A 71,378-nucleotide genomic window follows, 5' to 3' on the forward strand; every position below is an offset into this window, starting at 1 on the left:
CCAGCCAGCCAGCCAGTCAGTCAGCCAATCAGTCAGTTCTTCATTCAGTCAGTCAGTCAATCAGCCAGCCAGCCAGCCAGCCAGTCAGTCAGCCAATCAGTCAGTTCTTCATTCAGTCAGTCAGTCAATCAGACAGCCAGCCAGCCAGTCAGTCAGTCAGTCAGTCAGTCAGTCAGTCAGTCAGTCAGCCAGCAAGTTAATCAGTTAGTCAGTTCGCAATCGAAAATTTATCGTTATTATAGCTCCCTCGCTTTGAAGTTGGGGTCGTCACGCAACGCTTTGGAGAAGCGTTGCGTGACGACCCTTATTAACTGCTGTGCAGGAGACTAGATTCCCTGCGCACCTGGCTTGTTTTTAGGGCTAGAAGAATCGTTTTTCTGATGTTTGTTCTTTTGTTCTATCGACCAATAATGTGAGACATTGCAAACGGTGCAAGTTGCCTCCATACAAAAGCGTCTTGGAGAATTACTTAGTGCCACACCCGACCGCACATCATAGCTCACACATGACATGGCGGTAAACGCATGCATGACGCCTTTAGTTTGCTGTTGTTTATTTGCAAATCCATATAACCTAATAATAAATGCGGTGTATCAAGTAAAACTGTTGGGATACTAAAGATTTCAGATATACCAAGAGAGGATAAGCGATGTTTCACTACATAAGCGAAGTTTCGAATATCAGTTTACACTGAATCGTCTTCTCTCCTAAATACTATACTACTGTCTGTTGTTAATTGGCGAATATTAAAAGACCTATTAACAGGATCCAATCTACTGAATCCAGGCCGTACAAAGCAGTAAGGCTGCTATCGAACTCGCCTGAGTATTTTGGAATAATAGCGACTTTAAAAAAATCATTTTTAATACCGGATGCAGAGGATTGATGAAACTGCAACATCAAAATTTTAATACGGTCAGCGAGAAAGTCAGAAAGTTTTTAAACACTCTGTTAAATAGCACAAGGTACTGAAATCCTTAACTTACCTTAACTTTCATATGCGTTTAACACATGTGTTTGCGAGGGAATCAAGGTACAAACCACCTCAGAAACGAACGCAAACTCAGTTTTGAACCCGCGACCCGACGCGCAACTAAAAATGAACTACAATGACAGGAATGTCGAAAAAGTAAACATGTGTATTGATGGTTTTTAGGGTTTGACAATGTTGATATTTCCGGCATGACAGCTAAAGCTGATTTGCAAGTCTTTCTTTGTTGTGCAGATGTTCGGTTGCTTTGAGGTTAACTTTAACGGCGCCGAAATTTTGAATTACCGAAATTGAGTGGTGTCGTTTGGGAGCACATGAGAAAAGATTGATTCAGATACCATTCACTGTAAAACAAACATCGGGTGCTCGTTGTTTTTGTCTTTGGAAAAAGAAACGTTCGGCATGGACACCTCTGCTGCACGGAGTACGGAGCAAAACTTCAACATGTTTTTGTCTTTTTGAAGTTTTGACTTATGCTTTGTTGTTTACCAATGCATATATAAGTGTTTGTAAAATTGTTCAACATTTCGTGCTATTTGTTGTACTTCGTCCTGCACTGATTTTGATATTGATAAGTTCTAATTGAAATGCTATTTAAAAACCAACGTGCGGTTACCGATTAAATTACCGTCATTAATTCATCTACGCAAAGTGAATCGAATTCATACCAGTTATAGAAAGGGGCATATTTTTAGGGTATAGTAACTGCTTCTTTAATCTTCCGAGCAATGGGAAAAAACAAAACAAAATGTACTCTTTAATTTTACCAAATATTTCTAACATTTAATCTTACTGTTGTAACCTTGCCAATATTAGTTGTTTTTTTTCTTTTGTAATCCCATATATAATGAGATAATGTTGTTGTTGTAATACCCTACTGAATTAGCGTGCCAATTGCTCTCCAACCTCTGGGACCTCGCGGTGAACAACGTGGGATGTGCTATACTTACCTGGGGGTCAAAAAGACACCGTATTCAAGTTAGGCGGACACCTTTAACTATTAAGCAGACAAAAATGTTCATTTTTGTGGTTAAAAAAAATCAAGGGGCAAAATAAAGGGAAAATATTTTTGTGTCCATCGAAACAGTGAGTTTCCGTACTAGTGCACAGAGCCGAGTATGAATTATCTGTGGCTACGGCCGGAAGGAGAGAAGAGCAGAACGTTATGCTTCAAGCCGCTGCTATGACTGCTGGGTTAACGTGAACTTTGATTCGAGTTTAATTACTAGTCAATAAAGATTCTTCTAAAAGATTTTTGTTTCTCAAATTTTGACTTACGTTTTTCTTTACCACAACATTTTACGGAGCGAGATGAAGACGTCGATTAAATTTTAATCAGGGATTAGCGTTAATCGGCTTTCAAACAACCTGGCCCTGAAATCTAAGTTCATACGGCACTTTCCAAAAATGCCTTCATAGGATCGAAATTGAAAATGATTGGCCCATCTCTTAGTTTGAAGCATGCACTCCCATAAACAGGTGATTTAAGAGTGCTTGCAATGCATGTAGATGGAGAGAGAGAAGTCGAAAAAATTTGGAGGTTAATACAAAAACCTGATTTGCCCCCCGCATTGTTTGCGTACTGTCGACTGATGGTACCATCTCTTTCATTAAAATCACTCCTCGCTTTATAAACTTTCATGTATGACGTGCGGAAATTTTCTCTTTTTCCATCAAACATTTCTCCTTCTATGCAGAAGATTTTTACGTGTGGTCAGCAGTCATTACAATAATTTAAGAAATAGTAACATCTACCTACACAAAGATCGATTTTTCCAGTTTATCTTGGAAAGACAAAACAGAATTCGACTCAACTAAAGCCAGTGACAAGGTGTTTCATTCTCTTATTGCCTTGGGGGAAAAGGAAAATTGGTGGTAATTTGTTGACGACTTGTGTAAATGGCGGCTTTGGCGCCCAGCTGGCAGGAGGTAGTTTAAGAGCCAGACCATTATGCATTTTATATAACATTGTAAGCCTAGTCCTGTTCTTTCCTAATTCTTATTTCTAAAGTGGCCCAGTTCAGTTCCTGTAACATTTCTGAATCAGTAATACTGGGTTAACGTGAACTTCGATTAGAGTATATTTACTAATCCGTAAGGATTCGTCCACAAGAGTTTTGTCCTCAGTTCTGCCTTTTCTCTACCATTAGATTAAAATGAGCCTTTAAAGTAATCTTTAATGAGCGAGTTGAAAGCCTCGGTTAACTTTTAATCGTGGATTGGCGTTAAATAATCGGCTTTCGAACAATACCGGGACTCGGTGTGTTGCGGCCCAATACCAAGTATTGTTTCTAATCAACTGCTTATCCCAACAGAAGTTGCCCTCCTAAATTTAAGATATATCTCAGACGATCTTACGTATCGTTTGTAAGTAGTGTCGTAGTGTTGTTGGCCCCAGGTTTCAGGCAGGAAACTGTGGGAATGCAATATTTATAATAGTCATTTGTTGAAATTTACAATATAACCAGCGTTCATAATGTTGCTACAGAATGGCTTTCCACGTCGAATAACACTCATTTATAGGACTGAGACTGTCCGTTGATAAGGCACTCTGCGTTAAGCGGAAACTACGGGATTCCCCGACGCTTGACATCCGCTGAATACAAGTTTGACTGCCAGTATCCGATCATCGTTCTCGTCCTTGTTTAGGACGCTTATACGGAGACCCAGTTGGCCTTAACGAGCTGGGATAAAAGATCTGCTATTCTGTTTAGTTTTGTATTGATATCCGAGCGGACTCTATCTGGGTTCATGCCATGTTGGCTGTTAGAAAGACTGGTGTTACCGATAGCTAAAAAATTTTAAGTTGAGTATCTCGGCCGAGTTTGACTGTCGTTCTCGATTGCAATCGTGTTGAAAAGGTGTGAAGCGTTTTAAGCACAAACCCATATGGATCCGATTAAACCACTAAAATAAATTTAAAATGAAAGAATGGCCACTGTTAAAGTTCGAAATACTTACGAAAGCAAGTTCTTGGAGTGTTTCTCAGTTCGTATGGCCCCGAAGCGTGATGAATGGTCAAGGAAGCGCGTGCTCTTCTCGTGGTATTTCACCGTGACGTACGACTGACAAAAGATAGAATTGCTTTCTGTTGTTGCTCATGAAATAAATAGATTATAAATAAATGAATAATTAAATAAACTCAGAGATCCGCTGGCTGTCGACATACAATTGACCCACCAGGTACTCTCTTATAGGCTACACAGGTAGTTATATGCGGCGTGAAAAGGTATTGGTTTGGAGTCGTTTTGCTCTGAAATAGGGTATAGACTTTAACCACGAGATGCTACACCCCTTTCCTCATTAAAATGGCGGCGCTCAATTCCGAGTTTGGAGAGGAATTTCGTATAGATCGACTGCACTTCGCATGCTCAAAAAACGGCGAGTAACTGAACTCAGTGTTTACTTTTATCGATGGATTAAAAAAGGACATCGTTTCTGGAGTGACCTACTTCTTTAATAACGAATAAATGTCAATAATTTATAAGCGGCGGAAGTTCAACGGAAACAGATCAACAGAGAAGGAAACTGAATTTCATTGTATTCGGACGTAATCGACACTCCACACCTCTTTGACTACTGCCAAAGGATACATTCTAAGGTGACATCTGGAAGTTGAATTTCGTGAAAGCCAGCAGTTCTTCGACTTTATAACTGCAATCGTTGTATAGAACTTTGTTTCGTTTATTAATAAATACGACTAACTCCCCTTAGTTATTCATGGGAGGATTTCAGGAAGAGTGAATTTACTGCATCGGTACGTACACTGTTTATACTGTGGAAAAAATAACAAATATCTAAAACTCTAAATTAAAAAGAAACAAACAAAAGCCAAGTAACGCGCCCATAAGGATCAGTGGTTCTTCCCTTTTAAAGCCGAGGAAATTAAGAAAAATCTGAATTTTGCGAAACTGAAAAAAATCGTACCTGATCCGAGATGGCAATTAGATTAAAACAATTCACCAAACTTAGCTCGTTACATGTCCACGGTAGTGCAGTGAAGTCGTGCGCTAAAAAATCCCATGATGCACTAAGAGCTTCAGTTTGAACCAGATCAGGCCCCAGTTGTTCATAGGGTGGATAATTTTATCCACTGGAAAGCTCGCTATCCGGCAGATAAAATGTGTGCAATATTTTCCCGATAGTCCTATAATTTGTGAATAGAGTAGAAGCATATATCAAATTTAAGAATGAGATTGTGTGGAAAACTTTCCAAAAGCATTGGTTGTAGTACATTTGCTCCGCTGGATAGCGACTTATCCAGTGGATAAAGTTATCCACTCTTTGAACAACTTGGGCCAGGATTATAAGAATTGAGTGAGACCACAAAAATTCAAAGGATCTACTCTGAATCGAATGCGACTGTCAAATGGAATAAGCGACAGAGGTAGATAAACCATAGATTAGAACAAAACAAGTGGCTTTATTGAACACAACAGCCTTAAACGATACAGCGAAATGATTGGCTTCTATTCTGTGTCTTGTTGAAAAGCGAATAAACAAAAACAATTCAGGCTAAATACTTAAGGCCTCCAACGCATTAATTAATTGACATTTCCGTCTTACTTTGCTAAAAGACGGCTTTAACGTAAGCTCTATTTCTGCACACCTAGCCTGTTCCTTGGAAAGCAAGGAATATTCATACTAACTGAATCAGCTAGCCATTTTTTTTACATAGGATCACTGTAAAGTGTATAATCAGTTATATAAAAGAACAAAGTAGGTAAACGTGTAAGACCATAATTCCAGATATCATCACATAGTTCGTTATATGACTTTATATTTGTTGCTTTTACACGTATAATTAAAAAACCTCTTGTAATCGATCGTATCTCGCTAGTGACCTAGATTTCCTTGTTAAGAGGATGCATGGTCATTTGTAAGAGATACAACTACAACAACTGTTTGATAACCTTCAAGATCAATAAACATTTAAGCCCTATTTTATGGGAGGCGTTCTGACTAATACAATTTAAGATACGGTGAAAAATCATATGTCAACTAAATAAAGGTTGATATATCATGTATTTGGTAAGTCTACCTTTCTCAGCTTAAAAAATTGTAGCTTAACTAGACGAATTAACTAAATTAAAACAATGTTTTCTTGTTTTTAACACAACAATAAGCAAACGAGGAAGTTTTTGTCAGTAATATCGAAACAACGTAAACATCTTCATATTTCTTTTCGGAAAAGTAGTGAATGCTAGTAAATGAGGAAAACCTTGCTCCTCTTTAGCGCTTTTGAGCCTGAAAGCAAACAATAAAAATAAAAACTAAGTAAAGAAGAAAGTATAGGCGCCAGTATAGTGGTCAGGGAAGCTTATGTGTACACACAGAGCCTTGTGTCCAGACCAACAGGTTCTGAACGGGTACCACAAGTTTAACACTACATCGACCTGGCTAATTAATTTTGGTTGTCTACGACCGGGACAGGGCGGCTTCTGGTAGCTATAACTCCGAGAACATAAAGCTGTCACAGTGAAACTTAAAACACATACAATATGTTCAAAATTGTTTTCTTTGAGGTTTACGTGATGACCTGATGATGTCACACAAGAAGTTGCCTTTATCGCCAAATTAAGATTTTTAGGCTCAACTGGGCCCAGTTGGCCAACGCTATCGGTGCTGACGTCATGCATTACGAGATTCTCCAACCTCGTTCCGGGAACGAGGTTGGGAATTATTTTGAGAATTTTGAAAGTCTTCAGTTGGATAAGAAGCGAGCTAAAATTAGGGACACTCCTCGTCTTGTTCTTTGAAGGTGCGTCTTGAACAAGCGAGACCTATTTTCTTTTACTGAAACGACATAAATGTCTGCTGGGGGTAGTGGTTATGAAAAATGAATACTTTATTTGTCATCAACTTGAGTCGATTCGCAAATTGGTGGTGGTGAATAGGTTAACCACACCAGAATCAAACAATAATATTTAATTCTACATTGAGCAAATTAGTCAAACGAAAATTGTCAGTGGAAAGACAGAACCATTACGGGAAGTCAGGAACTAGGATTATTTATAATTACCTCTGCTGACTCATCGTAGTTAACTGTGTACTCATATAGCGCCTGCAGAAAAGACGGAAAAAATCGGTTAAGCGCGCTTATATTTATATTGGTATTTCAATCCATTTGTTCAAAATCTTGTTACGAAGGTATTCTTATATGTACACCAAAAATTAAAAAGCAAAGCGGAAAAGATAGCAAGTGCAACTTATAAGACTACCTGTCTGTCTGTCTGCCTGCCTGTCTGTCTTATAGGATTGCAACTTATAAGTCTCTAAGTTGTACGGTTTTGTTATTAAAGGTTGAACCGAGCTTGCGCAATTAACTCCCAGTCAAGGAAAAGTTTACTCGGTAAGAACAGTTCACCCCCTTTCCCTCCCAATCTCTGGGTCTTGAGCACATACGCAGCTTTTGATGGTGAAGCAATGTTTCTGATTTGCGTCCCGGAAACGATAAGTTTCATGAATGTGCCCAGCGCTACGGTTCATTGTTTTCATAGGACTTAAGCTAGTGCAAAAGAGAAAGACAAGGAATTAATTATTTTACACACATAAGTCGAGATGGACAAGCATAGTTTTGTATCAAACGTGGTAAGCGGTAGTCAACAACATGATTTCTTTATGACAAATTTTCATTCAAATTGCCGAAAAAAAAAAAAAAACTTTTCGACTGTGACCAAGACTCAAGTTAATATCTGCGCACAGTTTGTAAGTTAAACATACCTGGTAAATAAAGTGATAATGCTCCAAGGAACAAACGATGCCATGTCGGTCATTTCTGAGATTTTTGGACAACTCAAACACATCAACAACTGATGTCTTACTCTCCTCATGACTCTTGATGCCGATATCCACAGCGATGTACACTCCGGTGAAACCCAGACCATCGCTAAAAGGGAAATAAGCATATGATAGGCGTAAAGAAAAACAAATTTTAGCTATTTCTTCCTAGCCTGCGAGAGCAGACGCCTTTTATTTGATCCGACTGTTAACACACCTGCCGCGAAAAGAACCACTTAACAACAAAACAACAAGTTTGATGTCACAGAAATCGTAAAAAAAAAAAAAAAAAAAAAAAACGGAAAAGGCGTTTGGTGTAGCAGGCGACGGTTTAGGCTCAATAACCAGCCGCTGTCACGGGAAACGAGCCTGCGCTCCTCGGAAGGGAAGTCCCGGACCCAACGGAGCGGCGGAAATCAAGCTTTAAAGCACATCATGTATAAGTGTGTTAAGAAGCATGGAGTTATACGTTAAGAGTTCTCTTTCCTACTTAAGTATTACCTACCTGCAGTGTACAATGGTGGGAGCCTTGGTCTCGCCATATTTTTTCCTCGCTTCCCTCGTGGCCGTCACAAAACCGACAAACAATGCAACGTTTGGCATGGCGCGGCTCTTCCATGAAGTAAATCGAAAATGCGAGATTTCGCGCGAGGACGAGGGCTTCTGTAATGCACAACAGTACACAATGACAACAGCGTATTTAGTCATCGCTAGTTTGTTACAAAGGCCCAATTAAATGGTTTCAACATTTGATCAACATTTATTCAACAAAAGTTGAACGGATGTTGGTCAAATGTTGGATGAACGGAGTGTTCAAATGGCTTCAACGCCAATCAACATTTTTAAGGACAAAGTAAATGTTGAAGCGATGTTGAATGAAAGTTTAAACCAATTTAATTTGATTCAACACACTTTCAACAAGCTTTCAACATTTTTTGCACTTTCAACAATGTTGAACGACCTATTCAAACGTCCCGACATTCGGTTCAACAACTTGAGTGTTGAACGAATGTTGAAGCAAATGTTGAAACCGTTTAAACGGACCATAAGGCCACACCTGTGAAAGGTTAAAAATATCTAGTGGTTAGCCATGGAAAATGTTTATTTTTTAACTGCCAACTATGACTAATGAGACTCCTAGGAGTTATTACCTTGCTATTTTTTTATCTCAAGTAATCCAGTCTTCCGCCTGCCAGTTGAAAAACATTTTGCAAAAAGTCTCTTCTCAATGAAGTTTTTAAATTGTTCAACATTGTTACAATGTACCTTGCTGTCCGCTATGCTCAGAGTGGTCCATACGTAGTCAGCTTTCTTCGAGATTTGTCTGATTGTGACTTCGATGCCTCCAAAGCTCTTTGTGCTTCCTTCTCCTCTCGGCAGATAATCCATAAATTCAGTCTAATAAAATTAAGCAGAACATTTTACATGTATAATAAAAAAAGAAATTCCCTTTGCAAAGAGACAGTAACTAGGAAATGAATTATTGAAATCCCGGCACTCAGTGAATCTTTCTTAACTGGGATGAGTGGGTCCTCTGGTTTCTGAGTAACAATCTCAACTTCGATCAACCCCTAACTATTCAAAACGATATGAATTAATAACTTTCTTCCTACTAGCATTCCGAAGCCACTATTTACAAAATACAAAACAGATAATCTTGTCTGGTGGGGAGCAGAGATGGCGCAGTTGTGAGAACACACGCCTCCCACCAATAATGTGGCCCGGGTGCGATTCCCGGATTCGGCGTCATATGTGGGTCGGAGTTTGTTGTTGGTTCTCGTCCTTGCTCCGAGAGGTTTTTCTCCGGGTACTCCGGTTTTCCCCTCTTCTCAAAAACCAACACTTCTAAATTTCAATTCGATCTGAAAAGTGTCACCAATTAATGCTCTACGCTAAATACATTGACACTGAAAGTGAAAGTGATTTTTATTTATTTATTTATTAATTTATTTTTTTTATTATTATTAAAAATAAAATCTCACCGGTTTCTCTTTTTCTTCCTCGTTCACCATGACAACCAGACGAGACTCTTGTTCCCAGACCATTCGCCACAAATCTTCTGCGGTATCGTGCAATGGATGCTGGGTAGCGATGTAACGCCGCTGACCTTTGTGATCCTATCAAATAAAGGCAACATATGATGAACATATCGATTTGTATTGCATACAGATAGCTACAAACCAACTCAAGTAGTTAAAGAAGAAAGTTAGAATCATTTTACTCTGATCCAGTTGGCGTTGATGTAATCTGGGTTTGACGATAGTTTCACTCGGGTCTTGGGAGCTGAAATCAAACAAATTATTAAAAATTAAGGATGGTGCCTACTATCGTTACTACACATTCGTTCTGCGCATCTCGTGATACTCGGGTTTCCTATGGGTGGTGCCTACTAATAGAAGGATATTTTTGCGCAGTTTAAAACTATGAGGAGAAAGCAGAACTTAGCAAGTGCTCTTAGTACCCGAAAAAAAAAATGGGGGTAACCATGCATTTTTCAGAGATAATAAAGCCTAAACTTGTAAGAAAACGCCATACATTGCTTTGTCTTTTACGCTTTTAGAATAACTGTTGCTTAATTATCTCTAAAATAATGCATGGTTACCTCCAATTTCCTTTCTGGATTTCCATAGCCCTTACTAAGATCTGCTTTTCCCGCATAGTCATTAACCGCGCAAAAATGCTTCGGTATTAGTACGCACCGTAACTGTAGATTTGATCATGAAAAATCCAATGCCTTGCACAGTGAGTTTAATAAACACAATCATGATCGTTACACTAAGTCACTTAAAGACCCAGGGGAGGATTACTCCCCTATATAAACTATATAGGTATGTGCGCCGACAAAGGACTGTGGGTTTTGACTGAAATAACAAGGCTGATACTACTCAACACGACAGCGACATGATAGAAACCAAACCGAGAATCAAAAATGTAACCGTGGACAGCTGTTTCGAGCTGGTTGGATCTTGTCAGCACGGTTTAGCAGCAATAAATAGAAAGTTCAACCAACGCGAGGTCAGTTGTTTACCAAATGCACGTGGTGATGACTCCGGATGGGCCGAAATTCAGATGTTTTCCAACGTCATAGCGCGTGACCACGAAAAATGAAAAAAGAATGTTAGCCGCTTTGGTCTGAAAATGGATCTAGATTTTAAGCACTTTGGTCTGAAAGTCTGAAAAAAGGGTTTGGATGGATTCCAGAAACCAAGTCCGGAAAATGGGTACCGGAAAATGACATTTTTTTTCCCAAAATGGGGTCAGGGTTTGGACAACCGAGCCACACACCCCAACTAAACATTCCGGAGTACCCTCTCCTCCCCACCGATTAAGATGGCACTACAGACGACACGAGACAAGTAGAGAGCGAATATCGAGCCAAACACAAAGACGAGTAAGCCAGGCAGGGATTGATGCTCAGACTCAAATGCAAGCTAGTAACCACGTCACGACAATTATGATTCCCTTAGAAACACCTAGGCCTCGCTTATGCGCGGTGTTTATTTTGACTTACCAACTTAACACCAACTAAACTCTCTACAGCTGTCTATAGATCTTTCATGCGAAGACGCTGCTATTACATTTGTGGCACGACTCCCCTTCAGGAGCGCACGTAGGACACCAAATTCAGAGCCAGTTCCGCACTGTGCCTCCATTTGGTCTTCACCGTGGGACTATATACACAATGATACAATAAAGAAAAATTCACCTGGGAGTACATCCGGTGATCTGTTTTTACTTTGTGTGTTTGTAGGATACTTTACTTCCTCCTCAGGCCCGTCTTTGCTAAGGTTCTAAGGGCGAAAGCAACAAAGGTGTCCACAAGGTGTGCAAAATGAATTCTCACATGCATTAATTTTGGCGAATTAAATAAATAAGTCTTTCTGATGAAGAGTAAAGGGACCATGTCAGCTGGAGCACATGCGCAATAGAGTCCGGTTGAGATTAATTTGTATACGACTATTCGCAGGATTTTTGCTTTTTTGTCATTGAAAAAGCTTTCAAAAACATCGCAACGAACACTTTCTGTAATTACTAAAGAACGTTTTTAAATAAAAAAAAATCAGCTAATTTTCCGAAGATGAACGCAATTCAAAGAGACTCAGTTAGGCCAACGATTTCAAACTGCCTCTCAACAACGCGCTTGTGCCTGGGGAAAAATAGCCCCTTTAAGTCATCAGTAACAAATATAGTTTTGTTAGCGAAACCTTTAATTTACTTTCGTCCGTTCAATAACGATGTAAGCATGAAAGGTATTCAGCCCAATTTTCAAGTTCTTCCGGCCTAAGCCTGTGCGGAGTCGGTACGACAACAAATTAAACGCAGAGAATAAAGAGTTATAACGTTAAGACAAACTGCCCTACTCATAAACATGGACCTTGAAAGTTCTGCTGTTGGACAATTTTCCTCTACCTAAAACATTTTTCAAACCTTAAATTCCGCTTCTTTCTTCTTTTCGTTCCTGTTTCTGAGCGCCAGAGCTACAATGCCCACGGTGCCCGTCTTGTGAGTCAGCGGTACGTCCCCGTCATCAAAGATGGAGGGTGTAGATGAACGTCTTCTGCCACGGTCCTTTAGGTCAGCTTCAATGTGTTTCAAGGCAACGGGACTGGGTGGCTTAGAACTGTTTCTTTGTCCCTGGGTGCAAAATTTAGAATAGGATTCCAATTCGTGCAGACACATGCTGTGAGGTTCCGGGATTGACGAAAAATAAACGTGTGCGACCAAACCAAAAATATAAAAGTACAATTTACGACGACATGACCTGAAAGCAATACCGTGGAGCGGTAAAGACAGGGGTGGGAAGAAAATCATAAGCTCAGGCAAACCTAGAAATTTGCCTTGTTGCGAGATGGATGGAACAGATGCCTTGTAATCCAGGTATATATGGTACAAATCAACTCAAGATCTGACAAACCTAGCCGATGGCGAGTGGTGTATTGTGCATTACAGTCGAACCTCTTTATTACGGACAGGAATAAGTGTCCGTATTATAGAGGTGTCAGTTTTAGAGAGGTAGGCTTTATATGGATTTCGGTCTCTCGAGGACCAAGTGAACTGTCCGTAATAGAGAGGTGTCCGTATTATAGAGGTGTCCGTATTATAGAGGTGTCCGTAAGGAGAGGTTCGACTGTATTAAAATAATCATTGGATAATGCAATTCTAGAGTTTTGATTGTCTTAACGGGCATGTTATATCTGCCATTAATTATACCATGCCCGAGAAATAGCAATCATTAAATTGCATGTTTTGTGATTGTTCTAACAAGGCGAAGTCAGCAGGATCTAGTAATGTTTCGTGATTGCTTTTAATAAAACAATTATTCCACTGGCGCCTTGTTGGCTATCTATCATCTCATATCGAACCCACGCTCTTGGAATAATTGTCAAATAGCCCTAAAAGAATATAAGTTGCATCCGTTAAAAATTTCGAGGTCTTGGAGACTACAAAATACAAAGGCTCAGCTATCCATGAGTCCGATCCACAAACACCTCTAGTTTCCCTAATATGAGCCAGCCAACAGCATTTTACTTTTGTAAGCATATTGCTAAGTGAGACTCCCATCTTGTGGCACATACCTCTCCTCCGATACTTTCCGATCCTCTCCGAGAGCCTCCGGAACCAGACGAAGCAGTGTCGGAGGCTTGTCCGCCCATATTTGTGTTTCTTTGGTCATCTATGTTCTCGATATCTGGGGCGGGACTCGTGACAATGAGAGGAGCTAAACCTCCAGTGGGCTTGTTTGAATTGTGATCTCCGTCATCTTGTACTGGACCTTGCTCATAAGCTCCGTTTTCATACGATACAACTCTTTCCTTTCCATCTTCGTCACTTTGTTTATCCTTTAGTCGCAAAAGTTAACAACATATATTTAGCGCTTTAGAACAACTATAACCAAATGAAGGATTACATCAGTTAACTTTAACAAGAAGAAAACATTAAATTTTTGTATCAACGTAAACCTAGGAAAGATGTTTCGTTTTGACTAAAAACATTTGACTTATCAATAGACCACTGGAGCCACAAATGACGGTAGCTGGCAGATGCCCCTGACATAAAAGGAAAAATGAACCTTACCGTCCTTAAAACCATCAAAATGGTTTTATTCTACCTTGAAAAATTCAGTGTTGTCTGACATCATTCTCTTGAAGTTTCCTTCAATATTATTACCATACGAAAAAATCGGGTAGATCAAAGGGGTCTCTGCTGGAAGGGTAAGGGTGTACTCGTGTAAAGGCGAAATATGTTTAGCCCTAGTTTTTAGTGCGGTTGTGATATCAAGCCGCTTCGAAGCAATTTTCTCGTGACGTTAAGGCCATTAGAATTTTGACTTCAGCTGATAGGGCTATTTTTCAGCGTAATTTCTAAATAATTTGACTTTGATTTTATTTTGTGTCCTTCTTTGTTTATTTGGTTGTCGTGCGTACGGTAAGTAGAAAATCTCATAACTGACAAGAAATCCCTAAATTTTCACCTGTGATAAGTTGCTAAAATAAATGGTTCGTTTCTATTTTTCTCCTATTCTAATTAAAAGAACAAAAAGCGGACAGTTTTATTCCCTCTGTCAGCTAGGCGCAAACCAATTAAAAAGCCGAAACGAAAACGAAATGGAAATATTTAGAATAAAATGTCTTTTTTCTTTAATTTCATTTTAAGGTAAAACAACAACAGTTCGGCACCCTCTTTATTTTACCCAAGGGTTTATGATTTGTTAATAAAACAAAGCTCTACTAATCTTTACCTGATCTCGTTTGTCTTCTTTAACCCCATCATCCCCATCTGTGTCATCTTTCCTCTTCGGCCTTTTTCCTTTCTTCTGTTTTTCCGCCTTTAATCCATCAGTACCATTCACATCCACGTGTACCACGTGCAGTTTCTGGGAATCTTCGCCTTTTCGTCGTCTTCTACGATTTGCCCCGCAACAGAATAGCTGAAAACAGGGTAATAGATTTTATTTGATCATTGAGCCCAGAAACAGCCAACCAGGTAAATACGTCAGTCAGTCAGCCATTCAGCAAGCTGGCCAGTCAGCAAGCAAGCCAGTCAGCCAGCCAGTTATCCAGCTAGCCAGTCATCCAGCCAAAGCGCCATTCAGTCGGTCAGTCAGTCAGCCAGCCAGCATGTCAGTTAGCTAGCCAGCCAACCAGTCAGCCAGTCAGCCAGCCAATTCCACCAATCTGACATGCAGTCATTCGGTCGGTCAGCAAATCAGCGAGACGATCGATCGATCATTCATTCAGTCAGTCAGTCAGTCAGTCAGTCAGTTAGTCACTCACTCACTCAGCCAGCCAGCAAGCCAGCCATCTAAACAAGTGACAGATCTGGCTGCAGGCCAGTCAGTCAGTTAGTCAGTCAGTCAGTCAGTCAGTCAGTCAGTCAGTCAGTCAGTCAGTCAGACAGACAGATAGACAGACAGACAGACAGACAGACAGAAAAACAGATAGACAGTCAGTCAGGCAATCGCCCAGCCGTTGAGTCATTCAAACACTGATTATCGCATTTTTCTTTTAGTGGCTTATCTTGACGCATTTGGAACATTTGTTGCCAACGAGTCACCCTCGCGAGGACGCGAGGGTGACGAGGCGGCAGCATTATAAAGCCGACGCGCGAGTTAGTTTTGGTACAGGCAGAAAAAATCTCGAATGAAAATGTAAGCATAAGGTAAGGATAAGGTAATGTAAGAGTGACATCATCGGTGATTGTTTCCGAGCTAGCCAATGGCATCGCGGTATTTTTTATCTAAACCAATCACATCAGGAGTATCACGATCGGTGATTCTTCTTACACACGCGCGAACTTAAATTTTGTAAACAATATGGCGGCCGAAGTGGCGAATTTAGTTGTCTTCGAGTATAGCAGTGTTTATTCGTCTTATTGTAGAAGGATGGTGTATAAAAATAGCAAAGATCTTTTTAAGCGCTAGGAAACTTTGCAGAAGTTTTCACGTTTAGGAGCAATCGAATTTTCCTTCGCACCATCTTATTTTTCGATCCTGCGCAACAGTGTGGAATAGCAGATTTGCTGCTCCGTTGGTGGACGGCGAAAGTTCCGACGGCTCTGTCAATCGAGGAGGTAAGAGAATTCAAATCTTAACTGTTTGTAGTGTGTTTTGTTTTCTGAAGAGGGAGCAATTTTCTTAAAGTAACCTTTCGGTCTTTAATCATGATAATATTCAAATTGCAAGCTAGAACGGACAATAGTAGGTCAGTGTCGTTATGTGAATTCATGTGGTCGGTAACATAATATGCACAACAAAGATATCATTCCAAACTGATACAGTGCGGACCAAAACTAATCCCTAATTATAGGGATCTACAAAATATTTTAGATTTCATTGTTTTCTGGTCAAATTGAGTGGATTTTTTTGTTGATTTTTAGGTTCCGTTTGAGGGAGATGCACATTGGAGCTGTTTGAATGTAGGAGAAATATTTCAAGTCAATTGCAACTTAGCTTTGTGCCATTCTTCTATTTTCTTTTAAATACCATACTTGCGGCTCATTAATTCAATAAATTGGATTTGAAAAGCTCATATTTATTGTAAAATTCTGTTATTCCCAGGTTGATAGCTAATCGTGTACACATTAAAGTTGTTTATTTTGGTTTTTGTATAAACTCAAACAGGTAATGCAAGGGCCGCAGATGTTTCACCTCTAATCTACCTCGCAAGTTTAGATCTTATAGACATTCTAAACAACAAAGAATAGCATGACAGTTTTGCAATGCTTTATTAAACAATGATTCAGTTTGAAAATGTTTTGTAGTCTGGTTACTTCTTAATTTTCATTCGCAAAGCAACTGTGACAGTTTTTACTCGTTGGCACTCTACCGGCAGGTATTACTAGCAAGGTATTTTTTTAACAATGAATGAAGACATTTACATTTACATTTAGCCAGCTAGTGAGTCAGTCGGTCAGCCATCTTTTCAGCTGACCAGAGAGTCTAACCGACTACGCCTCTGTAAACGACGCAAGTCGATCATTGAAGCATTTATTTGTCCTCTCGTTCTCTCGTTTTTTGGTTAGTTTGCTAAGTTTTTGGTTCGTTTATCTATTTTTACAGTCCGTGAGTCAGTAAAGCTGAAGATAAACCATACAAATTAAATTCTACTCACACAACAACAGGCCAAAGTCATCAAAAGGAGGCCAACAGCGCCTGCAACTGCGATCAGAATAATAGCCATTGTTGACAGCTTGCCAGAGTCGAACAAGGTCTTGTGGTCAGAAGAGTCTTCACCGGACAAATCGACATGGATGACCTGTTAATGTGTGGAGAAGGCACATAACTACAGAATGTTCTTTTAAATTTACAATGGGATACTTTCTTGTCAGTGCAGATTGACCTAGCCAGCAGAGTCACTGATTATTATGCTATTTAACTTGGTCCATTTTATCCTCTGGGTTTTCTGGTAGTGTCATTTCAAAATTTCGTATTAAAAGACAAGCATTTTTTTTTTTTAACTTTGTGGGATGTGATAAATCTGAAGTAAATAAAAGGAACTTGCCGAAGAAGTAGTAAGTAGTGGTAATAGTTTCAATTTTCTCGACAATGTACCGAAAACCAAGCCGTAGAGGTCATGAGTCGAACTACAGCAAGTGAGGATATTTTAACTTTACCATCAACAGTGAATAGTTGACCCGGCTGAATTGACTTAAAACGAAACGCTTTTGTATGATTGGAAATCTGATCATCACTGTTAAAATCCTTTTTACCTTTATCGCCCAACACTAATTTGTAGAAAACAAATACATACCTTTCCCTCGAAATCTGGTCCAAGCTCTTTCGTATTTCCATTTTCCAAGAACATTTTCAGCACATTGTAAGCCTTCAACGTGAGACGCTTGTGTAACTCGTTGGAGCTTGACTTGGACACGTAAAACCATACGTCTGCCTTCTCATCCTTTTGACTTGGGTCGGCACAGTTCTTCTTCACGTTGATAAAAATTATCCTGTCAGGGGAAACCTTGGATTCATCTTTGTCGTACAGATTCCATGCTACTTTTTGCTTCAGGCTGTGCTCCAATTTCGAACAAAACTCTCCCCATGTGATGCCCAACTTTACTTTTACGTAAAGGCTGGGATTTGGTTCTATGGGAGGGGTCCCAGAGGATGTGGGTTCCTTCGTTGGCTTGGTGCTGGTAACACTAGTTGTCGGTTTTGGCTTCGTACCACAAATTAAATGAGAATAATGTTTAGCTGAGGGTGAAGTTGGTGTAAGACCAACGATTTTCACGCCCCAATCCCAAATGCCTTTATTTAGCTTACACTTGTTTATGTACAAGCGATTAAAAAATTGACTGAAAGTGTCGGGTGCATCTGGTGTGAGGAACACCAAAATCATTGCTTGCACAAAACGCTCCTCTGGGTATATATGGCCCTTAACACATTTCAAGCTTTGTAATTTGGCTTCAATAAACGTTTTGAAGCTTCTTATCGGATCGATATAAGTTAAGACAGCCTTCCTCGGGTCTTGATTTTGTCCAATATTGCTCTCGTTATTGCAGGACACATTAAGACGGAAATGAACCTCGAACACTTTTTGAGTAACTGTGTTAGGGTTGATGTAAGCTTTGAACGATTTCTTTACAGCTGTGGTATTGCCAACTTTTCCAGCCTTGTTTATTCTTTCTTTAAGTGGTTTCAGTGCTTCATTCGGCTGCTCTGGGGCGGCGGTTTTCATCCCAACTTTGACGATGACTGTGGTTTTATCATCCTTCAGCAGTACCTCAACATACCTTAAGTAGTTCGTTCTTCCAAGCAGCAGTTTGATAGCTTCGTTTAGATCCTCGATGGTTTTGCTTTTGTCTTGAGAAGGCGATGTAAGATTAAAAGAAACAGAAAACAGCTTCTCGCCAGGAGTGTAGGCCTGCCACTCTGGAATTAAAGAAAAGTTTCCCAGTCGACCAGTTTCAACGTCCTCTTTCAGATTTTTGAGCTCCTTACCGGGATTTTCTGAGGTGGGATTCTTGGTCTGCACTCGAATTGTTACTATGGTAACATTTTGCGTATCCGAGCAAGAAACCTTTTCCATTGTTGCCTTTCCGTTGTTTGGTAACACATCTTGGATTGCACTTGTCAAGTTCTGGCTTTGTGTGAAGCCTTTTAGCGGTTGTGAATCGTTGCATTTGGCTTTTACCTTCAGCACAACGTCAAACAAAGTTCCAGAAAACAGTGTTTTTGAAACAGGAAGACTGCCGATCGTTCCATTTGTCATTTGCTCCTGAAGTATTTCTCTTACTTGCAATTCAGGTCTGTTCGTTTTGATATTTAAGAAAGCGAGCACACTACCGGGTCTGAACTCTATAACTTGAACACTGGTGTTTAAATTATTTGCTCGTAGGACATTCTCAACGGCTCGTGTTATCGTATTCTTCAAGTCTATGTAGCCAGGAGTCGTTTTGTTTAGTAATTCCATTTTCCATGATATGTTTCTGAATTCAATAATTACTTGGAAAGAGGTGTTATTAGTTGGTGGCTCAGTAGGAATCACAGTTGTAGGTATAGCAACAGACGTGGTGGGAGTTGGTGCTATTGTTGTCATGGAAATCGATGAAGGAGTTGAAGTTGAGGTGAGGTCTGCAAGAATGGACATTTCTAGCTTAATATTTGGTCAAAACAACTAGGAGAATGGAATAATCAGACACCTATAATCTGAAGGAGGTTATAATTTCGCCATCACGAGAGAGAGAGAGAGAATCGTGAACAGTCGTACATGCAAATGAGCAGCGAATGAAAAAATGTTTCAGTTTCAAAATTTGACGCCCTAATAAATGTTGATAGACATAAGCTGCCAAAAATAACGTGGACCAAAACCTTTTCAACAACGTCGAACGGTTTCAAAGACGCAATACCATTAATGTGTGACGTCATTGGTAACAAATAATAGGATTGCGCAGGAGGATTGCGTCAAGAAACAAGCCTTGGCAAGTTGGAAATTTAAAGGCAGTTTTACCTTACACCATTAATATCGAAATTGTAACATACATCTAATATCTAATATTTTCGTCATGATTACCACTATATGACTAGTTTTTTAATTTGGTGCCAAACAGACTCAATGTATTGAAACATGCAGTCAGAGCAAAATGTTTCATTACAAACAACTAAAGTAAGGCAAAAGAATTCTCGGTTTTAACAACACTCGAAAACTTTGCAATTTCAGTGGAAGAGAGACTGCGGTCTTCTAATCCTAACCTCGATCATATCGTGCGGCAGTTTCCATAAAAAATTGCTCGTAATTATGTCAGTTTAAACTTAAGTTCTGTGCTACCGAAGAGTTGAAGTGCAATTTTCTTGTGACAAAAACTCGATTTATCATGGTTACTGAACTTATGTAACAATGCATGTAGCCCCTTTCATAACGAAATACTGAAAATATTTCTGCAGCTATTAAACGTGTTACTACCTCTGCTCACCTAAAAACGTGCAACCTGTTATTTGTTTTGTTTTTATTTTCAATCAGGCAGTTTTTGTTTACAATGTTAATGGGAAACTTTATTGTTAAGAAACTTATCTTTACTCAAAGGAGCACGGAAAGATGAAACATGAAAGCAAAAGAAAATTGTAGGTTGGATAAGGAAGGCAGAACATGGTGCAACGAGATGTGTTAGTCGTTTCACTTACCTTGGGCGTTAACCAAAAAGACCAATACTGCGACTACTACCATCTCCAAAATAGGGGCTGCATAACTCCGTCGTCTTGTACCCCGAGACATTGTTTTATGGGAAAAACGAAGAGAACCTGCAGTAAAAAATAAGAAATCTAAAGAAAAAGAGAGCGACATGCTGAAGTTAAGAAGCTTGACATTGGAACGAAACACCTATTTTAGCGTTTTTGAATTCCAGAATCTCTTTCAAAATTAAAGGCTTCCATCTGATTTAATTTGACTTCGCATAGATTACCGAAACACGATTTTAATTACCGAAAGACTCAAGTTTACTTTGAGAAAACATTTACGGCCAGCAAAAACTAGCCATAGCTCCAACAAAAACATTTTAATCACTTACCTCGCGATGCCTCTTCAAAAGTGCCTCGTTCAACTTTTCGAAGGTTACTCTTTCCTCACAGAAGTTAACACCAACGAAGCTGAAGTACCTACGTTTTTTTAACATCTAGCTTTAGTTTACTTTGCTTTAATAAAGACAATTGACTGCATAATTAATGAACATTGCTTTGATTACACAAGACAGCAAAGGTATTGTGCTGAGATAGTTAATCAGCGTGAAAGTATTTACAAACCAGAACCTTCCTATCTCTAAATTTGTCAAACTTAAACTTCGGAGAGGTAGTGTCATGGGCAAGATTCCTGCGTTCTTATTGGACAAAAATCTATTGAACTGACATTAAAATACCTTGTTGCTGTCGATGAAATCAAGTGAATTTTTAACAAAACGTTTAAAAAGAAGATATACGACAAGTTGTTACCAATTTTATCAACAGTTTGATCTAACACACAAGGAAAGACTGGTTGTAACTAAAAACGTCGGTCCACGTTTTTCAAGCTGGTGTTCCATCTTGGTCATCCGTAGCCAAAAACGTAATGAATAATTTCCGTGCACTGCTACAGTCATTCCAAGAAAATCTGGTTATTATTTTTCGGCTACCATTGACGAAAGAGTCCAATTGTTACTAAAAATAAACAACACTGTCCATTTGCCAGCGCAGACAATGGAAACAATTTTCCTCGAACGCAAGGCAATGCAAACCCGACCTGACCTTTGTATGCTATAAATGCGTCATTATATAACACAATGTTGTAAAAAAAACAAGAGGTTAATAGATTTTCAAGTGGGACATTTCCTTAGCAACCAAGCACATTTTCGAGCTGTTTTGATAGGGTTTGATAGGGTCCTTCTGTTATGAGCTGGCAGCGTGGTTACGGTCTATCATTGCTAACTGACGGAAGTCAGAGCCCGGCTTTGCAGAACCAAATTTCCCTAAATTTTACACTTTTCACCGTACAAATAAGTTAAATTGAGATGTAGAATATGCAAGTACGTAGCCCTTTCCATTATTGCAACTTTTTGCAAAACGTTTTCCTTTTTTGTAAATCAGGAAAGAGCTAAAACAGAAAGCAGAAAGAATGAGCCCGTAGCGGGCAACCACTCCAGAAAAATTTGTGCTGGTTTGTAAGGGCGCACAGTTCTGAAATCCTTTGTCAAATGTTACACCAAATGAATTGCTATTTCTTCAAGGAAAAATGGTGCCAGCGTGAATGTTTAAAATGGAATTTAAGTACTCGTACGTTCTCAAGTAACCCATCAATGCAACAAAGAAATGTTTATTTAAAGTCATATCCGGCACTTATTTTTACAAATATGTCCTTGATAAATGGACTACCAACTAAATTACGTTATCATGCAAAAAAGAGACAATCAACTGAACAAAAAGAAAGGGAGCCTTCAGTGAAACAAAATTTTTAACATACTGTAAGGTTGATAGCTTTCCCTTTTCAAGTCTGCCTTGCTTATTCCCTCTCCACCTCATTTTACATAAAGTGAGAACAATGAAACACCGTATGATTCGAGGTTTGCTGTTTTCACTCATTACTCGGGCCTTGAGGCCACGAGTTCAGTTCTCGGTCGCGTTTTTTTCAAGTATTATTGTTAATTTTTCTTGCGTCGCGATTGTCCAAGAGATAACACACAAGAGCTTGTATATGACCAAATGACGTGTCACATACAAGACTGCTGATGCAAGACAAATTAAACGACTAAAGATAAGACTTAGGCATTCATGAAAAGAAGTATCTCGGAAATTCTTAATGATTACTTTAAATCATTTCTGTCCAAACCTGTCATTTCTGTCCAGCCCTGTAAATATCCGGACTTGGACACTGATGACGGAATACGCTTGCAAAAGTTTGCGTTTTAATACAATGCAAGTGATCACCACAAGATTTGGTAGAAAGCGTGGATCACGTTGCACTTGAATGTGGCCTTCACGACGTAGCCTGTGGAGGGCCCCGAACTCCCTAATTTTTTCTTGCTTCCCTCGCTCCCCCTCCCTTTCCCAGATGTCACTGAATCAAAATGGCGTCGGCTGTGAAGCGCTCGCGAACGGTTGCCCTTAGCGTAGAGAGGGTTCTGGAGTCGTTAGAACAAAAAGGTGATGGCAATGATGGCATGTCGAGTAGCGAAGAAAGCGATCTATATCGTCAGCTGCAAGATACAGACGACATATACCGATCAAGGTATAAACTGTCCTGCGTGACTCTGTTATTACGTAAGCACACAATGCGTTTCACCTTCAGACCATTTTACTCTCTAGTTCTGGCCATTCAATCTACAACAGTTAGAGAACTTATTCCCCTAGAATTTATCAACTTTAACAGAAACGGCATTTGCTTACCTAGAGAGGCATTTTCGATTTCCCAGGCGAAGACTCTTAAACTTTATGCGATGAACACGAACAGACGCGAAGAAACTTAATCTGTTTATATGTCTATTTTTATAGTGTCTTTTGTACATCTTTCAACTTTCGAAGTTTTTCAACCATTCATATTTCATCTTTTCATTACTAGCACTTTAAAAATTCGAAAGGTTTGTATCGTTTTCTTATTTACTTAGCTTTTTTTAGTTCCTCCAGGTTAGTTTTGTTTAACCGAAAATTTGGCAACTAAATCACTCTATGACCCCGCGGGCCAAGACAGATACAGATCTCTCTCACGTTTACTATTGAAAAACAATCAATGTAGAAACGGTTTCTGACTCCAAATGAAAGGTGAATAACAAATGCTTTCCCCTGTATTTCACTTATAAATATAAACAGCGGAACATTGAAAAACGTACAAGGATAACGTACGCGTGATGCGTATAACGTTACTCTAGATCATACCGGAAATTACGATCCGTCAGTGACCCGGCGTCACACAGATATATATCCGGACTGTACAAATGGTTTCTGTCTCCAAATGAAAGGTGAAAACGTAGGGATTAAAGCCCGGAGATTTTGAAAAGCATCCGTATTACAAATGTCGTTTTCCCCTGTATTTCATTCTGACTGCAAGTAATGCAATCTGTAGCTATCAATTTTCAAACTCATATGACGCCCATGGATGGAACTTAAGTCTTTGCATGTAAAACATTTTTTAGATAAAAGGTTGTTCCTCTTAGAACTAACTTGGATTTTACCCACACTATGTTTTAAACTCCTATGACTGGAGTATTATGGTTGACTACCGCCGCAATTTTCAACGTTTTTCCATCATGTCCCCAAAACGTTCCAAGTGAAAAATTTTCCAAGTGATCACTGACTTGTAGTATGCATTTTTCACATTAATCTGTACGTTAATAGCTACATAATAATCCTATATATGTGTGAAGTTAGCCAATTCAAAAAGCAAAACTTTACTGATTTTTGTTGATGTCATATATCCAACAAAGGTACTCTTAGTAACAGAGAATATGTCTATTCTCGGACGGAGAAAATGCTAAGATATGATGTACACACAATTTTACATGTAAACATTATTAGTAGTAGTACAAAATGACTCATATGACAATTTGGCGAAACAGATAGAATGAAATGTTGTTAAAACCGCGACCAAGAGGAGATAGTTAAACTGGGTTTGGCCAACCCGTATTCTAAACGTCCTGTAATAAAACTGGTTAATCTGAACGTTTTAATACCCTTTACGACAACCTCTGTTTAGGAGGCGTTTATTATTAACTCAAAAACAGTATTAGCTACCTGACTGAACTACTTGAAAACTTGAATCCCATTGGAACAATTCCGTACAGCACTGCATGAAGCCGATTACAGTCAACTCTCGGCTTGCGGATACCTTGCTATTACGGACACCCCGATAATACGGACAGCAACTAGACCCCCGAGAAAAATAAATTACAGACGTTTGACTGAAATAAATTCCCGCTATTACGGACTCTCGATATTAAGAACACTAACTCGCGGTCCCGAGTGTCCGCAATAAAGGGAGTTGACTGTACTTGGTAACACCGTTGATTAAATTGTTCGGCTCGCTTGCTAAAATATACATTATATATCTAAAACTACTTAGCGAAGTTTCGTAATAAATTTTAATCACTGAATTATAAAAATAAGAAAACTGTTTAAAAGAAGCTGTTAATCAAACTACCGTTTTTTAATAATTTTGTCTTAATGAAATAGTATCAGGAGTGTTTAGGGCCACGCACAGAATCTGATTTGCATCAATAGGATCGTAGTAGTCTGACTAGCAACCTTTTCCCCAGGGTCTCAGCTCTTCCCGCCCAAGGAAAGACGGGAAGAGGAGAGATCCTGGTAACAAAGTTGCTACGACCGACCAGGCTGAGAATATCGTAGTTTGGAACACGCTGAAAACCTTGTCGAGTCTTAAGAAGAAAATCGCTAAAACCTTGATTGCGATTTGAGTTTGATTTACTTCAGCCTAGATCTAACTGGTCGTGTTCTCGGAGAATTTCGTGTGTGATGAAAGGTATGTTGTCATACTTTTACTAAAGTTTTGATAAACACCAGAAAACGTGTTGTGGCACAGTCCCTTTAACATTCACTGACAAGTTCATTGAAGGAAGTTCAGGCAACCTGATTATCTAACAGATAATTGACAGCTGTGTTCTGGTCCGCCAAAGGCCTGGTTTGTTTCACTGAAACAAAACAACAACAAAATGACGAGCGAGAAAACAGCATGCTTGGACAGCTGGGGCGTTGAAAATGCGATATGGTAAGCATAATATCCTATATTTGGCTTGATATGATATGATATGATATGATATGATATGATATGATATGATATGATATGATATGATATGATATGATATGGTATGGTATGGTGTGGTGTGATGTGATGTGATGTGATGTGATGTGATGTGATGTGATGTGATGTGATGTGATGTGATGTGATGTGATGTGATGTGATGTGATGTGATATGATATGATATGATATGATGGGATGGGATAGGATAGAACTAGGATATTTGTGATTGTTTATGTACTAATTTAACATCTTTTATAGATTCAGCACCAGAACAAACAGGTGATGAGACGAATTCAGTTGAACCAAGATTTTAGTAACAGAGGAATTAAACACTCACCTTATCCGACTTGTCGTAGTTCACAGTATATTCATAAAGGGCCTGCAAATAATAACAGGACAATGCGAAACATGAGGATGTAAATGGAGGGTAAGGCTCTAATAGTTTATGGCCAAGAAGCACAAAACTAAACCATAGAAACAAAGGAAAATGCAAATGCTCTTTGAACAACTGGGGGCTGAAGTATATTTAGATCTACTATACAAAGAATCGAAGCAGATACAAACATTTGATATTTCAGGGACAGTCTTCTTTTCGCTATAGCTAATTGCTAGGAAACACATTGAGGCTTGCTCACCTGGTAAATAAAGTTATAATGCTCCAAAGAACAAACGATGCCATGCCGGTCATTTCTGAGATTTTTGGACAACTCAAACACATCAACAACTGATGTCTTACTCTCCTCATGACTCTTGATGCCGATATCCACAGCGATGTACACTCCGGTGAAACCCAAACCATCGCTAAATGGGAAATGAATAAAATGTTGAGCTTTTCAGTATCAAGTCAACATGTGGCAAGTATATTTCACCGACAGCTCACAGGCTACCTGCCTGCAACATGGCTACTAAGTATGGCCAGTTTTATGACCCACTAACACAAATGGGTTGTTTAAATGCGGTCTGCATTACCTACCTGCAGTGTACAACAGTGGGAGCCTTGGTCTCGCCATACTTTTTCCTCGCTTCCCTTGTGGCCGTCACAAAACCCACAAACAATGCCACGTTTGGCACTGCGCGGTCCTTCCACGAGGTGAATCGAAAGTGCGAGACCTCGCGCGGGGATGCTGGATTCTATAATGAAAATGAAGCAAACAATAATTTTAGCTAGTTTAGTTTTGACTGGCCTAGTCTAGTCTGGTCTAGTTTAGTGTAGTTTAGTCTAGTTTTACTTTTAGTCTAGTCTAGTTTACTCTAGTCTAGTTTAGTCTAGTCTACTCTAGCTTAGTGTAGTTTAGTCTAGTTTAGTTTAGTTTTACTTTAGTCTAGTCTAGTCTAGTTTAGTCTGGTTTAGTTTAATCTAGCTTAGTCTAGTCTAGTTTAGTTTTACTTTAGTCTAGTCTAGTTTAGCCAAGTCTAGTTTATTCTAGTCTAGTTTCGTTTAGTTTTACTTTAGTCTAGTGACGGTAGTCTAGTCTTGTTTTAGTTTCCGTTTAGTTTGGGAAACAACAACAAATTAACGCGTACCCTGATAACGCCTAATTTCCCTCACACTTAGGTGGCGTCAAATAAGATTCAAGCTAGATATAATCGGATCAATTCGACTTTTAGGGCATTAAACTCTCAAGGTACATTGTATGATGGGGTTAAGGAGTTAATCCTGTTACTGTAATTTATCCCTCGGCGCTGTTGACCGAAATCCGTTAATGCTGATCCGCGATTAAAAGTGCACAGAGGCTTTCATTTCGCTTGTTGAAAATGTATTTAAAAGCTACTTTTAAGCTTAAGGTAAAGAAACGCAAAAGTTAAAACTGAGGAGCAATAATCCTTTGGAAAATTGTAACCGATTTGTAATCAAACTAGATTCAAAGTTCACGCTAACCCTGGTTACCTTAATCGTGCTTTGAGTAACTAGGCCCTGATCAGAAGTAGAAACTTGCAAAACAAAAACTTACCTTGCTTTCTGTGATGCTCAAGACCGTCAAGATATAGTCCGCCTTTTCGGTTACTTGTTTAATACTAATGTCAAAGGCGCCAAATCGTCTGGAATTCCCCTCTCCTTTCGGCAAATAGTCCGTAAAATCAGCCTTAATAAGAAAAATAAATAGAGGAAAAACGTCAGGCTTATCCGATCGTTCATAGGGTAAATATGAAGTTTTCAATTGAGTGTCGAAAGAAATTCGCGTTGACTTTTGTTTTTTCTTAATACTACCCTCTATGATTGGTTGGCAAAACTCGCGCCAATTTCTCAACCAATGAGAAGCAAAACCAAAGCCAATCGTGACCCGCTCGTACGCGTTTTCCCGCGCTTGGCGCCGGTTCCATGAATTTGCTTCGAATTCTGATTGGTTCATTGCGCTGTCTTTTTCTTCCTTGATTAATGGGGTTAGTTTCTTAAGAAACTGTGGTGCTGCCTGTGATTAGCCAGGATGATTACTTTGGTTCAGATTTTATGACGCTCAATTGAAAACAAGTCAATCGATGTAAATAAGCACGTCTAGTTGACGAATCTTAATGAACAGTGTATCCTACCCACTCTTACCGGTTTTTCTTTTTCCTTATCGTTCACCATGACAACAGCGTTCGCTTGTTGGTCCCAGACCATTCGCCAGAAATCCTCCACGGTTCCCTGCAAGGGATGCTGTGTAGCAATATAGCATCTTTGCCCTTTGTGGTCCTTGAAAATAACATGTGGTGGAAAAGGTTATAATATCGCGTTATTGCACTATTGTAGTCATCGAAACTGACTGTAATAACGGTGAATGTCATTTCTGAGGATTTTATTATTTTTTTTTTTATGACTTTGGGCCTTGGACGGCCGGACAGTTTGATTAAGTAGGCGTCAAAGGGTTTTCCTACTTCGTGCGCGCGCGTAACGCACCCACACTACAACTAAGGTGTATGCGTCAGCTGAATGAATCAAAATTTATAATGGTAATTGAACTGAGTGGAGTGCAATTTGGTCTGAAATCATACGCGTGATTTCAAAATCAAACGAGCGCGCAGCGCGAGTTTGATTTGAAATCATAAGTATGATTTCAGACCAAAATTGCACGAAACGAAGTTCAATTACCACTTAATTACATCCATTTTGAAATCACAGAGGATCATCGTCAATATTAATATTCTATTTGTGTTACTTCATTTCCATTTTGATGGGTTAAAGAAAGGATGCAATTTAGAGCAAAAAATGGTGCAGTTTGGGAATAAATTGCACCATTTTGGACCAATCAGATTCCAAGGATCACCAGTGATTTCAAAATGGATGTAATTAATATCAAAAGACGCGCGCGCAGAACACCGGAAGTGGAAATGGAGCGTAAAATCGCGTGAAACCGAAATAAAAGCTGCAAGTAGCATTTGTTTTTATCTCGAAATTTTGCGCGAAATTTTGCCACATTCAGTATGCCACTTCATAGAAATCTTTGGGAGAAATTTAACTTGTATAAATTTTTTTAGGTGAAAAAATGTCTTTTCCTTTTGGAAAGCTGACCTGTTGCCATGGTAACCGCAATGACGTCAGAACTTGCCCAACAACTGAGTTGCAAAGCTGTTTATAGTTTGGCCACATGATCAGACACAATTTTTTGTAATCTTCCATCATTTCACAAACACTGCAACAATGAAAAATCCTTACGAGCCTCCTTAAGACCACGATCAGTCCTTTATTTTCCTCAGGGATCGTAAACCGAGTAAACCACGCGAGCGAGGGCGTGAAAATTGTTTACCGCGAGGAGATGAGATGCGTGGCTCCACGCGTTTCATCTCCTCACTGGAGGCAATTCCGCGCGCGGCCGCGTGGTTCCCTCGCTTTACTCTCCCTGAGGAAAATAAGGGTGCCCTCGAAGTCTACAAAAATTGAAATCTTGACAGAGCTTGGAAAAGATAAATTTTGGAATTAAACATAACAAATGCATGACTTAAATCAAGAAGCACATTTTTCAATATTTTGAAGAAAGATTGATTATTTGTTACCCTGATCCAGTTAGCGTTGATGTAATCAGGCTGAGTGGATAACTTGACGCGTGTTCTGGTAGCTGTATGATAGAAACATGCAGAGTGTTAGCCAGAATAAAGTATACGAACACGGTAATAATAAAAACAAGTATAATCCAGTGTAATGCAAGATAGAACGAATCTTTTTTTTTTGTAGAAAGAACGAATTACACTTCAAACTAACTATTAATCATAACTACATAACTATAACAAAATTCTCGAAATCTGATTGGTTATCAGCAGGTCCTATTTGAGGATTTATTGGACAGTTTACGCATCATGCCTGGTGTAATTGCACAGTACGCGCCATTTGCGCGCGCGCTGTAATTAAATCGATCTCGAAACTTAACTCAGCTGTTGTCCTCTATTTATTCAGCAAAAAGTTAAACTGCTGGATTTTTTTTCTTCTCAAATTTTGTTAGGGTTATGATTAATTGGTAACAGGACTTTGTGCCGTCCAATTTTGTCTGTAATCATACTCGTGATTAAGCAAATCGGACTCCCGCTGCGCAGTCGCCCGATTTTGTTTATCACTCGTATGATTACAGCCCGAATAGGACTCCACTCAGTCCTATTACCATTATTAATAAAACTACTGTTAAACTGCTCAGTATTAATAATTGGTCCAACACAGCTTAATTCTCGGTATTATTCCCATAGAGCTCACCTTCTCTTTATACAGTGGCTGACAAGCATTATTTTTGAACTTATAGAATAGCTTCCTGTCCTGCCTTTCTAGTATATCCTGGATACACAGCAGTTCAGAGGTATAACTTCTCTTATGACATCTTCTAAGGAAACGCTGTGCAATGTTGAAATCCGCCTCACTTGCTCTGCACACAGGCAGAGCGTAAGTTAACATAAAATAATGGTAAATTTGGAGCTCATGTGTCCTCATCTATCGAGTTCTGCGTTTCAAGGTCTGGCAAACTGGTCATTGGAATTCTTAACTTCACTAAAACAATCACTCGGAAAATTTCCTTGTAGCTTTTGCCGAGGAAAGCTTTTATTTTTTTGTAGTTAGTTAAGCTAGAACAAAAAAAGTCTGCACCAAACCGCGCGGATGTTAAGCAATCGGTACGATTGCAACACCGAATTAAATCTTCGATAATCAGTAAGGGAGCTAAGTCCTAATCTTACCAGTGGTCCCACACTCGGCGACTACACCGCAGGATCGATATTCAAGAAGGGGTCGTTTGGGGCTGCGCAAGAGTTTAAGTTGAAAATCGTGTCTTAAATTACCTGGAAGAACATCTGGGAATCTGTTCTTGCTGGTGGTGTCCGGAGGGTAATTCACCCCATCACTGGGCACATCTTTGTTCAAGTTCTACATCACAAGAAAACAAGCAATGTTAATCATTTTAACCAGGGGAACAACCAGGTCTCTCCGTAAATAGTGTGGTTTTCATTCTTTGAGACCAGACAATGAGGAGCATGTTTTGAAGGTACAGTAGCTATGAATAAAAAAGGATATAGAAACCATTAATTTGCTATGAATTAAGCGAGGTGTTTCACCTTAAATTCTCTCTCCTTTTTCATTTCATTTTTGTTCCGTATCGCCAACGCAACAATGCCCACAGTTCCCGTCTTGTGAGTCAGCGGTATGTCTTCATCAGTAAGCGAATGAATACGTGAGCCCCTCCTGTCTTGGTCTTTTGGGTCAGCGTCTGCTTTCGTGAGAGAGGCCGGGATAGGCTGGGACCCACTTGTTTGGCTCTGCAGGAAAATTCCAGAAAGAAGAATAATCGCTTTTGGTATTGTTTGGATATTTAACTCTGGCAGATATCGGAAACTGAAGACGGGTATTGATAACTTGAAGAGAATGATTTTTTTTGGTGGGGGAGGGGGGGGGGGGGGGGCACAGTTAAGGTCGTAAACACTAAAACCAAAACTGAAGATACCCATTGCCAACGAGATCCCCGATTTTTTTAGTTTCACGTTGGATTAACCATTCGGCGATGTCCTGGGTAAACATGTGTGGACACCACGACATGGAACAAATTAGTAAGACAAAAACTTAACACCACTTACATTTTCATTTACATAGGTTATCGGGAGAGAACATTCCAATACAGAAGGCAATGAAGTAGCTTTGGTGCAGAGAAACTGGTCTTATAAAAAGCGGGAAGTGGGGTTGAATAGTTGGATAGAAAAAGTACAGCGGATGAGATTTCCTCATGAAAAGAATCGTCCATTTCAAACTTCAAGGTTAGACCCCATTAGAAAAGAAGACACTACGCAACAATAAAGAGCATAAACAAACCAGCCAAGTCTCTGGGGGTTCCTAGCTTGTTTAAGCATTGATTTTACTTTCCCGTGGTGATAGGGGAAGACACCGAGTTAAAGAAACTGGCCCGCTTCAGGCTTCGCGCACACGAAAGAAGAAAAAATGCCTGGAGCGCATAGATGCTAGACAGTGAATTAACCACTCAGTATTTGCTCACCTCTCCTCCATTACCAGTCTCAGATGAGTTACCGCCAGGAGAACCGCTTCCTTTGTTCTTCCCATCAGTACCCGCACCCTTTCCATTTCCCACAGGAGGGACGGGAGGGACGGGAGGGACGGGAGGGACTGGAGGAAAGACCACTGGAACATTTGACACACTAGTGCTGTTGTTACCGCTGCCCTCCCTACCACTATCTGGCTTGTTAATAGACGCATAAGTGTGATCTCCAACGCCACCAGTCTTCAGATCTCCGTAAGCATTGCTTTTATCATCGATGACTGGTTTGGATTTTCCCGCCGCAGATTGGTCTCCTTTGTCTTTTCCGTCTGCATTCTATATCGTTAACGTAAAGGAATTAGTTTCAAAATGCGTAAGTCGGAGAGAAAGTTACATTAGCGCGTTACTTTAATTAACAGAGAGCTTCAAAGTCCCTGGAAAGGTAACGAACGTTAGAAGCATAGTTTCAAGTTACAGTTCTTAAAGCATAAAGGTTGTAATAAAGAATCATGGATGTGTAATGTGAAAGGCAAAGCAGGACTGCTCATTGCTTGCACATTGGTTCCATAACTGACTGAGACTTATAACAGGCTTAAACGTAACTGATGAATTCAACTTGGAACACTCAGCGTATGTGTGGTTCAATGTAATTCAGAAGGAAAACGCTAGCCCTAACATAACAAATGTCAAACAAAACCGTACAAACCTGAAGGACATCACAATCAATACTTGCAGTGGTGACATTGCATTTTATCGGGGTCGTAAATTTTACATGTTCTCGTATTCTTCTGTATACATTTATTTATCGTGATGTTGTTTAAAATAGGCCATTTCCGAGTTGCTGTTAACCTCAAAATGAAAGCGAGCCTAAGTGTATAGCTTTTCATATGAAAATTAATTTTGTTTGCGTATGAATAAAAACTAATTTTCATAATAGACTTTACACTTAGCCTCACTATCATAATGAGGTTAAAGCAACTCGGAAATGGCCAAATAGGAAAATGCTCTGGAAGAAATTGACACATCATGCACTTTTTCATCTATCCATTTGTCCGTCCGTTCGTTCCTTCCTTTATTCATTCACTTTTTAAAACTAATAACAGGACTAGGCCGGTAACGTTTCTTCATCAAACCCTGCTTAGTACCTTGTTGCTGTTGTTGTTGTCGTTGTTGTTGCAGTTGTCATCGGCGTCTTCGTATCCATCATTGTTTTGACCGCCTTTGCCTTTATCTGCATCTCCCTTCTTCTTTTCTCCAGCGCTGTCTTTCTCCAAATTCTCTTTGTCCTTCTTTGCGTTCTTGTCCTTGTTCTTTTCGTCTTTGTCTCCTGCTAAGGCCGCGTCACCGCTATCAACATGAAAAACGTGCAGTGCTTGAGGACGCTCGGAATCGTACTTACGACTTTGTCTTCTTCGTCTTCTCCCGCAGCAAAACAACTACAAAGAAGACCAATTGGTAGCCTGTTGTTAGTCATTTAAGTTCATTCGCTGCAAAAGCGCCCGGTGAACGGCATGCACCTTATAGGGAACACCTTTTGCGCGTTTTAGTTTATTGAGCTCAGTTCCCGGTTGTTCACAGAGCAGATGACTTTATCCAGTGGATAATTCGTTGTCTAGCAGATAAAATGTACTCCAAGTAATACCTTTTATCAACTGAATAGCGGCTTATCCATTGTATGAAGTTAAATCCACCCTTTGAACAACTGGGCCTGCCATTTAATTTTGCATTCCAAACAATCGCACTTTTTTCTTGTTTTCAGATTTTAACGGATTTTGGCCAAAAAGTTAAGTCGAAGACCAACAATAAAGTGTAAAAATATAGAAATAACTCAGCTGTATTAACTTATGATATCAAGAGAAAATTCTGAATTCCCTGCTATTTCGTTACCACTTTTGGAACATTGATAAATTTAAAATGTATCATCAGGGCAACTCTCCAACCGAAACTTGTTTCCCTTGGAAACCATTGTACAATCATGATTTAGTTCATGCTCTGTTGAACTCAAGACGTTCGATGTTCTACTACATGTTTCGGAATTCTACTGTAAAACGAGAAAGTGTATGACTTACACAGCAACAAGCCAACAGCATAAAAAATAACCCCACAGCTCCAGCAACCGCGATGAGTATGATGGTCAGCAAAGGCATTTTACTCTCTTTCTTCTTTTCGTACTTGGAAGCATCAGTGCCGGCTAACTCCACATGAACAACCTGGTGAGAAAATGAACATGGAACAAAAAAGAAAAAGATTTTGAAATCTATTTAATAATGCTGTCAAAGACGATTAGTTTTTATTCTCCCAACTGAATGCATTCTTTCTTTGCACCATCTCTCATTGCAGTCGTCAATATACACCTCTTCAATGAAACATCATAGGTGATAATACGCTTAAAATGATTAGCCCTTTAGATTGGTCTTAATCTTTCTGTAAAACTGTAAATTGAAGACTAACGTAGAGGTAGTAAGCTACATATTGTAAACATTGTGTGATTTGCTTCATCGTAGCTCTGTTTTATCGATATTCCTTTCGAACGGAAGATCATTACCTCTGAGTGGGAGGAAGAACGTTGGATCGAAAAAAAAAATGGCCTCAGTGAAAATAACATCTAACCTGTGCAATTACAGTGTAATCACTATCAAAAAGACATGAAAAAATATAGAAACCTTTTTGGTAAAAGGATCGATATTTTTTGAAGCATTTACCGGCCAACGCTTGATGACAACCATTACATGTACATTATCGGAAACAAAATTCTATGTTATTGTTGAATTGATAGCGTATTCAGACATGAATGAATAGTGACCCCATGCATGAGTCTATCAGGTGAACGATAATTCAAAACAACGAAGTAAAAAAAGAAAACGGGCGGGGCAGTCAAAAATTGCTTCCAGGGGTTTGATAATTTCACAGAAAAAGGCGTTTAGCTAAGGGGGCTTTTCTCCAAGTATAAATGTGGTTATCATAGAAATCACTCAAAATTGATTCAAAATATTCCAGACGTTCTGTCCTCAAGAGAAATCAATTGATGAAAATTTAATTAATTTAATTTCTTAAGGTATATATATCCCACTCACCTTTTCTTCAAAATCTGGACCCAGCTGTTTCGTGTTCCCGTTCTCAAAAAACATCATGAACATTTCGTATGTTTTCAAAGTAAGACACTTGTGCACCTCTTTGGAACCAGGTTGAGAAACATAAAACCAGACTTCTGCCAGTTCATCTCGTTTACTTGGATCAGCGCAGTTTTTCTCCACGTTGACGTAAATGATCCTGTCCTGGGATACCTTATTGTCGTTTTTGTCACGCACATTCTGCGCAATCCTCTCTTTTAAGGTTTCTTGCTTGGAGCAAAATTCGCCCCATGTCATTCCAAGCTTTAATTTGATGTACAACTCTGGTTTGATGTCAGGGGTGGGGACAGTAGCTTTTGAACTCGGCGGCTTCGTAATCTCTGACGTCGCAGTTGGTTCAGTTCCATTCTGAGGACCCTCAGTAGAGGTAATTGTTAGATTCCCTGTGGTTGCTGGTTTTCCCGTGGTCATGGACAAACTTGTCGGGCGTCGGGTGGTGGGCTTAGGCCTGGGAGGACAAACCCAATGTATCCAGACTCCTTGAAGTAAATTCCACGATCCTTTGGTATCGGATAATGTTGGCGTCTTGAGCGTTGCTTTTAGGCCCCAGTCATAAATACCAGGTTCAATTTTACATTTCAGGAGGAATTGGAGCTGCCCAACCTTATCTTCTGTGTTTGCCTCCATGTACACATTGCTAAAGCCTCGAACGGTAGTAGCGTTGTAGCACAACAACTTTTGCACTTTAGTTTCCAAGTATTTCGGACTGACCCTTCCGTTGGCTCTCATACTCTTATCTATGAACTCCCAGATACCCTGGCTGAGGTTTTGGTAGAGCACACTGCTGTTGTTAGAAATATCCCCTGATTTGCAGATTGGGACATTCCGAGCGAAGTTGACCTCGAAAATCTTCTTTGTTACAGATTTAGGATCAATAGTGACTCGGATCCATTTTCTAATAAGCTTTACGTTCCCTAATTTTACTTTGCTCAGATCGCTGGTGAGCGGATTAAGTGCGACTGATGGTAATTCTGACGTCGATGAACTCATTCCTATGTCAACGAGCACAGTTTTGTTATCTAGCATGTCAACGTTTCCATATATGAAGTTGCTTTCACTCTTAAACTTGTCCGCTATCAAAGCGTTCAGATAATTCTTGGTCTTCAAACTGTCGTTGGTTTCGGATTCCAAAGTAGCCAACAAATGAAACAATTTATCTCCAGGGACAAACGGCTTCCATTCTGGGACCAGCGAGAAGTTTCCAACCTTACCAGCATCCACTGCGCTCTTCAAACTGCTTAGCTCCTCATTTGGGTTTACCGCTGACGGGTCGTTTATTTGTACACGGATGGTTGTCATGGTGATATTATCAGCTTCCAAACACTCAATGAATCGAATGTTTGCAGCAGTAAATTTCTGGTTACTGGTCATGAGGGTACTAATGGTTTTCTTCAAACTTCCTTTTTGATGAAAACCCTTGTCAGCCGCAGAATTGTTGCATGGAAATTTTATTTTAAGAATAACGTCGAATAAAGTTCCTGAATAGAGTACTGGATCAACTGCAAGGCCTCCTATCTTTCCATCCTTCATTTCTGCTGCGAGTTTGCTTCTCATTTCGTTTTCCTTTGACCTTAAAGCTGTAATTTTCAGAACAGCGATGACGCTTACCGGTTTGAATTCCACAACCTCGACGCTTGCGTTTCCTACGCTCTTCAGAACACTTGAAACCGCTGTGGTAAGGTTTGTCGCCAAGGAAGCAAACAGTGCACTCTCCTTTTTAGAGAGATCTTCAGACCAGACTGTCTGGGATAGCTGAATGGTGATCTGAAAAGAAGCATTCTGTGGGAGACTGGGACTGGAGATCGACGAGGGAAACGAAGTTGTCTGGGAAGGCGAGACGGCAATGGGAGAAACCGCTAAGGACGTTTGCATGGTTACAGAAGACGCAAGACTCGGTGTCGAGACTGATGATCCTGTTGAGGAACGTGTTAGTTCAGTCAAGGAAGCAAATGACAACTACTTATGAACAAAACCTAGAAATTGAGCCAAATTGAGGAACCCAAGCCCAGGCGATGTTCACTTGTAACGCAAATGCAAACGCAAGGACAAGGAGCACTATTGTGAGTGGTCTTCCAATATGTGGGATTGGTCACGGTCTATTTGTAGTTGCATTTGCGCTAACATAACCGCAAATGCCATCAATGAAGACTTTTATTTGTCCTCCGACACTAGCGGATGGATAACCCAGGTGTCGAAAATTGACTACCTTTGTATAAATGACGTCATAGCTGTGTTGTAATGGTAACGCCGACGTCAATCAAACTTCTTTTTCTCGAACGTTCAAATGGGCAAAATATCTTGGTCTACTTAGCCGTCCAAATTTAGGATGCTGTGCCCTTTTTACTCAAGGATAGCTGCCTTAACAAATAGATGCACTATCATCAGTGTATAATAGAATTCAGTTATACACTCCAGAATGCTCAGAACCTGAGTGATTTCGAGTGAGACATCTTGTTGCGGTTAAGAAATTAAATGCAGTCCAACTCTCAACAACGACCATACGCAAGAAATTTGCTGACAGCTTAAGCACGAAAGAGTTTGAGCTCAGTCCCTCCAACGAGGGACGGTGGTTTGAGTGATGAAGCCCAGTGGATTTAATTGGACAGGAGAAATTTGAACTGGCTCAAGAAGTAATTAAAGACAATTTAATGCAAAATAAACACATTAAATACCTCAGGAAGCAATGGAAATCTCGTAGGAGATAAACAAAGAAAAACATTGAAACGAGAGTTTTCTTTAGTTTATATTATACATTGAAAACTGAAAGCATTTGAACCAATGGTGCGAAAGTTTTGTTAAAAATTGAATTGTATAATTTGTTTACACTGTGAATTTAGAATGTCTTCTGAAAGCATATGTTTTCTTCCTCCTGAGATATGTTCTTGCCGGTTTCTTGGCGACAAACAAAGCCTAAATAATCAACAAACTTTTAATTTACCCAAAACAAAGTCTTCGGGGCTTTTGAACTCCAGAAACAGACATAAAAACACCACTTTTTTGCGAAGGAATATGACACTTTTGCACTTTTTACTTAAATCTCAGATAAACAATACCATCTTTCTCAATGAAAAAATGAAAAAGGATCGGACTATTTCTATGCTGAAGGTATGTAAAAGGAAAAGTTGTTTCTACGAGCATATTTCACGGGGTTCTTTGATTATCTGTGCCAGACATTGTTAGAAGTGCTCCTCATTGCATGAGAAAGAACTAGATCTTTAGGCCAAAATAAAGTTTTGAACCAATTTCCCTTTAAGCGGTTAGATCAGAAGAAATAACTGCAGGTAACCCGTTCTATTTTTAATACACTTCTTCCGAAAACACATTAGTGCAGGAATTGTTCTCTCTTTTGTTTCTTTAAAATTTGAAGACAACTTTTGTTTGCATAAGAATACGGTGGGCGTGATTCTTACGAACCGAGCGGCTTGTTTCACACCCATACGAAATGAAAGGCAAAACATGTAAGAAGCATCATCGAATTCTGTGTAAAACCTTGCGGGAAAAAAAAAAGGAAAAAAGAGTTCTTACCTTCAGCTGTAGACGCAAGGAAGCCCAAAAACATACAAAGTGATATTTTTGGTATCACCTGAAGAACTGCATAACTCCGTAGTCTAGAAGAAAAAGGCATCTTTTCCGCTGAAAAACTGAAAAAGAAAAAACTCGTTTCATGAGACTTTTGCAACAGTTCCTCATCTTAATCTTCGCAAAGCGCACTTAAAATTAATATATCGTTGAGTTTGACCGCGTAGATGTTTCATAAATCCCAAAAGTGCCATGCAAATGAAAAGAAAGCAATAAATTGAAAGGAAAACAAGACTTTCAGTAATGTTATTACTGATAAGTTTTTCTAAGGATGTGAACAGCAACTTACCGAGCGCCCACTTACCCAAACTCTTAAGTTGTCAGCCTTGTCTGCTGAAAAAGGATCGCTCCTTCTGCAGAAGAGTTTTGACCCACAGTGCACTCAATGTCCGAAACCTGTTCTAGTTAAGTTAAACTGTTTGCGTTTGTCTATTGTATGTTGACCTACTTACTAATTTTTTTGATGACCGGCGAAAGCTTTCGCTACTGTTAATGGACAGTACGACTAAGGACCGTGCTGCCAAGAGACTGGAAGCGAACGCTGGAATTTCGGAGCAAATTCTGGCGTGTCATGGCAAACTCTCGAAAACATCGGAGGTAAAAACTTCGAAAACTGTTCAGTACTTGCACAATGTTCATGACCACAACTTCGACTTCTAAAATGATTTTCAAACCAAAACGTTTCGAATTGTACAGTAAAGAAACCGGAACCGACATCGGAAGTTTGCATAAAAACTTCCGCCGGCTTAAAAGTCGCTCGAAACAAACTAGATTGTCTGTTCGTCTTTCTAGGGGTCCCGGGTCGTCCTCGACCAAACCCCGAACCTGGAGGGCCCTGGCGTTGTTTTGTCAGGCCCCTCTACGCCCGAACCAATCGGGCTAGATTGAATTTGCCAAAACTTCAAGGGCACCAAAGCTTCTCCACCACATTAAGGCACAGCACCAGGATAGAGATTAACTGGCGATTAATTTTAATTCTCCTTTTTCGTCAGTGACAACAGTTACACCAACATCAGGAGCTGCACTCTTCAAAAGCGCTATTTTCACTTGACATTTATAACCTGCAGCTGCATTGTTTTTTAGGGTTGGGAGCATTGTTCTGTTGTTCGTTCTTATGTCCTCTAGACCAACCATGTAAGACGTTGCAAATGGTCAGCAGAGCGCCCCGAAGAGCTACTAATTTTACCCTTAGCCGTTCTGGAAGTATTTTGGTTTGGTTGGTGAATTTATACACACTAACGGATTTTATTGCAGTTGCAAGGAAGTGAAACATCTCGCTTCGTTCGTCAAGGCACTCCTATTTGCAAGTTCTTGAACACGAATGACAAAACACAACAAAATATTACGAAAGCAAAACTATACCTCGTCAAAAATGCCTGCGGCCCGTTTCTCGAAAGTCCCGGTAACTTACCGGGCCCGATAAGTATATTTTTAAATGTCTTTCCGTCCATTACATAGCGATTACAGATATGGTACTTGGCCAATGTTTTCATAGAATTATAAGATTTTAAAATTTAGTATTTAAAGCGAACAAAAATGAACTTCTGTTACGTAACATTTATCGCGAAAGACACTTATCGGGCCCGGTGGTTTCTTCCGCTTCAGAGTGAGACCTACAGCTGAATTGCGATACAAATATTTCGATTCTCGATCTGTTTCCGCCATTTTCGATTCGACACGGCCTAATTATAGTAAAACTTACCCGATTGGCCAAAAGAGTTGTCCAGCATCAATCAACGTTCTTGTTTTACTGAAGGGAGCCTGAAGCACCGTTGCTTTACAAAAACGGTCGACTAAGTGGAACTCAAGTACACACCGTCAAGTTCTCGGTCGTGTTTGGAGGCATTTTGGTTTCAGACTAGTCAGAAATGTGAGCCGTCTTCTCCCCTAACCCATGGGGGAGGGGGAGGGGGTTAATCCTGCGGGTTTGGGGGAGGAGACGGCTCACATTTTAGACTAGTTTCAGAGATGCCAACAGAAATATTGCTACTTGCAAAAGTAATTTATTTGCCTGCAATTCAACATGTTTAACTTCTACCCACTAACTCTACTTAATTCTCAACACATTAAAATTAAAATAGGATTGTAAATTAGCGAGGAAAGACAGCGAGTAGAGTCCAAACCATCTACAAAAAAGATTGAGCAATACAAAAATCACAAGACTATCTGGTGACATTAAATAAATAAATAGAAAGTTCATTGGGCATTATTCAGTATTCAACACATCGTAACACTGTCTAAATATGGCAAGCATGGTGCACGCGATATTCGTCATCCGTACACAACAGATATCCTGCGATATACGTAATTTTGTGTGTCGGGGAGAAAAATAGCAAAGTAAAGATCGTTTCCAGCTTTACTGCAGCAATAAAACTGTACTTTGTTATTAGAATAATAATTACTGAAGAACAACATGGATACGAATAAATGAAATTAAAATGAAAGTGATAGATTGACATAATTGACTTGTTTAACATGTTTCGGATGACCTACTGTAAAAACAGTTATACCGCTCAATCTTGCGGAATATCCCCTGATTTTAGCCAACTCGGCCTATGGCCTCGTCGCCTAAGTATCAGGCGATGTTCCGCGGCGCGATTTCGCAGGATAACTGTTAAATATAGTCACGAGTTTGATCGGAAAAGTTATTAACCTCGACTTCATTTAGGGGTATAAGAAGTGGACATCCTCGTGCTCGTCCTATTTGTCTTTGTTAGTGAATTTTCGTAGCAACAGAAAAGATACTGGACGTTTAAAAAAAGTACGACAAATTCAAGTTTGGAAGAAATGTTTCGGAAAAAACTATGAAATTATTGTATAATACGAAGGTGATTTGAAAGTACGAGCACGATTAGCCCTGAATTGCACGACACGAAGTCCTATTACCAATTATAATGTTGTCAACAACAAAATGCGAGAAACTCAGTAATAGAATATTTAATGCAGGTACAAACTTGGTATAATTATGCATCAGCTTACAGCTCAACATTCCAAAGCAAAAACATAGCTTACATGAGTTCAGTGAGTGCAGCTCGCTCACGTTACAGTGACAACTCTATTCTTTAGATAGGATTTGAACAGTAAACAAAGCTAAAGACATCTTTTGCTGTTAAATATGAGCACGACTCGGTACATGTAGCTGCTTGAACAGTCTGAGTCCATCAAGTGATGCTCAAACAGTAGCTATAAGGCAAGCTGTTCTGGTTTGTGCCACCGACAACAATTGAAGAGCTCGGTGCATTACCGACTTATGGTGTATTTCAGATCACTTTGTTGTTTTAGCTCAGTCAGATTCACCGGAGTTTTTGCATGTGGCCTTGAATTCCTTCAGGAAACGTTGCTCCAATGCTTTATCCGCTGCCTTGCGCCTTATTTGCAGTAAGAAGCTATGGTTATGGACAAAAAGTTCGTTTTCATCACAAAACGAAGTGCGAAGCAGCGGATAAAATACTGGAGCAACGTTTCCTGGAGGAATTCAAGTCCACATGTAAGAACTCTGGCAAATCTAAGCTAAAACAACAAAAAGCGATTCGAATGAATGTAAATATATGAAAAATATATTTTGAACTGCGGATGAACGATCAAATGGAAGAAAGATCCTTTCTTTTCGCAACTGCTTATAAATAAGTTGCGTACTAACTGCGAGGATCTTTGTTCCATTTTATCTTTCCTCCGCAGTTCAAAATGTATGATTCATATATTAGCATTCATTTATTCATCCTTTACAGGTATATTACGGACTCCGATTTGACCAGCTCCCAGTTGGCTTGATAGCTCTGTTGGTAGAGCACTGCACCGGCATCGCAGAGCACCCAGTCTAGTACTCAAAATATTAAAATCTGATTCCAAGACGTTCCTCATTTTGTGGAGCCACTCCAAGAATATGAAAAGATTTCTCAAAAATGCTTAAATTGATCAAAAAGCTTTAAATTACTAGCCATTTCTGATAGGCTGTCCCATACCCCTGTTAAATGTTTGCTAATGTACAGGGCAGCTACAAGTGCTTGCTACTGAGTGTTGCTAATAAATGACTCCGAGTTGCCATTTACTTGGTAAGTTACATTTACATATTTTTAACCAAACTATTCAGATTTACACTTCGTTAGTTATTTGTTTGTTTGTTTGTAGCTGTGATAACTTTTTCCCAACCTCTGTTGAGTCCATGATGATAACTTTCAAGCTGAAAGAAAAGTTTATGAATTCTTTCAGTTTTAGGCAGTGTTTGGTACAGTCGCACTCTAATAGCTCACGTTGGAGTGACATTTTGGGGTGCAATAAAATTATTTGAAGGGGTGGGGGGGGGGTTGTTTCTTTCCAAAATTGGGCTATTTCTCTTGCAACTGGCTCGCAATAGCTCAGTTTGCTTCTAGCACTGCTGTAGTTGCAATCTTTATGTTGCAATAACATAGTGCTGGGCATTTTTTTGTGCATAAGGACACAAGTGATGCATGTGTGTGAATGAAGTATAAACCAATCAGTTTCGGAGAAAAAAAGGTACAAAATGTAGTCTGGATCAGACGGTCATCAAAGTGCACGCTAGCCACGGGTTAGCTCACTGCGCCTTTCAATAGCTTGCGGACTCTGTAGTTCAAGATTAAACCAACCGTTGTGTTTTCCACTGCCGCCAAACAGCTCAGCGGACCTCTTAGAAAACTAAGATTTTGACTTAGTGGGTTTGAAAAGCTCACATTCAAACGCTGCGATTGGCGGATTTCGATCCACTTCTTTGTTTTCTGTATTTTTGCGGTCAGTCAGTTGTCGCCATGATTGATGGCAGTAAAACACGCAAATCGTTGGTTTGGTTTTGAAGTTCAGAGTTCGCCGCATGATAATGAAAGATGCAATAATCGTGCTTTGAATGCTGGGCCCAGTCTACTGCACTTATTCTTTCTCACCTGCCCCAGCAGCTGTTGATACACAGTGTGTAGTTTGTCCATGTCTTCTTCGTGGTGCTCCATCTCTTCTTTCACCTGAGTATCATAAAAATAATTACAACAAGAAGTTGTAAATTGATCAGCTTATCATGTTAAACAGTGTTACAATGTACACTGACTTTATATATCATTACGTCTGCTTTCGTTTGTAAGAAATACTAATCGCCTTTTGGAATCAGGACTGTTCATATTGTAATTGAAGGGCTTCCCGCAAAGGGGGCGTATATCACTTTTTGATGAATTTTTCTCGCTATAAATTCTTTACATACGAACTTTTTCTGACATGAAGAATGTCGTTCTGTGATGTTTACTTTTTATTTTTTTTTTTCTCCCGCTGTTTTTTACTTCGTTTTCGAGAAAAACGGGGCCATAAAATCGAGTCGGCGCAAATAAAAAAAGCGAAAAAAAAAAAAAAGAAAGAAAAATCACAGAAGGACATTCTTCATGTCAGATCAAGTCCGTATGTAAAGATTGAGCTAGATCCTGCGAAAAAATTCCAAATTTTACCCTAAAAAGCGATAAAGGCCCCTTTCGCGGGAAGCCCTTTGATTATTAATAATTTAGCTGAAGGGCACGATATTAGTCGCACTAGATGGGCCCCTCCCTTTTCCGTAATACTTTTTATCAATGTTAAATCTATAATGTATAAAATTAAATGATGTATTAAAATAAAATGAAAGGGGAATTTGGAGAATCCTTGTCCGTCTTTTACATGTAATTTCACACACCTGTAATCCTTTAAACTATTTCTAACTCTACCATGTTTGTATCAGGTAATTGCTTTAGGTAGCATAAAAAACTTGGAGTTCTGGACGTCGTGTGGTGATTGTCAGATCTGAAGGCCGGTAGTTTGAGCCTCTTGTGTCATTAAAAACAACTTTAAAATAATTTAAGAAAAATACAATTATGTGAATTAAAAATAATGATCTAGCAAGGTATACCATCATTGACAGGCTGTTCAGCTGGTTGTTACATTGTTCCAGGTAACTTTCCTTCTCTGCTATCTTTTTTTCAAGAAGTACTTGTTCCCTTAACGAAAGAAAAATTATTTTGAAATAAGACCGACATAAATCCAGTTGACTTCTTATTTATTAATGGCCGTTTTAACACTAGAGGACGCGACAAACTATCTTCCGTTGTGCGTCGTCCAAGACGTACAAAAATGAAGATAGTTCGTCAGACGCATAATACGTCTTGTGACCGCCTTAAGACTAGAGACTCAGGCGCATTACCAGACCAACAACGAATGTTTGCCCAAGTTCGTCCAGACGGATTATGCGTCCTCTGGTGTAAAAACGGCCAATGTATAAACTACATGTATCATACCAAAATGTGACATCACAAAAATTTGAATTTTTGAAAAAATGAGAATGATGTATTATTCTAGAAAGTGACACAGGCATACTCGGAAAAAAATCCGAGTGCTCCTATCAGGAGTCGAACCCAAGACCTTCCGATTACTAGTTCGATGCTCTACTGCTGAGCTACAGGAGACTCGTGGGGGCTAAGGCCATTAAACAAGGTTTATGGGACAAACATCCTGCATACTGCCAGGATTGGAATGTCAATGTGTGGCATATGCGCAATGGAAATGTTTGAAAATTTTTTGAATAATGTTTGAGCAGAGCATGATGAAAAAGGCCAACTTACCAAAAATCACCTTCTAGTACATTTTTTTTTGGGGGGGGGGGGGGGGGGAGGGGAGATATTGGCACTGCCATGCCCCCGAGGACTCCATACTTAGCCTCAGAACCAGTTCTAAACATTCCTCAGTTTTGACTTAAATTTTTTCTTTATCACTGGCTTAAAATCAACTTTTGAGCGAGATGAAAAAATTCAGTTAATTTTTAATCGGGGATTAGCATTAATTGGGTTTTGAACAACCAGGACCTGAACTCTAATTTGGTGAACGCAGCACATACAATAATATTATAGCATTGCTGGGAGATCAAGGAAGAAGTAGAAAGACAAACCTTTGTAACTGGCCGCTGGCATCATGTGTGGCAGCAACCTTTTTATCGTGTTGTCGCATTAGTCGTGAAAGTTTCTCCTGCTTTGATGCTTGCTGTCGGCGTAGTTGCTAAAAATGCCCCAATTTTAACAAGCTCAGTTTTCAATTCTTGATGAGTATTAAGACTGCAGTTACACTGGAGGTTGTATTTTGATAAACATACGCATACATATACATACAGTTAAGCTCTGTTACCAAATTGGAACATACTAAAATTGGAACACACTTCAGCATCGAAGAGAATACCTATGGCTATCTGTGGTGGAATGTTACAAGACAGTGTTTGGTCTAAATGGCCTTGACTTTGACGACTATTTCGGGTTTTGTAGAAGTAAAAATACTAGAGCCAACCATCCATACAAAATACAAACTAAATTAGCCAAAGTTAACTCCTTTAAGTACTCCTTCGTCGTGAGAATCGTCAAGGACTGGAACAGTTTGCCAAACCATCTTTTTACGGACGAAATTAACGTTAACAAATTTAAAAAAGGCGGATGAAGATTTATTGACAAAGAAGCTCATATTGAATTGTATATATTTTCTTTTTAAATATGATTCTTACTAACCATTTTGTACTTGCACCAGTGATTTTTATCCGCGTTTTTTGTAATTTTTAAATATTTTTAAAAAGTTCAGTTAGGGGACCTTTTATAGGGATAACCTCGCGGTCCTCCTTTTCAAATACTGTATGTATCGTGTATCATGTTTGAATAAAGTATTATATTTATTATATTATTATGATAAATAATTATTAATGCACCACCAGTACTTTTATCTGGGGCCCTGGCTACTCTTAAATGTATTTGTTTTAAGGTGGCTGGCATTGGTTTCCAACATTACCCAGCACTTAAACTTTGACGGATCAATACTACACATACCATTCTTAATCAGTTGATACAATTCAATAGACCCTTATCACTTGGCGGCCATGTTGAGTCTCGGGGGAATAAAAAGCTTTGTTTTCGCATGGCAAACCCCGGCCAGATGGAATTCACTGCAAGACTTGCCGTGCAAAAACAAAGCTTTTTATTCCCCCCCCTCCCCCGAGACTCAACATGACCGCCGTGTGATAATGGTCTATGGTATCTGAAAACAAATGCCTAATTATCAGTGAACAAGTTTTCTCAACTTTATAGGTAACCATAGCAACAATATACATGTAACCTGTTAAAGAGCCCTGAATTTAGCTTTAGGTGATTATAACTCAAGAACGAGCATGGTGACAGCTATTTTTTTACTGTCTACTTAATTGTTATTACATGTATATTGTACTGTACTCAGTACAATGAAATTAAGTCGCATGTACCTCTATCTTGGCAGTCAGGTCTCTAAGCACCTCTTTTTGGGTGACAATTTTGTCTTGAAAGTCTTCAAGCTTAGCAGTCTCCTCTCTGCAGAACAAAAGTTAGACAAGCATAAACATTTACGGTCGAATTAAAATGGAGTCATTCTAATTCAATACACACAAAGTCTTGACTTACTAGCCATACTGCTGTTCACATATGTGTGCAGCATGTATTGCTTGGTATAACCAGTTCAATAGCATTGTTATTATTAATATTACACGCATTATTATTGTTTTGACTACAATCATATTATGTATGTTACCGCAATTTATCCATGTCAAGACCTATTCCTGTGATCATTTTCAATGCTGTCTGGGCATCCTATCAAACCAAAGGATTATATTCAGAAAATGCATGTGCAATATTAAGTAATAAACATATTATAATTGCATGTTGTCCTTAAGTAGATGTAGTAACTCTAAGGTAAACTTGTACAATGATAATTTTTATTGTAATATAATTTATTGTAGTTTGCATGATACTGTACAATAAGTTATTAAAATGACCCAGAATTAGACAAAAAAATTAATTATGCTTCAGATCCCTCTCCAATTTGGGTAATTTTTTCTCTTTCAAGGTTGCTGCCTAACAAGAGCCTGGTAACCTGGATGCCCAAGAATGTCATGTGTAGGGCTCCTAATGTCTTGGCTTTTGGCCTTGTGGGCCTCTTGAAATTCTTCTCAGGCAATAGCCTTGTCTTTTACATTACAGGGGTGTATTGTGTTGTGTATGCATGGGAAATAAAATACATGTAATATGTGTAGCAAATGCCCCACATGTATGTTAACATTGACAAGTGCATTAGTTTACTGAGGACTACAGGCTGCAAGTAAACACTGAAAAAAGGATGGGGTAGAAGAGGCCGGTACACTGTTCAACACACCTCAGTAAACTGTAAACTGCTCTCCTGTTGAGTGCAAATCTCCTGTAGCCTTGCACTTCTCTCATCTCTGGCCTCCCTTACAGACTGCACAGCACTAGTTAGGCGAGCCAGTTCCTAACATAACAAAAGCATGAAAAAAGTAAAACAGTTATATAAATTACATTGAATTGTATGTGTAGTACCTGCAGCTGTAACAATCAGTCTGTACAATAGGAAAATATTGTAATAATCATTTTTAATCTTTGCATGTACATAGAATTGTAATAACAGACAATTTACATGTACAGTCAAACCTGTATATAACGGCCCTGTATTAAGCGGCCACCCTCTATTAAGCGGCCAGTTTTTAAAGTCCTTATTGTTTGCTCATACAAACGCTGTATTTGTTACCTGTATTAGGTGGCCACCTCAATTAAGCGGCCGCGGCCACACTGTAGCAGTCCTATGTTTGTCTTTCTTTGTTACTTTTACCTGTATTAAGCGGCCACCCTTGAATGGAAACTAAGCCATATGTTATTTTATGCGGTATTTTATTGTGTTTAAAATGCGATCCAGCTAGCATCGCTATAAAGAAATAACATATTGTACAAAGCTACAGTAAACTGATACTCGGCCGTTTAATATAGTTAACACTTTTCAGATGTCCGCAATGTGCTGAAGTACAGTACCATATCACGAACGCTAAAAAAAAGTTTGTGTTGAATAGGCTTCACTCTTTAGCAAGAAATTCCTCTTTAATTAACCTGTTCTTCAGCCATGTGACATTGAACATTGGGCGTAACAACTATGAAATGATGAAATGAGATATTTTGTTGTGAAATGTAAGTCATAGAAATAGAGCACTGTATACCGTAGGAAAGTATTTAATAAGAAGATATCCAGCGCTAAAAGAAAATTTACAGGGAGCATCGCTCTATTCATAGAGAAAAGGGTGTTCTCTGAAAGACGTACATGTACCTGTGAGGGCAAAACTTTCATTTAGGCTAAACACGTACATGCGAGTTGCGCAGGCCTGTCAACCCTGTTATTGCCGTGACAATTTATTGTATAGTACTTTTACACAATGTTACATTTATTATACCGTTAAGTTACAAGTTGGCACTGAACTTTGTTTAAAGTATTGATCACTTGAAAGAGTGTTGATTGTCCTATTGTTTCCTTGCATGAAGTGTTTTTGTGTGATACGCCATTAAAATTGACATTAGACCACGCCCAGTGAGTATTTTTAGTGATCCTGTATTAAGCGGCCACCTGTATTAAGCGGCCAGTTACTCAAGTCCCGAGGGTGGCCGTTATATACAGGTTCGACTGTACTATAATTTTTGTTGTTGAACCTTTTAAATTCTACTGTCAACATGTAAAAATCCTCCTAAAATCCTTATACCCACCCAATACTTCCTATGGTACAACTGTTCTTACTGAGTGAAATTAAGCCCTATTATTTTAAACTCTTCATGTCATGTTGGTTTTGGTTCCCTCGCGTCTCCTCGCGGTGTTCATTGCTCAGTCATGTCGCTCAAAAAAGTCAACTTGCTGCAAGTCTTGAAGTACTGGTGAACTCCAAAAAAAAAAAAAAAGAAATTAAATATTTACATTGCCTCATTGCTTACCCCTTTGAATCTGTCAGGTGATTGCACAATCTTGGACTTTAGACTATCACAGTCTTGCTTGAGCCCAGCTAAATTGGCTTTTGTCTCTGCCTGAAAACAACGGGTTCAAAATCAACAGAGTAATTTGGCCATGGTAAAGAGATTTGTTGTGCTGACATTTAGAGCATTATCCATATGTCAGAACGAATCTGGCACACAAAGAGACTATTGGGAAAAGAGGCAGATTGAAGATCAAAGCCATCAGGAAATTGAAAAAAAATTAATCACCTTTTTGGAACTGAGTTCTGCATTAGAGGTTTTCAGTTGTTGGATGTGTTTCATTTCTGCAGCCTAAAATAGATAGACAAAGAAAAAAAGTACAAGCAACATTTGAAAAAGTCCATTACATGTACAATTATACACGTGTATAAAACAAATCACTTCAATCAAACTACATGACTGACTATACATGCGACGCTTACATATGCCATGATTGTTACCTGTTGTTTGTTAAGCTCGCTCACACTATTCTGAAGTTCCTGCACTTCATCTTCAAGCTGGAAAATAATATAATTGTATGAAAAAAAATGACAACCAGAATAATAATTTACTGACCATGATGTACAGTAAAATTTATTTAAATCTGTCAGACAGGTACTATTTAAATCATACTCACTGTAGTCAAGTGGTTTGCAAATTGTACACAATTAAGTAAAAAACAAAACAAAACAAAACACACACACAGGGCTGTCATATTGATTTGGAGAAGCTCAAACTCCACATGACAAGGAAACTACTTTAAGCCAGTCATACAGAGTACACGAACGAAAAAACTTCTACCATTAAAATTGCTGTCTTTTAATCTTTTTTTTTTCCGAACTCTAAGAAGCCAAGTGGAGGATGGGTGGAGCCTCCAGGGGGCCTACACTGTAACCAGCCAACCCCTAGAAAGTAACATGCTCCCATGGCTGGCAATCCCTGCAGCCCAACCCAGTGTTTAACTGTATTTTAATAAAGAGTTAACACTAAGTCAAGTGTAATGAAGAATCTGACCAAGTCCAAGAAACATTTGTTAGAAGTCTTAAACAATGATTGTTGCACTCATTTGCATGTGCAATTGTCAAACCAATGGCCCAGTTAGCTTGTAAACTACAGGTGTAAAAGTTTTATTAAATTGACCCCTAATCTGTCGACTACTACATGTAAATAAATAATAATGCTGCACACCTCAAGATGCCTCCTGTTTGTGACAAGAACTTGGCTGATTAATTTGTTTCAGGAATCAACTACATGTTCGCATCATGATTATATTCCTTTAACAACTACAATTTATTGCTACAGGAATCCATCTCTTACATGTACATATTTACCTGTACATTGACAGTACATAAAAATATTGCTGAAAATACACAATTTATATGTAGCAATGTCATTACTAATACCTTCTGAACTTGCTGATCCTCCTCGGCTCTTTTTGCTCTAATAATAAAAGAAACACAATGATCATGGCTATTATACTTGTAATTTTGTCTAACACAGTTATTGTCAGTAGTAGTCCAGTCCTGGCCCTTCTAATCTTTGTCAGGCAACTGAACACTTTTCAAATGGAAGTTAGACAGTAGGAGTGCAGAATACAAATTGTACTGGTAGTTAAACATGAAAATTAATGTTTCATAATGATAAGCCTGAAATCCTTGAATGATGAGCAAGTTTATGTCTCAATGGCCTGCAGGCATTTAATAAACAATGCTCATGGTGAGATTCTGTCACAAAAACATGTCACATTTCAAACTTTCGTGTTACATCAACAAAAAAATATCACTCGTGCTAAGCTGTCTTACATGTAAGTTCCTTAACACTATGTTTTATATACATGTACATTATTTTGTACATGTGTATAACCCAACGTTTTAACAATGCATTCTCTCAAGAGAATAATGAAGATCTGCGGAGCATCAACAAAACCAAAATGAAAGCTCACAGAAAGAACCACAGGAATGTGCTGACGTCACATCAATCACAAAATCAACAACATACATGTACAATCATGTAGACTTTTTTTAATAATAGACATCTTACTTAAGTTCCAGTATTTTTTTGCTAAGTTCTTTATTTCTGGCCATTAACATTTCCCTTTGTTGAACAGCTTTATCCTAAAAAATGCAAAAAAAAAAAAAAAAAATACAGTTGTTAAAAGAAATTAAAGTTTCCAACAAATGAGAGACAAACCAGATAAGAGTTGGACTGGGATAGTCACCGAGGTTCTGGAAAAAGTGAGCCTGAGGTAGGGTAGGGACTTTTGGTCAATGCAGCTGAACTTAGTCTTGTTTAGGATAAGGGTTTCAGAGTCCTAGTGGCACACCTCCATCCAAACTTTTTTAGAGTACCCCCCAGGCATTCCTACAGTACATGGTTACATTAGTACATGTATTGATTGTTTATAGGTTCTAGGTAAGAAAAAGAACCGCAAATGGGTGCTTACCACTTCAGAAATTGCATTGTCATAAACATGTTCTCTGGAACCTTTAAATTTGGTGAAGTTGACAATAGCACTATAAAACAAAACATAATAAAATACACAAGTCACGTACATCTACATACATCTACATGTATACTGAATGCAGAAATAATTTAAGTTTTGATTGTGAATTATTATACATAAAATTAATACTAACCCTTTAACCCCTAACAGAGATCAGTATCAAATTTCTCCTTGTAATATCAATGCCTATTCAACCCTGATCATTATCACATGCAGTCACTCTGATAATGATACACACTGAATAGGACTCCAATAATTGGTGGCTTAAGTCATACAATCAGTACACTGTATAATACATACAGTAATTTGTGCAAAACTACATGTATTAATCATGGTACATGTAGGGACAGTGCACACAAGAGCAAAACTGTGGGAGTGGGGTGGTGGATACTCTGCACTCCTGGCTGTACATGCCCTACGGGATGCTTTCACAGTCCACAATCTCACAAACCTAATGGATACTATAGAGATGGTTTCATGTGAGAATAAAACTGTACCTGAGGCAATGGAGAGTTCTCTTCGGTTCTGAAAGTAAAGGATTAGACATCAAAATTTAAATACATGTACATGTACCAGCATTAGTTTATACTCTACACTGTACACTGTCTAATACAGTAACTTTAACTGATTATGCTCTGAGCAAAACAGACAAAGGGAAACTTGTACCATAAGTAAAGAATACATTTGTACCATACTACTAAAAGTCATACAGTGTACATGTGGGTTCAACTCCTTCTGTGAGAAATCGGTTTTTCTTTTTCCAGGTACAGTATGCCTATGGCACTAACTGAAAAAAATACCTCTACCACTGTATCATTCATTCACAGAAAACACAAGAACACCTTTCATCCACACATAATTTTATGTGAATATTAAAAATTATTGATCTTGGTTTAACTTACTTGGTGTAACAAGGTCAAAGATGCTAAAATTTTCCACTCCACAAGCAAACATAACTCTTTGCCTAAAAATGTTCAAGGTAAAGAGGTCAGAACAAAATAGCTTTACAAACAAAATGGCTTTACAGATTGTCATGTACATGTATATGTATTGACTGAGACTCCCAAAGGTATCAGTGTAGTCCAGATCCATCAGCCATTATATTTTTATACTGTGTACAGTGTCATTCCACAAGACATGTTACATACAGGTACTCTATGCTGTTCTAGCCTGGAAATGTGCAGTTATTATGTATCTATTATGAAAGGCGTTTGTAGAATGTACATTCACTGTACATCCCTTGCAGCCAGAGGTAAGACAGAATGCAGACTTTATAAATAATTATTATTTATAAAGTTATTGAGGGTTGCCATTGGACAACATCACAAAAAACTAAAACTGGAGACAGATTCACCATGGCCAAGTACATTAATTTGTGCAAGCACGCTGAATGATTAATTTAGGCAGTTGGATAATGTATGAGCTGTAACACTTGAACACTACCTTAACATTTAAATGTGCCATAATCTACAAAATTAATAAAAGGATAACCATCACTCACAAAGCTAGAGCCAGAATAACTAGTGGAGCACTCTCTTCATGAAGCTCTGGGTGTTCAAAGCTGTCCATGAACTTGAATTGTGGCTGTGTGGTGAAGAATAGTACTGAACGTAAGGTGTGCCAATGGCAGATTTTGTTTTTAATATATTATACATGATTTTCAGAACCAGGTGGCTACCTAACTGGGCTATTATTTTCAGTTAAAACAAGTCATTGTGAGAAACGTCTACCCAGTTTCCACCTTCAATAGGATACATGTAGCTAAAACCCTGAAAATAATAATTCCAAGTAAAAGGCATCATCATTCACCTATCCAACATTACACACAATCACTGTACAATTTACATGTAACGCCCAAATCAACTGAATGTTCATGTATCTACAGGCGTACGTGTAAACACATGTACATTATGCATAATTATGCATTTACAGCATATTAATAGAGTGGGATGAACATTAAGAAAACATCATTTGTGACCTCACGAGAAATGTAAACTAACGGCTATCTGTTCGAACGGCTGTTTGACGTTCGCTTGCCATTCATCAGCCATTCATGAACAGTAAGAAGCCGTTTGAATGGCTGATGCTACCCGTTCCCAAACACTTTTCAACCATTCAAACAGCTCAGGTTATCCATTCGCACGGCTATGCTTACCCGTTCCGAAATAATAATTATTATGCAGCCACTTGAATGGTTTCACTCATCCATTCAGAAAAATTATTCAGTCATTCGAATGGCTAAACTCATTCGTTCAGAAAAGTTATTCAGCTGTTCAAACAGTTAATCAAGGCTAAAATATAAGTTATCATACAAATTCATTGTATGATTCATGAAAGATCAACATTTGTTCCACAGTTGATCTCCACACGCTTTATCTGTCTGAAACAGACGGATAGAATGTGTTTCAGGGCCTTATTAGTCATGAAAAATCCAGTGTTATCCTGATACGCAGCAATCAAATACTTACATGCATTCTACATCAATGACATCTACACGTACCTGTGTAAATTGCTCAGTAGGAACCCCAAAGCTTGACAGAACCGCAACATAAAGACGTTTCATCTGCTGAAACTAAAATCACAGAAAATCCAAGTGATGTTTTCAAGCTTCAATCATATTCTCCTAAAACAGTTTACACTATAGTAGGGATCCTTAAAATCATCACTAAATGAGTATTTAGAAAAACAAAAAAATTCTTTCTGCAGGTTGTTAAAGCTTACAATGTATTTACATGGCTAAATACCGGTACATGTTTAAATGAGCTCCATCTGTATGGCGTGTCTACACTCGAATAGTTTAAAACTGTTGCACGTCTTGGGTAAACTGCTAAATCTTACAAGAACGTTCTTCATGAGCAACAGAATTTAAAAAATCTCTCGGTTCCAGATGAACTTTATACCAAGAAATGATCTGACTTGAATTGGATAGTGGCCGATCTAGTGGCGAAGTGATCGTAAAGCATCGAAGTGAAGAAAATAATCCAGAATAAGAGATTGCCTTCATCGTATTTTAATTTGTTCTCCGTATTAAAATCGTGCAGAATTGAAGCTCAGCCTTTGTAACGTAAACATATTAGAATTCAAACTGGATCGGAGTTAGAGGCACTTTACCTGAGGTCTCAGAAGATCTTCCACGCTTAATGCAACTCCAAACATTGATTTACAATTTGCCACAGCTTCCTCGCTAGTTAAGATTGGAAATCCCGCTTTATCCAAAGCGCTAGCCATAATTATTCCCTGTGTAAAAACGATGAACAAAGCCGAACACAAAATGGCGGACTACTTCGGTTCAAATTGGTCCGCTCTTACTAAAAACGATTCTGATTGGTTGTTGGGTTCTTACGTCACCACCTGTCCCTACCCCACTGAGGTTAGTACTTGGCAACAAAAAGACGAGGTTTGGTGAAGGTGTGTATGGCGCGTTTTCAGGGTCAAAATTTAATCAAAGTGTATAGTTACCACACAAATTGAATTTTCAAATAAATTACATGATCATTTTCAGTTAATGACCTGTCTTGGCGTGCTGTCTTGCAATGGAATCGTTTCGTTGCCTCATGACTTTCAAATGTGCACTTCTTTCGGACTTCTTACTGGAGTTAAATTGAGCCATGGGTTAATTAAACGCATGCATTTACTTTTGAAATCTCTTTGCGTTCCTACCTGCGAAAGATGGATACCTGGGATACACGTACTATACAAAGGTAATCGATTAGTTGAAATGAACCAATAAGTGAAGAGGGCTTTGATCACATGGACACGTTCGCGCCATGTTTAAAATTCATTTAGTCAGTTGACGAAGTAACACGAAGTAGCGACATGTTGGAACTTTTCTGTGCAAACAAGACCACAGTGAAATGGCGAGTGGAATAAGCCTTCTTTATTAGCTTATCTGCAGGAAACAAACATATTGTTAGGAGCAGCTCAAGAAGACATTCAAACACAGGCAAAGTATCGGTAAGCCGGTTTCACAGCTCAATTTTACCTTTGCCGTATGAAGTTATGGAAGTCGGTTCAGAAAATTCGCCTTTTCCTCGCTAAACGCCTTTAGCTTTGCAAATTATCAAGCAGATACTAACGTGTAGTTTCTGTTTAAAACAGAATAGACGGCCGTGGAAGCCAGTGAAGTCAAGTCGAACCGCAGTTCACTGAAACATGCATGTCCGGACGAATTCGCGTGGTATTGAAACATCGAAACAGCCAACTGCGTTTATTCAAGCCAAGGAATTAAATCAAGGTAAATCTTTTCGTTTCTTTTTTTTCCCGAAATCAATTCAGCTTTATTATATTTACAGTCCTGTGGCCTTGAAACAGCGCTGTGTAATCTTTTGTCGTCGAAATAAAACCGGCAATATAGGTTGAACGAGCCGCGTGGGTTTAATCAGTCACCAGCATTGAAACGCTCTTCAGATAAAATTTGCAGGCGTGTATGCAATGAACCAAAGAATATCATAGAGTAAGGAAAAAAATGTATAATTGTACAAAGAACTTCTTTTTAAAGACAAAATGGCTTACCTTGCTTCATGTTCAACTAAAGTTTATTCCTTACTATTTTGTTGCGAGCCTCTATGTATTATACTTTTCATTATATACGTTTACGCTCGATTGAAAAAAAAAACTTTTCTGTACAAACTGTGAACAATGTAACCTGACGGAAAAATAGGATAATCTAACTAGCATGGGCATATTTCGTACTTCGCTCTTGTCCTAGAGAAATATGCCAATTTTAGGCCTTAAAATTCACACGTGCTTTTATTTTCTGGCAAGAATGCAAATAAGCTTACTGGTCAAACGTTTCCCAGAAAGCTGTTGGGTCATTGTTATCGTCCATGGTTCTGACTTTTTTTTAATCTAGTGTGTATCTTTACAACTTTCATGATTTTGGGAGGCCTAGAAAATTTCAATAGCTGTCCATTTCTCCTTGGCAGCACGTTTTGACAAGAAAACCTTTTTCCGTATGGCACGTGACGTCGCCGTGGCAACAAAGTTTTAAAACCCAGTTTTCCGTGGTATTTTTACTTTTCTAGTATATTTAAGCAAAACCTTATTGAGTTTAATTATTTTGTGCAAGATTTTTGCTCAGCCCCGTTCATTATATACAGTTAACGCTCGCCCGTTTTGTTAAAGGGATAGTATGAAAATGGTACGTAGTGTAGAATACATTTACAGGGCTGTTTGGAAATCCTTTCTTAATTTTGGTTCAATCAAGGTAATTTCCTTATATCGAAAAATCCAGTTAACAGGGCGAATACAATATGGTGATAACGACACTTGACCACCGTATCTAATAGAGGACACAATGAGCTATCAGTTTTCAGTAATTAAACGAGGTTTAATCATTGTAAAAGACCAAAAAACGAGCCGGAAGGGGGCGTCTAACCACCACGGTGGGGGAGTGAGTTTTGACTGTGCGACCCAGGGTTTATTACGACTGGATTAGATCGAGCTCTTATCCAAGTGGAGCAATACTTATGAAAGCCGTATTTTTCTCAATTCTCAGGTCCTTCTGTTTAGCGTCAGCTATCAGGATAGGGTGTCTTTCCTGATGACTATTTTTCTTATATTTGCAGTTTTCCTTGCATTCCTGAGTTCTCTGACGCGACTGTAAAGCTCAATTGTTCAACGCCTCAGCCATAGGTCACCCATGGTCCAGCCACTCGAGCCACGGAACATCTAATTTGTGTCCATATCAGACCACCGTCCTCAACCATGTAACGTATCAGCTCCGCCTTGCCCATCTTCGCGTCTTTCTAAAGATCAACTCAACGTTCCGGTCAGTAATTACTTGTGGGCTGGGAATGGGGGGTATATAGAGCTCTGGATGAACCTTGCAAAGCATACGTACCATCCACACACCTTCGGCTTGAAGTCCAATGACCTCTTGTTCGGCTTGAAGTCGACAGACTTCTCGTTCGGCTTAACATAATTGTAATTAGCTTACTAATGGGTCCCTGGCTTGGTCGGCGTAACTAGGCCAAATTTTGGGCGGGTATGGGTTTCTTTGCAGGTTTAATTCGGCTTTTTCTCGATTTTTGTGCGGCTTCACTTCGGCTTTTTCTAATTTTCTTTGGATTCGCTTCGTCGTCTTGTTATCTTCGCTGTCATCGCCATCGTCGTCTCACCGGATTCTCCCGCTTAGTTGCGCGAAATTCAAAAACTCTCTTACGTTTCACTTGACAGTTGAAACAGCGCTGTGCAAGTGAAGCTTCATTCCGTAAGGTTCATCCAGATATTTAACTGATACTTTTAATTTAGAAAACTAGAGATTACAGGCCATTCAACTGTTGTGGGGGTGCCTGATTTGGCCATTCGCTACGAGTTTAATGGCTTCTCTAGTTACAGGTAGATAGTTAGTTTAGTCTCGCAAATTTGGGTCAGCTTTAACCCTTGCACAAGGAACAGAATTGGCTTAAAACGGAGAAAAATCGAAGGTTCGTCTAATCTCCTACGTAGACACTTTTTGGGCTCGTCACATATTTATCCCGTTTTTTTTTTTACATAGCTGCCAAATTTGCGAGGTAGATTAGCTCATAGAACTTTTAGTACCTCGCATACAGAGTAAATCTGTGATCAGACGTTTCCCTCTCGTAAATAGAGAACTGACGCCTTATCAAAGGTTACTTTATAAAGGGTTTCAAGGGACAATACACACACCCTAAGTTAGATCGTTTACAAATGGTAAGCGTACGCAGCCTTCGAGACCACTCTACGACGCAGAATCATCGCCAGGATCGACATCAATGTTAGATAGCTCGTCAAGTTAGGTCCATCAGAGAGTGACAGAGAAATGGGGAGAATTTTCTCGCTATGGCAGAGTTGGCATTTAAACGGACGGAAACGTCTTCTTGTTAATCTTGCCTTGCGGGAGGAATCTCTTTATAGGAAGCCCTGTATTGCACCACGCAGGCGCAGATCGTCTACAAATGGTAGGCGTAAGTAGTCTTCACGACGATGAGAGCTTCTGGAGAACGGTTGCTGCGTGCTATAGGAGTCGTCAGCAGTTTTATACTGTTGAAAGCTCTTGTGGCACGTCAAGCGGCCTGTGGATGATCCGGACCAACAGAGAGCGCGGTTCCGTACGTGGTACTGCAGAGGAAGAGGCCGGCCGAAGAAAGAAGAACAAAGATCGTCGATCATCATAGAAAGCTAATTTAGTTAGCGTAAGTAGACGAGGAGCTGCCGATGCGGCGATGAAAGAAGACGACGAACCAGAACCAGGTCAGCAGCAGCAGCAGAAGAAGAAGAAGAAGAAGATGATGACGATGATGGCCGCCGAATTAATGGGTCATTTGCATTGAGAAGTCATTTGGCTCCCTTTCAATAAACGAAATATATTTCAGGTATAAATTCCTTTGAGGTTGCCTAAAGATAAAAAATATATATGAGAATTCATTAACAGATATTGGAAACGAATTCAGAGGCAAATCACTTCTCCATGCAAGTGATCTGTTTACTCGGATTAGGCAGAAGAGAAGACAGAGCAGACGGTAGGAAGCTTAAAGCTGTTTTAACTAACGCTGGCTTTCAAGCTTCATGAAAAGCAACATGCATTAAGTGTGACATGTAGCTTGACATTAGAGTAGACAATCTAGAATCGCAGAAAAAATGCCCCCAAATGAAAATGTAGTTTACTACTGAGGAAGAGCAGTTTAGCTTTCGTTTCTTTTCGCTCTATATTTCACCTTTCTATGCTTGTTGCTCAATGAAGCTTGCATTTGTCAATGTTAGTTAAAACAGTCAGTATAAATTATTTAATTGGCCGGCCGGACTCCAACTTCGGGATCGCCTCCAATTCACTGCCTGCTCAACAAAGCCAACCACAACCCGTTCAGCCACGTCTGGGATACGTGACCTTTGGAAGTACCACTTCCCCTGAGCCCGCGAGGGACATGACGAAAGAGGACAGCAACACAGCAACCCATGTAAGGTGGGGTGGATTCACATAGTGCAGCCTTTGCTTTTCTTTCGACCCTAGACCAATGAAGCTCCGCCTCGTAAAAATCGTCCGCAGTCGTAAGAAAAGTGTTAGAAAGTTTGAAGTTTAATTTACATAGGACAACGCATGATAGTTGTCTTCGACAATTGTAGGCAAAAGTTGCACTATGCCAATCAGCCCGAAGCTAAAGTCAGTGGCCGCCAGGTATGTGGAGTACGCGATAGAATGCACGTTGCCGCTTCGGTTTTCGATTCCGGTTTAAATTCGATTCTTTGTTCGGCTTTCGATTCGACATTCGACTCGAAATCGGTTTTCGTGGAGGCGCTTGGTATCGACAAAGCCTCGATATCAAGCAGTTAACATCGATATCGCGGCGTCTTCTTCTGGAGTACCCTGGGGTGTCCCATTCCAGGCGTCAAGTTTTATGGACGTATGGACACCCCTTGGTTTCTCTGGAAGCAAAATTATAAGGAGCGCGTCCCACCCCCATACAATTAAGTAAATTGTGTAACTGGCAAATGAAATAAATAAATTTAAAAACTGTTGTCAGCGTCTTTATTCTAAGACATAAACTAAACACAACTATACTAACTGCTGGTGATTTCTATTTCAGGGACAATAAACTTGTAACAAAGCTCTCAGGTGTATAATAAAACGGGACTGAAAAATAAAGTTGTTTCCGTGTTTTTTTGGGGCTAACAAGGTACTTTTAAAGGTATCAAATAAACCGTACTAACTTGGATTTTTTGCAGGAAGATATTCTTTTCAAAGATCTTTAATTTCTTTAAAGTATGCTTTGTCTTTTGGGCGTCTCGTTGGAAGATATGTACACTTGCTTCACAGAATTTTTTGGGCGTTTCGTCTTAAGAAACGTGCTCGTCTTTCGCGGATTTTTCAGCTTGTCCTCTCAAGAAATGCGCGAGTGCTTTGTTTAATTTTTGGGCTTTCCTGAAGAAACGCGCGAGTGTCTCACTGTGCGCGCGTTCCTGAAGAAACGCGTGAGTCTCTCGTGGACTTTTTTGGCGCGTTCCTGAAGAAACGCGTGAGTGTCTCGTGGATATTTTGGGCGCGTTCCTGAAGAAATGCGCGAGTGTCTCGAGGACATTTTCGGCGCGTTCCTGAAGAAACGCGCGAGTATCTAGATGATTTTTTGGGGCGCGTTCCTGAAGAAACGCGCGAGTGTCTAGATGAAATTTGAGTCGCGTTCCTGAAGAAACGCGCGAGTGTCTCCCGCTTTTTTTTGGGCGCGTTCCTGAAGAAACGTGCGAGTGGGTGGTTCGTGGAATTATTGGGCGCGTTCCTGAAGAAACGCGCATGAGTAAGTTCCAGTTGATTCAGTTGGGCAGAAGAGTACAAGCAGAAGGTAAGCCATATGAGTTTTATTGTGAGTTATTTTGGTCAACCGGTGTGTTTCGTTCCCAGATCAAGGAGAGGCCGCCAATTCATCACCGGCAGACACGCCGTGTCCAGTAAAGACATGACGAAAGAGACCTTGAGTGTAAGTACAAAGATCAGTTGATTATCTATTTAACAAATCAACGGCAGCTTTCTATATTTTATAGTCTTATAGACCATAAAATGACGTCATAAAATGTTCAAAACTCAGTAGAACCACAAGCCGCAGGGGGGTGGTTTCAGTTGCATGTTTTGAACATTTTTTGGTCTCATTCTATGATCTATAAGAGTATATACCATAGAAAACTGTCGACGATTTGTTTTTTACAATAACATGGAAAAGGTACGAGCCGAATTAGCTTTTTTATTTTCCGTTGAGAAAGCGCGCACGTCACATTTGACGTCACTTTTGTTGTCTGTACTCTTATAGAAAGCAGCTACGAGTCAAGCAGCACGCGGAAATTTTGACAGTTACTGTAAAACAAAATTGGAACTACTTGACGTATTTGTGTTGCCTCCGTTATGGTCCCACCTAATTCTTTAGCCGGAGAGAAAAAAGTTACTCACACATACGAAGCTGATAAAAATGTTTCTAAAATTTGTCCTTTCTACGGATTCAAACTTATGATCTTTGCTACAACGATGAATAATTGCAAAGAAATAAAGGCCGGTTTTACCATCTACCTCTCTCTGGTGAACAAACTAGGCAAAGGTACATGCCGGGATATTCGAATACGACTTTTACAAGGGTTCAAACTCGTTTTTCTGATAGACAATCGCAGAAAAAAGTTCTCCGTATATACATGATTCTCTGACGCCGTTGGTATAACTCCAGCCGATTTGCATCTTTGATTAATTAAACTGGCATTCGTCTTGCATTGTATTTAGGTAATAAGAAGCCAACTCCACAAGATATCATTGCAGAAATATTGCGGAACCATGCACTTCTGCGGCATCTCCGATGGAAGCTGTAGCTTGCGATCGAGCTAGGTTAGTATCTGAAGAAACAAAATTGGGCACTAAATGGGAGTCTAACCCATGAAACTTTGCTATGAATGGTGAATGAACATTCTACCAAAAATTGCAAAGGCAGAGCTGATATACCTGAAAGCAATATATGAGATCCCAACCGCTGAACTTTAGTTCAATGTTGGAAGTACTCTTTTCAATAGTTGCAAAGACAGGACTGAGAGAAAGTTTGATTCGAGGATTCAAGTTCATGGCCAATAAATTAAAGTGCTATAATCACCAAAATACTCTAACGGTTGCAAACAAAGGAATGAAGCTGACGAATTGCGGCGAAAAGTTAACGAGTTTCAAGCTCGTGTTGTATGCTACAACAACAAAAAGTATTCTTTCTGAAAACCTAGAGCTTCAATGAGCAAATGAGTATACTTTACCAACAGCTGAAAATAAAGCAAACACGTTACTATATTAGATTAAATTAATGGGCTTTGATGGGATTCAAACCCATTTGCCTGAGCAAATCAGTCGCGGCTTTAGTACAACCCTAGCTGGCTAGCTTTTTAGTTTGTACTGACATACGTCTTGAGAAGTATTCTTTTAGATATGCAGAGAGTTCCGTCAAAAGATCATTGCAACCATATATGTTAGCCCTTCATGCAGCAGCATCTTGGACAGAATTGCTTCAACGTAAAGCTTGCAAGGTCAGTATATGAAGCACCAAAGTATGTTTTATGGGATTCAAACCCATGAACATTCTCTATCAACAGTTTTAAAGGAAGGATTGTAGAAATGTCTGAGACCTAAATGGGATTCCAACCAATGAACTTTTCTACTCTGTCGAAAAGACTGTATCGATAGTTGCAAAGAATGCAATGAATAACGTTAATAGAGTTAAATGGGATTCAAGCCTATTATCCTTTGCTATAATGTGGAAATTTGTCATCGATAGTTTCAGAGAAAGGATTGAAGAAAAATGTGACACTTTAAATTGGATACAAACCCATAACATTTCCTTTATTGGTAAAAGTACTTTATTAGAGTTGAGCTGGAATGAAGAGGGCGTGAGACTTGTATGGGATTCAAACTCGTGTTCTGTGGATAAAAGCCTAATCAAAAGTGACAAAGAAATACCGAGAAAAATTAGGATTCAAACCCAAGATGTCGACTCACACGGGGGTTGGAAAGAACGGACTACAAGTAAAAAAAATACCAGCTACAAATATTGTTAAAGAAATACGAGAGTACTGTTAAATTCCTTAGAAGTTGAATTGCTTTGTGTCTAGGTTACCAGAACCGTTCCAGAAGACATAGCAGACAGGTTTGAGATCCTGTCCGGCTTCTTTGAGAGACTTCAAGCGCAAGAGGGTTGCTTTCGAGGTCAGTGTTTGTAGAAACAAAATGGAAGTGTTGAATGGAAATCCAGCCCATCACCTTAGCTACAGTGGTGAAATACTGTACTGACAAATTGCAAAGAAAGCATTGAATTGACGGCGAAACTCAATGAGATTCAAACCTATGCTTTTTCTTAGAGTAAGATAGTGTTTTTAAAAATTTGCAGGGAAGGAATGAAAGAAAAATGAGACTCGAATGGGATTCAAAGCCATGAATTGTATCTAAGATTTCAGAACGAGCAATAAGCAAAAACTTATCGAGACTTATGGTATTCAAATCCATGATCTCTGCTGCAATATTGAAAAACGTTTATCAACAATTGCAAAGAAAGGATTGAAGGACAATTGTGACATGAATGGGATTCAAGCCCCCGGCTTCTGCCACAAAGGCGCAGTGGTAAACCCACTTTATCAAACGTTCTAAAGAAAAACGTAGACTACTGAAAAGGAAAAGAAATCATTTAGACCAATTTTCTCATCAGGAAAAATTTACGAACTTCTTATGCTCTTACTAATTCTTGTGAGAAACTTTGAGTGTAGTTAAAAAGATGTTCCAGATGTCGTTGCAGCAATCTATAAGTTCTTCTCCAGCATACCAGAGACTTCCCAGAGGCACCCTTGCCAGGTTAGTGTGTGTATTGAGAAAAAAATAAATTTTGTATGGGATTTAAGCGTATGACCTTTGCTATAATGATGAAAATACTCGATCAAAAGGTGAAAATTGGAATTGAAAATTGGGATTCAAACCCATCACGATAAAATGTTTTTAAGACGTTCCGAATGGGATCAATCCCATGATCTTTCAGTAATGTCAAAATTAGTTTATCTTGAATAGCAAGAAAAGAAGGGAGGGCAATTTGAGATTCAATGGTCTTTGTTGCAATGTTGAAATAGTTTAACAAAACTTAGAGAAACCTTCGAAGAAAATATAAAACAAAGATAAAATGTCATTAAAACCCAGAACCTTTTTTGTAATAGCAAAATAATATTTCAACATTTTCAACAAATGGAATGATGAAACTTTTCAGAATCAAATGGAGTGGAATCCATGATCTTTACCAAAATGGCGAAAATACGTTAACTGTTACACTGTAATTAAGACAAAGTTATGATATGCCTGGATAATACGGATTTTCAGCCACGTATCTTTCTTGCAAGTATCTTTGTGCTGAGTTTAGGTACGCAGAACGTTGAAGGTTTCATTGCAGCCACACCTGAACTCTTGTGAAAGGCATCTCAGAGAGATTACAAGAGATTATAGCTTCCCTGGTGAGTACCTTTAGGAAAGAATTAAGCTTTTTAAAATGGGATTCAGACTCGTGGTGTTGGATTAATTAATCAAATTTAATGGGATTCGACCCCAGATCTATGCTGCGATGTCAAAGATTGTTTTTTAATAGTTACAAGGAAATTAAGGACAGACCCTGAATTGATTTGAGATTTATGGAGTTTAGAAAGATACATGACATTTGCGTCATCGGCGAAAGTAATTATTTTAAGAAGTTGCGAACGAAAGAATGGAGAAGAATTTGGGCTTCAATAGAATTTACACCCACGATATTCGTTATAATGTTTAGCGGGTTTAGAAAAATTCGCAAATGAAGAAAAAATAAATAAAAACTTCAATGGGATCATTTATGATCTTTGCTACAACGGTGAAGGTACTCTCGATCTATCACCAGTAGCAAAGAAACGACTGAAGATCAATTTGCGAACAAAATGGGATTCGAACCCATGATTTGTGAAACAATAGCAAAACCTGTTCGGACAACAGTTTGGAATAATGGAAATTATTTTATCCCTTGACTAGGATTAATATTCAAACCCATCATCTTTGCCGGCTACAATGCTAAAAGTGTTGAACTTACAGTTTTAAGAAGAGGATAGAAAGAAAACGTGAAGGTCTTAGTGACAATTATACATGCTTTCTAAACGACAATTACAACTTGAGCAACTCTGTTTCAGGAGAGAGTGACGTACCAGACGCCCACCAGCCAGCCGAGGTGTAGATGAGGAGAACAGAAATCGCAATAAAATAACAGTCTCGAAGCAACACCAAACATAAAAAATAAATACTAAAGATGAAATAACAAGAGAAACATAAATAGAAAATAAATGCTTGACAAAACAGAACAAAATAAAATCATAAGAGTTCATTCAAAACTAACTCTATAAACATTAATAACCAACAAAAATAAAAATAAAGAATTAAATTTAAACCATATAAAATGCTAATAGTCTTAATAAAAAGAATATAAACTATTCTTTATCTACATAGAATGTTTATCTGTGCTTCTTTGTTTTGATTTTTCTAAACGTTTTGTTAAGAATCTTTTACTTTTAAAGTATCCAGGTAGTTCTGACTTTTAGATGGGCGTAGCTGTGGCGATCATAGATTAAGATGAGACTGATGATGACGATGAAGATGATGATGGTGATGATGATACAGGAAGTTCCATTTGTCACCCAGAGGTCTTCGTTCCAAGGTTAGTTTGTGAAACATGCAAACGATAGGGGATTTTCTGCACAGTGACTGAAACCTATAACCTTTCAGCTATGATGATTAATTTATACAGAACGGATAAAAATATCAGTCGAGGCTTCATTGAGATTCCAACTCCTAATTTATCGTGAGGTAACAAATCCCCATTATCTTTATCATTGTCAATTCCCATAAGGTAAAATATTGACTAAATTAATCCTTGAGGTCACGGAAAAAGCCACAATCGATGCGTTTAAGACTCGTAAATCTAAAGGCGTTCTGGACAAACCGATGTTTTTGGTCTCGACTTCTTATAAATTTCATATGCATCTTTATAAATGTTGCAATAACCATGCACAGCACCCGTACAACACGCGTCAAGGACCCACAGAAGAGCCACAAAGTGACCAGCCTAGGACCTGCTTCGCAGGCGCAGAAGACCATCGAGGGACCAGCAGAGTACCCGCCAAGGACCCACAGAGGACCCGAAGACGACTCACAGAGCTCAGCGGGCCTGCCGAGGACCTACAAAAGACCCGCCAAGGACCCACATAGATGTTTGTTATCAGAGGTGAATAATTTTAAAATTTGTCGGACAGTTCATATTAGTAATTGTCGTCATCGCCCTCGTCCCCCTCGCATCGACACGGGTGCAAGCTCTCGCTCGCTCCTCCTCTTCTCCCCCACCTCCAAGAGCTTGTACACCGAATAATGTACATATTTTTGCTTTTAACAATGTTAAAATAATCTAAAATTTGGGTTTGAAAAAGAAAATAGCTGGCCTCTCTCGTTTTTGCCTTGGCATATGACAAAGCTAATGACATAAGTTATGTTCTGACTTTTTTGGCAACAGGTGACAAGATAAAATTCCACATCCGGTCTCGTGTCCCTTCAACTTGAAGCAAAATGTGACCAACGTGATGACAGCTCATTTGGGTGGAAGACAAATCAACAACAGCGCAAGAGAGAGTTGTCTCCCCATTACATAATCACGACTTTACACTACACTAGGATTGAAAGGGGCCGGTACGTTGCACTCATTTAATATCAACGGAGACGTGGTATTTGTTAAATGTCTGGGGTAATATTTTATTTGTATGTGGCCTGTAAGCTAGCTTGTTTCTCTTAATAAAGATTGTCGCATTGAGGCTCGACTGATAAAAAGCTTGCATGAGAGGTTTTTATCCACCGAGATCGAAATATTTTTCCGGGTATTGAAATGGGTGGGCAAAACTTCGGATGTCCCCATCCCCACCTCCAGAGATGCAAGTTTTATTTTCTCGGACCTCTTTATCTTTTGTTTATTTTTAATCTTTTTTAGTTATAAGAATTGTTATGAGAATATCGGACAGTAAAACAACACTGTACCTTGTTTAGACTGAGTCTCACTGCGGCTGGTGATCGACCCAAAAATCTTAACTGCTTCAGTTCATGACCAATACTGTTAGGTTCCCAGTTTCAGGTTTCAAAAAGGTTTAAAAAATAACTATACTGTGGTACCTGCATGACAGTAAACCGCGATTATGGGATGAAACCTCAATAAGGAAAAAAATACCGCAGCTGTGAGCAAGATACCTAGTGCAATTGTTTTTCTTTTTACAGGACTATTTTGTTCCAGACTCATCAGCAGTTTACAAGCCGCTTCTAAATAGCAGTATGAGAAAAAGGAGATTACGTACATTGGCTCATCTGGATGAATAGAGGGGCTGATCAGGATTGGTGCTTCTTAGAATGGACAATTCATGGTAATTACATGAGAGACTTGAACGGAACACCAAAGAAGCCGAGCAAGACTGCAAGGAGCAAGAACTTATAGCATGTTATATGACTAATGCCGGATGATTAACGCTTTCACTTCCAAGACAGTACAGCCCAAGTTTAAAAAGTGGGCTTAGTTGCAAACCATTTGGTTAACATTTTGAATAACAAAAAGTACAGACAGGTCTGGTCAATAGCGATTATTTGATTGGTCGCACTGTCCACGAAAATGTATGCACAGAGTCGGAAGTTAGAACCGCATTCATTTGCATGGTGACTCTTGGCCATTTTGATTACGCCACAGGAAGAAAAGAGGAACTTAATTAAGCGATTCAATATTTGAGTTTGGTAGTGAAAGCGTTAGCTATTTCGCGCTTAATTATCTATGCATTTTAAGAATTAAACATTTTTTCCCATGGAAATCTCTGTCAGTCCCCATTTTTGTAGTAGCTAAGACTTTTATAGAGTCTCATTTTTTCCCTCCAGATTTATTCGAATGCTATGAAAATTTTTCATTAAACAATCTCTTCTGTGGAGCCCTAAAGCACAGAGTAAAAATAATAGTGTTAACTAATTTTTAACGATTGCATAGTTAGCCCGACAATCGTGTAAATACCGATCGAACTTCAACAAATTGATTGGCAAACAAACTAAAACTGGCTACAATTGATTATTACTTACATCCACTCAAAACTGTATTCAGTGCCTATAGCTCAGGAAAATGCTCTTATCATGGACTATTCTCTGAACATGAGGTCATGTAATTAAGGGCCATGCCAATTTTTCATTCCATGAGGTCATATATAAAACTTTCATGTTGATTTTTCTAAGGAAGGTAATTGGATCATCCAGTTGTGTTGAAAATGCATTTTGTTAAAGTCGGTGGTTTAGTTACAGAATAATTGAAACGAACGTATTCCGTGGCTAATGCAATTGAAGGCGGAGTGCAAAGAGATCCTACTCATAGACAGGTCATGTATCTAACAATGCTATATATATTAGGGTCTTTCTGCACCGCGCCCCTTCAATTGACTTTACCAACCCTCCCCAGCGGTGTTTTTGGGAAAACACAACAGCATCGAAGGGGTAGAGAAGATTAGAATCATAATCATGTTTTGTTTCATATTTTATCAAAAGCTTATATACATCCCCTTACATGGAACACCACCCTTGACATTTTCCTGAACTATGGGCTTGAAACATCATTTTGGGTGTGTTTGAGTACCGTAATTTTTAGGAAATTACTTTAGCATTGTTTTTGTCCAAATTTATCAAATTTTTATTAGGGCTAATTATGTTATCTTTCAATATCAAAAGAGCGGCATCCAACGTCTATTCCGGTTCAATCCAGTTAGGCCCGATACTCGCTGACAGAGGTTTCACTGATTCTAAAATACGTTAAAAATCGTCTTTTTCAGTTTGAATGATTCGTTAAGGAATGATCCAGTAAAGATATTATATTACGGCAACTGGTAAAAATAAGTTTTATTTGTACAAACTATTTGGTTTAATAGTTAGAGTAGTTTTTCATAACCTGCGAACCAATTGTTAAGAGTCAAAATAAAACGTTAAAAAAGGTAAACAACGAATCAACATACACATTCTTCTCTGTATTCTCCTTATTTTTCTTATGGAACTAGTTAGGAGTGTTTGTTTAAAATTCAAGCCCTTTTGTCTTTGGTGATCATTTCATTTTTTCTCATAACCTGAATGCTTGATCAGGTTGTGATATTGTGAGGAGACATTTACACGTTTGTCACTATTTGGGCTTTAAGGGTTAATGACTAATATTGGCTTGATTGTCTAATTTCTATTTCTCGAGTTATGTTAAATCATCCTATATACCGGTAGTGATTTTTCTTAACCCGTCTGAGGCAGGTTATGGAGCAATACTTTTTACTAAGTTAAACCAACTTATCTTAGTGCTAGCTGGTGAAACAACACGCGAAACAAGCGCAAATATGCCACGGTTTTTGTGAAGTCCTTTCATTTTGCAGTAGTGTTGGAATTAGGCAGGCTTTCTACCGCGCATGCTCATTATGTTGCCTTTTCTGGATTCTTTTACACTCACAGCATAATTTAAGTTTAAATACGTTTGTTAACAAATCACTTATTAGATGTTTCAGTGGGTAGTATCGCCATAAATTTAACTATATCTTTGAACTTTCGTTTTTGACTAGTTGAAAAACCCTCTGCGATTTTGAAGTCCAAAACATATTTAATAACTGCAATAACTAGAGTTTAGCAATTTATTCAACACTTCAGTTTTTTTTTGTTTTAAAATGTCTTCTTCCTACTTGCCATTGTTGTGACACTGTGAGAAAAATCCATGTAATCAATTTTGAGCTTCTTTAAAAAAATATTTTCCAAATAAATACTATAGAAAATTAGACATTTTGTAGTTTAAAGTCAAGCTGTTTAGCAATAGTTCTTAAAAAATAAATTTGATCAGTTGGTATAGAAATTTGGCTATATTGTCGGGAGCAAGATCATTCAATGAACTTGGAATGTCTGGATTCTTCATTGCTAATGCAGCTGATGATAACGCTGAACTGACCCTAGCGCAAGCTAATAATATAGCAAGTGATTACGTTCTAATAAATGAAGATTTCCAGAGGTTTCAAGTGAAGATTTTTCAGAAACGTCTCAAACCATAAGAATCATTAATAGACATGTCTATAATGAAAATCTTGACTTATTTTCTTGAGATTATAATATCTATCATCGTTCTTTCTACAGTTCATAGTTAAGTGTTAGGGGTAGGTTTATGGATGTTGTGCAATTAACTTTCCTTGAAATTTAAAATATTGATTTCCACAATTACTGATGTAAATAAGAAAAAGAGCAGTTTGATTTTACAAGGCGGCATTCAAGAGCCACACCTCGGTGTCTCAGTTAATCATAAACTAGTCGACCCCGGCAAAGTCCCGATCGAATGAATGAATATAAGTATAAGGTAAGATAAAGTAAGTTATGCCATTAAAAAAAGAACAACATGGGAACATAGGAAAAAAAACAATAGAATTGTGAAAAAATGAGAGTTTTAATTTAATTTAACACAGCTGTTAAGGCCTATTCCTTTTAATTCAGTTGTATCGCCTCCTTTTGCATGAAAATCTGATTCATTTTTTCACTACAGAGAATAGTAAATGTATATGAACATGCCTCAGTGCGTTAAATAAAGTTGAGGTTTTTTTTTTGAGTTTATTTTAATGAAAAATAAAATTGAATTTGGCTGATAGAAACTCCTTTTTTGTTTGTTTGTTTGTTTGTTTATTTATTTATTTGTTGGGTTTTGAGTTTCTTATGGTGTGGAAAGGGAAGATGATCTCTCCCAGTTACACAAGCTACCAGTAGGCTTTTGAAAAAGTTGGATCTCTCATCTTCCTTGCAAGGGTAACCCCTCTTCTTGCAAGGGTACCTTAAGCCTTGGTCTTGCAACTCAGTGTATGGCTCAAACTATTGTTAATCTTACAATAATCTATTGTCAAGAGAGATTACTTTGAATAAATCTCAACT

General features: G+C 38.9%; 4 protein-coding genes across 7 annotated transcripts in view; all 4 read right to left on the reverse strand.

The window, feature by feature from the left end:
* LOC146451254 (uncharacterized) overlaps positions 1–1,086 on the reverse strand; it is a 5,269-nt gene extending 4,183 nt beyond the window's left edge. Inside the window, exon 1 of the mRNA XM_085099309.1 lies at positions 987–1,086. The gene's annotated coding sequence lies outside the window, so the exon portion shown is untranslated. The remainder of the gene's footprint in view (positions 1–986) is intronic.
* Positions 1,087–5,390: 4,304 nt separating this feature from the next.
* LOC146451255 (uncharacterized) lies at positions 5,391–21,059 on the reverse strand. Of its 2 annotated transcripts, none has more exons than XM_085099234.1 (15): positions 20,774–21,059; positions 20,391–20,528; positions 17,521–19,343; positions 16,882–17,025; positions 14,511–14,699; positions 13,348–13,611; positions 12,200–12,406; positions 11,478–11,562; positions 9,993–10,054; positions 9,754–9,888; positions 9,038–9,169; positions 8,277–8,434; positions 7,715–7,880; positions 7,014–7,055; positions 5,391–6,238 (listed from the first exon to the last, which is right to left on the reverse strand). In XM_085099234.1, the coding sequence occupies exons 2-15, from the start codon at positions 20,479–20,481 to the stop codon at positions 6,224–6,226; spliced, it is 3,513 nt and encodes a 1,170-aa protein (XP_084955360.1). In that variant the 5' UTR covers positions 20,482–20,528; positions 20,774–21,059; the 3' UTR covers positions 5,391–6,223. The 2 variants fall into 2 exon arrangements, with proteins under 2 accessions (XP_084955360.1, XP_084955359.1); XM_085099233.1 differs by having other exon boundaries at positions 20,391–20,507; positions 20,774–21,058.
* Positions 21,060–23,875: 2,816 nt separating this feature from the next.
* LOC146451256 (uncharacterized) lies at positions 23,876–40,498 on the reverse strand. 3 transcript variants are annotated; one of them, XM_085099280.1, is made up of 15 exons: positions 40,332–40,498; positions 38,576–38,691; positions 34,994–36,963; positions 33,989–34,129; positions 33,065–33,355; positions 31,920–32,255; positions 30,991–31,191; positions 30,718–30,802; positions 29,455–29,516; positions 28,022–28,156; positions 27,435–27,566; positions 26,456–26,613; positions 26,118–26,283; positions 25,820–25,861; positions 23,876–25,372 (listed from the first exon to the last, which is right to left on the reverse strand). In XM_085099280.1, exons 2-15 carry the CDS (start codon positions 38,673–38,675, stop codon positions 25,370–25,372), a joined length of 3,822 nt encoding a protein of 1,273 aa, XP_084955406.1. In that variant the 5' UTR covers positions 38,676–38,691; positions 40,332–40,498; the 3' UTR covers positions 23,876–25,369. The 3 variants fall into 3 exon arrangements, with proteins under 3 accessions (XP_084955406.1, XP_084955405.1, XP_084955404.1); XM_085099279.1 differs by lacking the exon at positions 40,332–40,498 and adding an exon at positions 38,934–39,198; XM_085099278.1 differs by lacking the exon at positions 40,332–40,498 and having other exon boundaries at positions 38,576–39,198.
* A 2,039-nt stretch (positions 40,499–42,537) lies between these two features.
* Positions 42,538–55,222, reverse strand: LOC146451257 (uncharacterized). Its single transcript, XM_085099302.1, has 18 exons — positions 55,046–55,222; positions 54,435–54,506; positions 53,436–53,518; positions 52,837–52,898; positions 52,432–52,459; positions 51,875–51,944; positions 51,472–51,545; positions 50,835–50,871; positions 49,893–49,949; positions 49,681–49,743; positions 49,414–49,503; positions 47,804–47,917; positions 47,183–47,241; positions 46,881–46,965; positions 45,537–45,643; positions 44,505–44,592; positions 43,525–43,599; positions 42,538–42,809 (listed from the first exon to the last, which is right to left on the reverse strand). Exons 1-18 carry the CDS (start codon positions 55,160–55,162, stop codon positions 42,732–42,734), a joined length of 1,359 nt encoding a protein of 452 aa, XP_084955428.1. The 5' UTR covers positions 55,163–55,222; the 3' UTR covers positions 42,538–42,731.
* Positions 55,223–71,378: the final 16,156 nt, after the last annotated feature.

The sequence above is a fragment of the Pavona decussata genome, unplaced genomic scaffold, assembly GCF_977016875.1.
Source record: "Pavona decussata unplaced genomic scaffold, jaPavDecu1.1 SCAFFOLD_391, whole genome shotgun sequence".
Lineage (NCBI taxonomy): Eukaryota > Metazoa > Cnidaria > Anthozoa > Scleractinia > Agariciidae > Pavona > Pavona decussata.

Bases quoted from the DNA above. Each gene is read 5' to 3' on its own strand.
- LOC146451256 (XM_085099280.1), bottom strand. From the start codon at position 38,675: ATGCCTTTTTCTTCTAGACTACGGAGTTATGCAGTTCTTCAGGTGATA. The intron at 32,256-33,064 runs GTACTAAGCAGG...TTAACGATATAG, and splicing joins ACAACAACAACAGCAACAAG to AATGCAGACGGAAAAGACAA. The intron at 27,567-28,021 runs GTAAGAGTGGGT...TTTCTTATTAAG, and splicing joins ATAAGGAAAAAGAAAAACCG to GCTGATTTTACGGACTATTT.
- LOC146451257 (XM_085099302.1), bottom strand. From the start codon at position 55,162: ATGGCTAGCGCTTTGGATAAAGCGGGATTTCCAATCTTAACTAGCGAG. The intron at 47,918-49,413 runs GTAAGCAATGAG...TTGTTATGTTAG, and splicing joins CACCTGACAGATTCAAAGGG to GAACTGGCTCGCCTAACTAG. The intron at 43,600-44,504 runs GTATACCTTGCT...TATGATACTCAG, and splicing joins TGAACAGCCTGTCAATGATG to GTGAAAGAAGAGATGGAGCA.
- LOC146451255 (XM_085099234.1), bottom strand. From the start codon at position 20,481: ATGTCTCGGGGTACAAGACGACGGAGTTATGCAGCCCCTATTTTGGAG. The intron at 17,026-17,520 runs GTATGTATTTGT...ACACATTAACAG, and splicing joins GACCAGATTTCGAGGGAAAG to GTCATCCATGTCGATTTGTC. The intron at 11,563-12,199 runs GTTTGAAAAATG...TTTCGCCCTTAG, and splicing joins AGAAAGAAGCGGAATTTAAG to AACCTTAGCAAAGACGGGCC.